Source organism: Artemia sp. Qi Xiang Cuo, chromosome 2 (assembly GCF_049724085.1).
Source record: "Artemia sp. Qi Xiang Cuo chromosome 2, ASM4972408v1, whole genome shotgun sequence".
Taxonomy (NCBI): domain Eukaryota; kingdom Metazoa; phylum Arthropoda; class Branchiopoda; order Anostraca; family Artemiidae; genus Artemia; species Artemia sp. Qi Xiang Cuo.
In genome coordinates this window covers 363,009-435,097 of record NC_142795.1, presented here as the reverse complement: position 1 = coordinate 435,097, position 72,089 = coordinate 363,009, and the positions used below count along the sequence as shown (strand labels likewise).

General features: G+C 36.7%; 2 protein-coding genes across 7 annotated transcripts in view; one reads left to right on the top strand and one right to left on the bottom strand.

Annotated features, from left to right (window-relative positions):
* Positions 1 to 11,806, top strand: part of LOC148954786 (soma ferritin-like) — a 21,771-nt gene extending 9,965 nt beyond the window's left edge. Inside the window, exons 2-3 of the mRNA XM_089098601.1 lie at positions 8,801 to 9,025; positions 11,495 to 11,806. Of these exons, the coding sequence (XP_088954727.1) occupies positions 8,801 to 9,025; positions 11,495 to 11,680 (411 nt within the window). The 3' untranslated portion in view covers positions 11,681 to 11,806. The remainder of the gene's footprint in view (positions 1 to 8,800; positions 9,026 to 11,494) is intronic.
* Positions 11,807 to 28,694: 16,888 nt separating this feature from the next.
* Positions 28,695 to 70,465, bottom strand: Sgt1 (suppressor of G2 allele of skp1). 6 transcript variants are annotated; one of them, XM_089107927.1, is made up of 7 exons: positions 70,445 to 70,463; positions 61,950 to 62,078; positions 53,438 to 53,504; positions 43,844 to 44,000; positions 35,421 to 35,628; positions 33,751 to 33,932; positions 28,695 to 28,886 (listed from the first exon to the last, which is right to left on the bottom strand). In XM_089107927.1, the coding sequence occupies exons 4-7, from the start codon at positions 43,961 to 43,963 to the stop codon at positions 28,779 to 28,781; spliced, it is 618 nt and encodes a 205-aa protein (XP_088964053.1). In that variant the 5' UTR covers positions 43,964 to 44,000; positions 53,438 to 53,504; positions 61,950 to 62,078; positions 70,445 to 70,463; the 3' UTR covers positions 28,695 to 28,778. The 6 variants fall into 6 exon arrangements, with proteins under 6 accessions (XP_088964053.1, XP_088964054.1, XP_088964055.1 ...); XM_089107928.1 differs by having other exon boundaries at positions 61,946 to 62,078; positions 70,445 to 70,461; XM_089107929.1 differs by lacking the exon at positions 61,950 to 62,078 and having other exon boundaries at positions 70,445 to 70,465.
* Between the last annotated feature and the right edge of the window lie 1,624 nt (positions 70,466 to 72,089).

Sequence of the window (72,089 nt, the reverse complement as noted above, 5' to 3'; positions counted from 1 at the left end):
CCACAAGGTTAAATCTTTTGTCACATTTCATCTTCTCAAGGGTTCTAAGAGTGATGTCATCAGCAAAAGCAGCAAGAAAATTTTCGTTAGAAGTAGTATTAGAGCACCAGCAAACATCAGGATGACACAGCTTGCAGTATGCCAGAGGCCTGGTATTTTTAACTTCCGAAATCAGATCATTAACATAAATCAGAAATAAAACTGGGTCAAGAACAAATCCCTGAGGGAGACCATAATCTACTTGAGAAGGGCTCCGGAAATTGACCTGTTTGGAATTGACCTTAATAGGATTTTGTGTGCCAAAGCAATTTTGCATCTATCACAGAGTATGTATTTTAACCTTATAGTTGGATAATTATAATAGATTTCCTATGTGTTCTTCCAATACAAAACCCCTGCCAATAATTTATAAACCCCCCTTAATAAGTTATGCCCCAGGGCATAACTTAAAACACATACTCCCGGGCCCTGGTGGGCTGTGTCGACACGGTGGTTTTTTGTGATCAGAACTTTGAACTATTTTAACAAAATGTCTATCTCACAATTTTTATCTGGTGAATTTATGGCTTGGAGGAGGGGGGGGCTAGTTACCCTCCAATCTCTTTTGACTCTTAAAAATTGAACAAAAACTTTCAATTTTCAGTCAAATGAGCCCTCTCTAAAGTTTATACGAGCATCCCTTCCATAAGAAATAATGGGAAGGATTCGGAGAATCCTTAAATTACAACCCTTGCCCTGAGGGCAAAACACATTTTCTATGTGAAAATCAACTACGCTTAACAAAATGGCTGTCTCAAAATTTTGATTGGATGTGTTTGGGGAAATGATAGGCGACGGGGGGGGGGCTAGTTGCCTTCCAATCACTTTCGACTATTAAAAAGGACAATATCCCTTTGAATTTCCAATCGAATGAGCCTTTTTTGAAGTTTTTACGACAACGCCTTCTATAAAAACCTTATATACCCCCAGGGCATAACTTAAAACCCTTGTCCAAAGGGTTGTGGGGGATTGTCCTCCTCAAAAATATATTTTCTATCTGGAAATCAACTACGCTGAACAAAATGGCTATCTCAATATTTTGATTTGATGTGTTTGGGGGAATGATGGGCGTGGGGGGGGCTAGTTGCCCTCCAATCACTTTCGACTATTAAAAAGGACACTCCCCTTGAATTCCCAATCGAATGAGCCTTTTTTGAAGTTTCTATGACAACGCCTTCTATAAAAACCTTATATGCCCCCAGGGCATAACTTAAAACCCTTGCCCTGAGGGTTGGGGGGGATCGTCCTCCTCAAAAACATATTTTCTATGTGAAAATCAACTACGCTGAACAAAATGGCTTTGTAAAAATTTTGATTGGATGTGTTTGGGGGAATTATGGGCGTGGGGGGGGGCTAGTTCCCCTCCAATCACTTTCAACTATTAAAAAGGGCACTATCCCTTTAAACTTCCAATCGAATGAGCCTGTTTTGAAGTTTCTACGACAACGCCTTCTATAAAAACCTTATATGCCCCCAGGGCATAACTTAAAACCCTTGCCCTGAGGGTTGTGGGGGAGTATCCTCCTCAAAATATATTTTCTATCTGGAAATCAACTACGCTGAACAAAATGGCTATCTCAAAATTTTGATTGGATGTGTTTGGGGGAATGATGGGAGGGGGGGGGGGAGTTGCCCTCCAATCACTTTCGACTTTTAAAAAGGGCACGAGCCCTTTGAATTTCTAATCGAATGAGCCTTTTTTGAAGTTTCTATGACACCACTTTCTATAAAAAACCTTATCTGCCCCCAGGGCATAATTAAAACCCTTGGTCTGCGGGTTGGGGGGGGGGATTGTCCTCCTCAAAAACATGTTTTCTATGTGAAAATCAACTAAGCGTAATAAAATGGCTATCCCAAAATTTTGAGGGGATGGGTTTGAGGGAGTGATGGGCATAGGGGCGGGCTAGTTGCACTCCAATCACTTTTGACTATTAAAAATGGCCCTATCCCTTTGAATTTCCAATCGAATGAGCCTGTTTTGAAGTTTCTACGACAACGCCTTCTATAAAAACCTTATATGCCCCCAGGGCATAACTAAAACCCTTGCCCTGAGGGTTTTGGGGGAGTGTCCTCCTCAAAATATATTTTCGATCTGGGAATCAACTACTCTGAACAAAATGGTTATCTGAAAATTTTGATTGGATGTGTTTGGGGGAATGATGGGAGTGGGGGGGGAGAGTTGCCCGCCGATCACTTTCGACTATTAAAAAGGGCACCAGCCCTTTAGTTTACAAAAGATTGAACCTGTTTTGAAGTTTCTACGAGAAGGCCTTGTATAAAAACCTAATGTGCGCCCATGGCACAGCTTGATACCCTTGCCCTGAGGGTTGTGGGGGAGTTTCCTCCTCAAAAATATATTTTCTATCTGGAAATCAACTACGCTGAACAAAATGGCTATCTCAAAATTTTGATTGGATGTGTTTGGGGGAATAATGGGCGTGGGGAGCTAGTTACACTCCAATCACTTTCGACTATTAAAAAGGGCACTAGCTTTTTGAATTCCTAATCGAATGAACCTGTTTTGAAGTTTCTACGACAACGCCATCTATAAAAAGCTTATATGCCCCTAAGGCATAACTTAAAACCCTTGCCCTGAGGGTTGTGGGGGAGTCTCCTCCTCAAAAATAATTTTCTATCTTAAAATCAACTACGCTGAACAAAATGGCTATCTCAAAATTTTGATTGGATGTGGTTGGGGGAATGATGGGCGTGGGGGGGGGGCTATTTGTCCTCCAATCATTTTCGACTATTAAAAAGGGCGCTAGAACTCTCGATTTCCAATCGAATGAGCCTGTTTTGAAGTTTCTACGACAAAGCCTTCTATAGAAACCGTATATGCCCCCAGGGCATAACTTAAAACCCTTGCCCTGAGGGTTGTGGGGGAGTGTCCTCCTCAAAAACATATTTTCTATCTGGAAATCAACTACGCTGAACATTTTGATTGGATGTGTTTGGGGGAATAATGGGCGTGGGGGGTTTAGTTGCCCTCCAATCACTTTCGACTATTAAAAAGGGCACTAGCTTGTTGAATTTCCAATCGAATGAGCCTTTTTTGAAGTTTTTATGACAATGCCTTCTATTAAAGCCTAATACTCTCCCAGGAAATAACTTAAAACCCTTGCTCTGAGGGTTTTGGTGGAGTGTCCTCCTCAAAAACATATTTTCTAGCCGGAAATCAACTACGATGAACAAAATGGCTATCTCAAAATTTTGATTGGATGTGTTGGGGGGAATGGTGGGTGTGGGGGGGCTATTTGCCCTCCAATCATTTTCGACTATTAAAAAGGAAACTAGAGCTCTCGATTTCCAATTTAATGAGCCCATTTTGAAGTTTCCACGACAACCCCTTCCGTATGACGTGCCTCTGGGAAAAAAAAATAATAAATAATAATAATAAAACATTGGAGCCGTATGGCCTTTACTATAGGCAACGCTACAGCGTTGCCTCTGATGATCTTTGTGTTCCCAAAAGTGGACGCAATGCTACCGACAACCATTTTCCTAATCTTAGAACAGGTAACGGACAAGTTCGCACAATAGGGTGGAGGGGGGATCCAGGCTTATGAACATTAGGTAGACAATAGGCCAAGCAACCCCTAAGATAACACTTGTTAGAAAACTGTGGGGTAATGTGAAAATTATTTTTCTTTGACTCCAATTCCTTTCTTGTTGATTTTAAATATTTATCTGTAGGAACAAAGTCAAGTTTTTTGTATGTAATAGTGTCAGAAATAATGAATTTCATTTCATTATTATAGTTTTCAATGTTCATAATTACGATCGTGTTTCCCTTATCGGCTCTGGTGATAGTAAGGAATTTATCCTTTCTCAAATCTGAAAGTACTTTAATGTCATTTTTTTGTGAAATGTCTTTATCAATTAAGCTCATATTAAAGGTGATTAGTTTTCTTGCGGTCTCGGCTCTAAGTTCTTGAGGAGTATCAACTTTATCTATAGAAGCCGTAATTCCTGACTCCACCTTTGAAATTATTTTTGAATAGGGGGTTGGTGTTGGAAAACAGAACTTAGAACCCTTCGACAAAACTGCTTTCTGTTGAATATTAAGAGGTTTAGAAGACAAATTCTTAATTGCTGGACCCAGACAAAGACGAGGATAACAAACATCTGAATCTTGGAACTTCTGACACAATCGTGTGTTAAACCTATCATCCAGACAGATCCTAAATATATTAAAATCACGGCGAGAAGATCTAATGGGCATTTCCTTAATTTGCATAAAAATGTCAAATAATAATTTATTCCTGGCGAGGTTTCAACAGAATTTAAGTCCCTAGACAGTTGAACACGTCTTTTTTTTTATTCGTAAACTACGTGATTTAAAGCCATTAGGCTTTAAATTCATTTTCAATTTTATTTCAATTTCAATTCCAAAATGGGTACATATTTTAAAAGATTTCGGAATCACCGATTCCTTCTTGCAATTTTTTAAGAAAATTTGTTGATTTAACAAATTTGCATGTTTTTTAGCCAAAGACAAATAATAATTAACAGAAGCGGCTAATTGTTGCCCGTATAATTGACGAATGAAAGATCTTAAGCCGAACTGGCCAGCCATGACAAAAACCAACAAAGAGAAAAATCTCAATAAAAAAAAAAACAACAACAAACGAGACTGCGGCCAGAAGAGAGAAAAAAAAGACAAATGCAAAAAAACGCGGATATTTCGCCTGTATCAAAAACAAGGCGTCTTCAGCACGAAAGACTGAAGAAAAAGATAAAAAAAAAAAAAAAAAAGTTAAAACTAAAAAACCAATAAAACCACCACCAAAACCAAAACAACAAAAATGAGTGGCATCTCTGCACTGAAGAAGGTAGGGAATTCCAGACATGTTGACAAGCAATGAGAGGGTTGAAATCTGATCGCATAGTAGGGGTAGGAGGAATGCAGATATTAAATAAAGAACGAAGGCTATATGGAGCTGAATCAGAAATAAACACAGGAGTTTTTTTTGAAGAGATTTTGGAAGATTGCCATGAAGCTGATGAAAGACAAAAGAAGCACAAGAAAGAATGTAAATAGACTGTAGATTCAAATACGATGCTGGTAAGGAATGGTTTGGGTCCATAACCAGACTCTGTGATTTATTACGCATTATAGAAAGTGACCGCAGTGCAGAAGGAAAAGTAGACATCCATACAATGGGACAATAGGAAACATATGAATGGATAAGGCAGAAAAAAAAGAAGCTTCAGAATAGATTCAGGAAATGTGTGTCCAAGTTTTCGAAGGATACCCAAACTCCGTGAGACCTTGACCCTACTCATGGCTATATGGTTTTTAAATGAAAGGTTCTCATCAAGCAGGATACCAAGAAACCGGACCATCCTGTTCTCTGGTCTACACATGAAGCCTTGTGACACCTGAAGTTGTGTGAGCTGAGGAAAAGCTATACCAATTCGAGAAAAAATGTGACTTACCAACATTCAAGGCCAAATAATTAGCATCAAACTATGAAATAACTCCCTCGAATATTGCCACAAGGTTAGATTTGATGTCACATTCCATCTTCTAAAGGGTCCCAAGAGTGGTGTCATCAGCAAAAGCAGCGAGAAAATCTTCGTTAGAAGTAGTATTAGAACACCAGCGAACATCAGGATGACACAGCTTGCAGCATGCCAGAGGCCTGGTGTTTTTAACTGCCGAAATCAGATCATTAACATAAACCAGAAATAAAAATGGGCCAAGAACAAATCCCTGAGGGAGACCATAATCTACTTAAGAAGGGCTCCGGAAAAGCGGATCAATTGAAATAGGCCTACCAGAAAGATATGATCCAAACCAAGAGAAAATATTTGATCATATACCAATATGCGATAGTTTCCAAAGAAGAATCCTATGAGTCAAGGAATCAAAAGTTTTACGAACATCCAAAATCAAAGCTGCCGGTATATGACCAGAATCTATTGCCGAATGAATGAAATTCAAGAGAACTGTGCAAGCATGCTGTGTAGAGTGATTTGCTCGGAATCCAAACTGGAAATCATGCAAAAATTCTTTTGCATCCAGAAAACCAAGAAGCCTGGATAGCATAGCCTTCTAAAAATTTTGCTGAAAACAGATAGGAGAGAAATTGGCCTATAAATAGCAGGATCACTCCGAGAACCACCTTTATGCAGCACTATAACCTTAGCTAGTTTGAGAGATTCAAGGAAAATTTCTATCGCGAAAGAGAGATTGACACGCTTAGCCAATGGTGACAGAATAGTTGGCAGAAAGGCACGGATAACCCTTGTAGGAATTCTGTCTGGCCCTGAAGACGATGATCCTTTTAAGGATATTCACGATACGAGCTACCTCAAACTCAGAAACCGAGTTCAAGATCATTGACTTTAAACACGAGGGTCCAGGATAGGCTCTGAAATTGCAAGATGGCGCAGAAAGCGGCAAACACGCAATAAGTGAAGTTTCGTTAATGCTAATGATATTAAACAAAACATGATAAAAATATAATAGTTTAGAACAAAATTTCGGCTATATGTTTGCACATTAGGGGGGGGGGTACAGCTTAGCATATATTAAATACATTTCCTAACCTAGGTACCTTTTTTCCCCTAACCCCCCCCCCCCCAAAAAAAAAAAGTTTAAATATTGTAAACGCAGTGACAAACCACGTTTGTAATCTATTGAAAAAAAAAATCCGCTCGAATAGTTTATTAAGCATCTTCCCTATATAATATATGGCGTGTTTAGCGCTTTCTTAACCAGTACCCAAACTGTTTTCCAATAATACTTCGTCTTCTTGACTTCTGTCGGATTTCTGTTACAGATAGGAATATTGCTTCCATTTTTTACAGTTTGAAAAAATGATCTCAACTGATTGATCTATCAAGAATTTTTGCTTGACAGTTGAAAAACGTTCTAATCGAGAAATCACGAATGGCTTACCTAATTGACGCTGTAGTTGCGTCTAATTTCGACGTTATACACAAGTGTGATTATAATGTCGCCTGGGCATTGGGATATGTAGAAAATTAAGAAAGATTTACGAGTTTTTTTTATGACCGTCTGTGAACTCCGCCTTCCTCTCTTTTGTGCCAATGTTCTTTCCTTCAGGTGTTTTACACCAGCTGCGTAATATTTAGCAAGGCATGGTATATGAAGAAATTGCTCAATCTTTGCCAAAAACTTCTTCTTGTGTTCATTTCAGATAAATGGTATTTAGCATAAAATTAAATTAATAAAAAACTAAAGTTTTTTGTTCCGTTTGTAATTGTTCCGTATGTGAGGGGTGGGTACTCCTGTATTAAGCGTACTCTTTTATATACTGCTAGTTCGGTTAATGCTAATGAAATAAAATAGGATGAAAATATAATAGTTTAGAAACAAATTTGGGCTATATATTTGCACATTAGGGGGGGGGGGGGAGGGGTAAAGCATAGCATATATTATTACGTAACCTAACCTAGGTACCTTCCCCCCCCTAAAACCCAAAAAACAACAGTTTAAATATAATATACGCCATGACAATCACGCTATGCATTGCATTACTCTATAGCGTTGTCTTGAATTAACCCGTCAAAAACGGGTTTTTCGTGACTGTTTTACATTGCAGTACATAAGAGAGTACGTTTAATACAGGAGTATCGAGAGGTGCTGCCCCCTCCTGAACATGCCTCCCTTCATGATAAAATTTTTTAGAACTTTAAGAGCGCTTCTGATTCTAATTAAACGGCCTTTGTTTCAGGAGTGGTTCTTAATGATTGAGACCAAAGGTTGAACTTCAGCGTAAAGACCAGGGCATTGAGGAGGGGGCAGACCCCCTGATCTGCAGATTAATTTCTGTTTGTTTGAAGTTTTATGCTGCTCCTTATTTTCCGTAGATACAACTTGATTTTTTATTTAATTTCTGATCGTTTTCTTTAAATAATTCCAGGAAATCCACCTAGCACCCCCGCAAAAAATTTCTCCATGGAAAGTTCCTCCCGTGTAAAATCCTTCTTCACTGGGAAGTCAATCCCGGACAATATTACCCTTGTTGCAAATCCCCCCCCCCCGGATATGTCTTGCAGGCGATCCGGCCTGAAAATTATCCTTAGCCTATTGTTATTTGAATATTTTTAAATTTAATTTCTCATTGTTTTTCAGGTCATGGCGAAAACCTTCCCTATGCAAAATCCCCCCCCCCCCTCTCAATTGCACTTCAACACAACCCCTTGATGCAGCACGAGAGTTCTAGCCTATATATATATTTCATTCCAAAATGGATGCAGTTTGCAAAGACTTTATTATGAACAATTTCTTAGCGTAAACCCTAGAAGTATAAATTTCTAGAAAATTACATTAAATTTGTACAATTAGTACAATTGTACTATTGTCGCGTTGTTACGACTGAATCTGAAAAAAAAGTATGAACATCTTTTATGTGCGGATATCAGATGTTTACATGCTATTATTTATTGATTGATACAGCAGTGAAATAGGTCAAGGTTAACTCTCTGATCTTCCAAAAGTGCCGAATTTAAAATGAACTAACCTGTTTTACTATTGCTAGAATTATTTGAATTCGTATGACAGTTTTGGGGTGTAACGTGTAATCCTTATAATAAGGTATATTACAATAGAAATTCCGAATAAATTAGTGGAGCATATGATCCACTTCCTGTAGTTGAATCGCCGTTTTTACATTTGAGACCCGTCTAAAAATTTGCTTCTATCGTTGTTTTTCTAATATTCTGATGTATAGTATAGTATTTTAACTATTTTTAAAACATATTACAGATTTAAATATTTCTTTTTCAGTTTACTTACTTCGACCGTGATGACGTTGCTTCACCGGGATTTGCTAAGTTCTTCGAAGAAGCATCTAAGGAGGAGAGAGAACACGCGGAAAAATTGATTAAATATCTAAACAAACGAGGAGGAAGAGTAATCTACCATCCAATTGAAAAGCCAATGAAGCAAGAGTGGGGGAGCTGTCTTGAAGCTATGGAAGATGCTCTGTCTATGGAAAAAGACGTCAATGAGGTAGAACAATAAGATATTATTTTTATCTGTATGACCATTTTACTTTTGTTACATAGCACGTAGTCTTTATTCTTTACCCTGCATGCAGTAATACATGAACCCCTTCGAAAGCCCTTGTACGTCATAAGCGAATTGTGCAAGAGGGCCGGCGTCCTCCTACAGACCAGTGCGCGGGGAGAACTGGCCTTCTTGCCCCTCCTCTGTCCTCCTTAGATCCGTCCTGAACATACCCCATGGGTTGATATGTGGTCAGATAAAAGCATTAAAATTACCGCTTTTTAGACTGAAAATAGGTATGGGCGATAATATGTAATATTAAGACCATACCAGTTTCTGAATACAGTTTCACTCCCTAGTATTTCGAGTGTGCGTAGACCTATCATGCAATATTATGTTACGCTAGTTTTTTCAAACCAGGGGCGGATCCAGGATTTTTTTTTAGGGGGACGCAAAATAGGTTGATCCGATAAACTTGCGTTTGGTGCAAGTTTAATTAACGCAATCTTGCGTTAATTAAGTAAATTACACTACTTTAGACTACATTAGGGGGGCGCGCGCCCCCTCTCCCCTGGATCTGCCAGTGATTCAAACTAAATGTTCTAATGGTAATTTCTAAGAGATGAATGATCAAAGACTTCAGCTAATCAATCGAAAAACTGATAGAGTATCAACTTTCAGAAATCACGTACACCGTTCTATATAACTTACTGATTAATCCACTTTGGGAAGTCTAATAACCTTGGGTAAAAGCTAAGAGCAATGGTGAAAAACGAACCGCTAATGAAGTTTCTGAAATACCCTTATACATGCGGTCACCTTATTCTTTTACCGTAACCTTAAATGATGATAATGGTGTAAAATAAGGGAAAAATCCTCCGTTTAGATTTTTGGTCTCTGATCTTTTACGCTATTCTATGTACTCACGACACATTGCTCAGCTGTAACTTAATACGTAAGAAACTCAGCGTTCTTGTGCGTAATTTATCAAACTACAAGAGCTTCAGGATTCTGAAGATAATTTTTATTTCCAAATAAAGCTATTAAGTCGATTAAATAAAGCTATTCAATGGATTAGCAAGACTTGCAAGTTTTGGACTGCATGTTCAGGATTTCAGTGTGTAATAGAACGTATTTCAAATGATCATGGTAATTATTTCAAGGTGGAGCTTAAATCACTTTTTAGGTTGATGAGGTTCAATATTCTGTTTAGCTAAAGATAGTAAAGCCCGTCATGTAGAATTTGTTCGTATATAATTTTGCTCTTTCAGCCTAAACTTCTTTTTGATTCTTTTGATATTTTGATGAACGAAATAATATTATAAGAAACAACCTAACAATCAGTGAAATATATCTTTGATATTAGCTTCTAAAGTCACTGCGCTATTTAGAGTAAGTGGGATATGAGCACAGAATAAATTCAGAAACCTCAGCTTCTGTTACGCTATTTTGTATAACGTTTTACATTATTAGCGTTCTGCAAATTTGGTTTCAGAAACCTCCTCAATGATTCAGGTCGCTGTTTACTATGAAAAGAAATAAAATATTTTCAGATGTCACCAGCTGTTGATATTCTTCGGCCGTTGAATAAATTAAAGCGTAGTCCACGATTGCACTGACTATATTATCCAAAATCAGCTGTATATTATCCCAGGTAATAATAATTCATCAGTAGATGTAAAATTGTTAATTTAGTTGAATGTTTGGGTAGTGAGACGACGTTATTAAAGCTTATACATGGTATATATTAGAGATGTGGCCATGGGCGCCCATAAGCTGAATTCCAGGGGGGGGGGCAAACTTGGTCTAATTGCTACTTTTAATGATATATAATATAAATCTCAGAACAAAAATATAAAAATAAGGCAGCATCATTCAGCCAGGGGGGGGCAAGAGCCCCCCTGCCCCCCCATATGGGCGCCCATGGATGTGGCTTTGATAGACAATAGATTTAGTATGCCATCTTTTCAGATAAATTAGAAAAAAAAGAAATTGTATAGAAGCAGTTTTTCAAAGAAAAGTAAATAATCATATTAAACCGAAGACATGCAGAATTAAAGTTAAATAGTAATTCAAGCTTTAAACGAACAGATATTATCAAGTCAAATTTAAATACGGACAAAATTACCATAACAGGAAAAGGGGTAGCGCTCCTTAAGCCCTCAAAAGATAAGATAACCTTTTAAATTATTTAAAACTATTTCAGACAGCGTAGTTTTAATCGTAAACATTAAAAACAATAAATAGGAAGGAAATACCCATAATATCCGGGACTACTGAAAGGATTAATGAAATTTTTCTCTAATTGAGCCACAAACAAACTTCTTGATTCGATTAAAAATTTACCTCTATAAATTTATGCCAGATCTATACCAATTTCTATTCGATTTGCATTAACCATTTTCTGATCAGAAATCCCTCAATGAATGCTTTTGGAAACTTGATTATTGTAAGTGATCTCTTCTTTTTCAGTCGTTGTTAAAACTCCATAGAGTGGCATCAACTCGTGAGGATCCGCATTTGACAAAATACTTGGAAGATGAGTTCCTTGATGAGCAAGTGGAGTCTATTTACAAAATAGCGCACCATGTGACCAGGCTCCGACGCGTCGGGGATGGCCTTGGAGTCTACATCTTCGATAAGGACTTGAAGAATTAGCCAACTAGTTGTCTGCTGGTTAATAGCTGCACGCTTTTTTCGGGGTTTTCTGGTGGCACCTATCAATTTACCTTTCCATGTTTATTTTGTTCTTCAATATGCCAATATAACATTATTTATCCTTAATTAATCGTTTTATAACTTATTGCTATTGATAGGGCTGAGTATGTACAAAAAACAATTTGAGTGATTCACATTACTCTTTCTCTACTAGAGATAATTAACAGTGTCGGTGAGATGCTGTCAGCCAATAGCTACTCTTGAGAACTGTGATCTGACACCACAGATACCACAAAACAGTCAATAGAACAGTTTCTGTGAAGAGAAAACTGTTCTTTCCAGAAAGAACTCGCTCCTTACTGTAAGTAAGGAGTAATGCGGCTCAATAGTAACCGAAACTCAAGAAACAGAGTCTTGATAACAATTAATGCATCAGAAGAATTGAATTTTGATGCTTATTCAAAATGTATAAAATTCAAAGTTTAACGTTATCCATCAAAAGTTGCGAGCCTGAGAAAAATTGCCGAATTTTGAACAGGGGGGGGGAGGGGCAAGCATCCCCAAGAAATCAAGTGATCCCAATGAAAATCACACCGTCAGATTCAGCATATCAGACAACCCTGTTGTAAAGGTTACAAGCTTCCAGATACAAAAATATGATATTTTGCATTTTTTGCCAGAAGCAAGATAACGGATGCGTTTTTTTTTTTTTTTTTTTTTTTTTTTTTTTTGTACCAGGGGTGATCGTATCGAACCAGGGGTTCTAGAAGATCAGGAGAGGCTCATTTTGTTGGAAATCCAAATTTCTAGTGCCTTTTTTGAGTGACCAAAAATATTGGAGGGCAGTTAGCCCCCCTCCCAGGCCCTTTTTTTCTCAAAGTCGTCTGATAAAATTTTTAGATAGCCATTTTGTTCAGCATAGTCTAGAGATCTAATAACTACGTCATTGAGGATGACTTGACCCCCCAAAGCCGCCGAGAGAATACTTGCAAATTATGAACTTTGTCCGTTTGCTTAAATATCATAGGCAGCGCTGCCTAAGTAAAGAACGATGTTGGCGGCACAAAGTATTATTTTTTTTCTCCATACCTGGGCACTTTGTATCAAAGGAGTTGTCGTAGAAGCTTCGAAAAGGACTCATTCGATTTGAAATTGGAGTGGCTAGTGCCCTTTTTAATAGTCGAAAGTGATTGGAGTACCCCTAGCCCCCCCCCCCCCCCACGCCCATCATTCCACCAAAACATCCAATCAAAATTTTGAGATAGCCATTTGGTTCAGCGTAGTTGATTTCCAGATAGAAAATATGTTTTTGGGGAGGACCCTCCCCCACACGCCTCGGGGCAAGGGTTTTAAGTTATGCCCTGAGGGCATATAAGAACGATGTTGGCACAATGTATTATTTATTATTTTTTTCCTTTGGAGCAGGGCACTTCGTATCGAAAAATTTGTCATAGAAACTTCGAAAAGTGCTCATTTAATTGGAAATTGCAATGGCTTGTGCCCTTTTAAATAATCGAAAGGGATTGGAAGACAACTAACACTCCATCTACACTCATCATTTCCCGAAACACATCCAATCAAAATTTTGAGATAGCCATTTTGTTCAGCGTAGTTGATTTCCATATAGAAATTATGTTTTGGAGCAGGACAGTCCCCTACAGCCTTCAGGGCAAGGGTTGTAGGTTATGCCCTGGGGGCATATAAGGTTTTTATAGAAGGTGTTGTCGTAGGAACTTCGAAAAGGGCTCATTCGATTGGAAATTGGAGTGACTAGTGTCCTTTTTAATAGTCGAAAGTGATAGGAGGGCAACTAGCTCCCCCCACGCTCATCATTCCCCCAAACACATCCAATCAAAATTTTGAGATAGCCATTTTGTTCAGCGTAGTTGATTTCCAGATAGAAAACATGCTTTTGAGGAGGACACTCCCCCACAACCCTCGGGGCAAGGGTTTTAAGTTATGCCCTGAGGGTATGTAAGAACGATGTTGGCACAATGTATTATTTATTATTTTTTGTTTCTTTAGAGCAGGGCACTTTTGTATGGAAGGAGTGATCGTAGAAACTTCGGAAAGCGCTCATTCAATTGGAAACTAGAGTGGTTTGTGCCCTTTATAATAGTCAAAAGTGATTGGAAGGCGACTAACACCCCTTCCACACCCACCATTTCCCGAAGCACATCCAATCAAAATTTGAGATAGCCATTTTGTTCAGCGTAGTTGATTTCCAGATACAAATTATTATTTTGAGGAGGACAGTCCCCCAGAGCCTTCAGGGCAAGGGTTGCAAGTTGTGCCCTGGGGGCATTTAAAGTTTTTATAGAAGGCGTTGTCGTAGAAACTTCGAAAAGGGCCCATTCGATTGGAAATTGGAGTGACTAGTGCCCTTTTTAATAGGGGCGTAGCTCCAGCATTTTTATTGAGGGGACAAAAAAGTTCCACATCCAGAGAGTCAAGGGGCATGGGCTATACATATACATATATAATAGCTTTTTCCAATTAATTGGGGAGGGGGGACAACTGCCACCCCCAAACGACGCCACTGCTTTTTAATAGTCGAAAGTGATTGGAGGGCAACTAGACCCGCCCCCCCCCCCACGCCCATCATTCCCCCAAACACATCCAATTCCAAATTTGGAGATTTTGTTCAGCGTAGCAGATTTCCAGATAGAAATTATGTTTTTTGAGGAGGAAAGTCCCCCACAGCCTTTAGGGCACAAGGGTTGTAAGTTATACCCTGGGAGCATATAAGGTTTTTATGAAGGCGTTGTCGTAGAAACTTCAAAAAAGGTTCATTCGATTTGAAATTCAAAGGGCTAGTGCCCTTTTCAATAGTCGAAAATTATCTGAGGGCAACTACCCCCCCCCCCCACCCACGCCCATCATTCCCCTAAACATATCAAATCAAAATTTTGAGATAGCCATTTTGTTTAGCGTAATTGATTTCAAGATAGAGAATATGTTTTTGAGGAGGACACTCCCCACAACCCTCGGGGCAAGGGTTGTAAATTATGCCCTGGGGGCATATAAGGTTTTTATAGAAGGTGTTGTTGTGGATACTTCAAAAAGAGCTCATTCGATTGGAAATTGAAATGGCTAGTGCCCTTTTTAATAGTCGAAAGTGACTTGGAAGGTAACGATTGGAAGGTAACTAACACCACTTCAACGCCCACCTTTTCCCCAAACATCCAATAAAAATTTTGAGATAGCCAATTTGTCCCACGACGTTCCAAGTTCAGGAAATTATACCTTTGAGCAGGACACTCCCCCCACATTCCTCAGGGCAAGGGTTGTAAGTTATGCCCTGGGGGCATATAAGGTTTTTATTGAAATCTTTGTCGTAGAAACTTGAAAAAGGGCTCAGTCGATTTGAAATTCAAAGGGCTAGTACCCTTTTTAATAGTCGAAAGTGATTTGAGGGCAAATAATCCCTCTCTCACACCCACCTTTTCCCCAAGCACATCCAATCAAAATTTTTAGATAGCCTTTTGATTCAACGTAGTTGAGTGTTTTGTAAATTAGGTCTTTAAGGATGACAACCCCTCTCCCCACAGCCCTCAGGGCAAGGGTTGTAAGTTATGCCCTGGGGGCATATGAAGTTTTTATTGAAAGCGTTGTCGTAGAAACTTCAAATGCGCTCATGGAATTGGAAATTGAAAGGGTTAGTGCCTTTTTTAATTTTTGAAAGTGATTGGATAGCGACTAACGCCCCTCTGACGCCCACCATTTTCCCAAACACATCCAATCAAAATTTTTTGATATCCATTTTGTTCAACTTAGTTGAAAGTTCTGGAAATTAGGTCTTTTAGGATGATAACCCCCCTCAGAGCCCTCAGTGCAAGGGTTGTAATTTATGCCCTGGGGGCATATAAGGTTTATATAGAAAGTTGTTCTATAAATCATAGGCAGCGCGAGTAAAGAACGATGTTGGCACAATGTATTTTTTATTTATTTTTTTTTCATACCAGGGCATCATATCGAAGGAGTTGTCGTAGAAACATCGAAAAGGGCTCATTCGATTGGAAATTGAAGTGGCTAGTGCCCTTTTTAAATGTCGAAAGTGGTTAGAGGGCAAGTAGCCCCCCCCATGCCCATCATTCCCCCAAACACATCCAATCAAAATTTTGAGATGGCCATTTTGTTCAGCGTAGTTGATTTCCAGATAGAAAATATGTTTTTGAGGAGGATATTCCCCCACAACCATCAGGGCAAGAGTTTTAAGTTATGTCCTAGGGGCATATAAGAACGATGTTTGCACAGTTTAATATTTATTAATTTTTTCCCTTAGAGCAGGGCACTTCGTATCGAAGAAGTTGTCGTAGAAACTTCGAAAAGGGCTCATTCAATAGGAAATTGGAGTGGCTTGTGCCCTTTTTAATAGTCGAAAATGATTGGAAGGCGACTAAAACCCCTTCCACGCACACCGTTTTCTGAAACAAATCCAATCAAACTTTTGGGAAAACCATTTTGTTTAGCGTCGTTGAATTCCAGATAGAAATTATGTTTTTGTGAAGGACACTTCGCTACAGCCCTCACGGCAAGGGCTTCAAATTATGCCGTGAGGGCATATAAGGTTTTTTTATAGAAGGCGTTGTCATAGAAACTTCAAAAAAGGCTCATTCGATTGGAAGTTCAATGGGCTAGTGACCTTTTTAATAGTCGAAAGTGATTAGAGGGCAACTAACCCGCCTCTCACGCTCACCTTTTCCCCAAACACATCTAATCAAATTTTTTAGATAGCCATTTTATTCAGCGTAGTTGATTTCCAGATAGAAAATATATGTTGAGGAGGACCCTCCCCCACAACCCTCGGGGCAAGGGTTTTAAGTTATGCCCTGAGGGCATATAAGAACAATGTTGGCACAATGTATTATTTATTATTTTTTCCTTTAGAGCAGGGCACTTCGTATCAAAGAATTTGTCATAGAAACTTTGAAAAGGGCTCATTCAATTGGAAATTGGAGTGGCTTGTGCCCTTTTTAATAGTCGAAAGTGATTGGAAGGCAACTAACACCCCTTCCACGCTCACCATTTCCCGAAACACATCCAATCAATATTTTGAGATAGCCATTTTGTTCAGCGTAGTTGATTTCCATATAGAAAGTATGTTTTTGAGGATGACACTCCCCCAAAACCCTCGGGAAAAGGGTTGTAAGTTATGCCCTGAGGGCATATAAGAACGATGTTGGTACAATGTTTTATTTATTATTTATTCCTTTAGAGCAGGGCACTTCGTATCGAAGAAGTTGTCATAGAAACTTCAAAAAGGGCTCATTCAATTGGAAATGGGAGTGGCTTGTGCCTTTTTCAATAGTCGAAAGTGATTGGAAGGCAACCAACACCCCTTCCACGCCCACCATTTCCCGAAACACATCTAATCAAAATTTTGAGATAGCCATTTTGTTCAGCGGAGTTGATTTACAGATAGAAATTATATTTTTGAGGAGGACACTCCCTCGCAGCCTTCAGGGCAAGGGTTGTAAGTTATGCCCTGGGGGGCATAAAAGGTTTTTATAGAAGGCGTTGTCGTATAAACTTCAAAAAAGGCTCATTCCGTTGGAAATTCAAAGGGCTAGTGCCCTTTTTAATAGTCGAAAGTGGTTGGAGGGCAACTACCCCCCCCCCCACGCCCATCATTCCTCTAAAAACATCCAATCAAAATTTTGAGATAGCCATTTTGTTCAGCGTAGTTGATTTCCAATAAGAAAATATGTTTTTGAGGAGGACACCCCCCACAACCCTCGAGGCAAAGGTTTTAAGTATTGCCCTGAGGGCATATAAGAACGATGTTGGCACAATGTATTATTTATTATTTTATCCTTTAGAGCAGGGCACTTCGTATCGACGAAGTTGTCGTAAAAACTTCGAAAAGGGCTCATTCAATTGGAAATTGAAGTGGCTTATGCCTTTTCTAATAGTCGAAAGTGATTGGAAGGCCACTAACACCCCTTCCACGCCCACCATTTCCTGAAACATATCTAATCAAAATTTTGAGAAAGCCATTTTTTTCAGCGGAGTTGATTTCCAGATAGAAAATATGTTTTTGAGGAGGATACTCTCCCAAAACCCTCGAGGCAAGGGTTTGAAGTTTTGCCCTGAGGGTATATAAGAACGATGTTGGCACAATGTACTATTTAGTATTTTTTCCTTTAGAGCAGGGTACTTCGTATCGAAGAAGTTGTCGTGAAAACTTCAAAAAGGGCTCTTTCAATTGGAAATTGAATTGGCTAGTGCCTTTTTTAATAGTCGAAAGTGATTGGAAAGCAACTAACACCCCTTCCATGCCCACCATTTCCCGAAACACATCCAATAAAACTTTTGAGATAGCCATTTTGTTCAGCGTAGATGATTTCCAAATAGAAATTATGTTTTTGAGGAAGACACTCCCCTTCAGCCTTCAAGGCAAGGGTTGTAAGTTCTGCCTGGGGGGGGGCATAAAAGGTTTTTATAGAAGGCGTTTGTCGTATTAACTTCAAAAAAGGCTCATTCGATTGGAAATTCAAAGGGCTAGTGCCCTTTTTAATAGTCGAAAGTTATTGGAGGGCAACTAACCCCCTTCTCACGCCCACCTTTTCCCCAAACACATCCAACCAAAGTTTTGAGATAGCCATTTTTTTCAACGTAGTTTTAAGTTCTGTAAATTAGGTTTTTCAGGATGACAACCCCCTCAAAGCCCTCAGGGCAAGGGTTATAAGTTATGCCCTGGGGCATATAACGTTTTTATAGAACGCGTTGTCGTAGAAACTTCAAAAAAGGCTTATTCTATTGGAAATTCAGAGGGCTAGTGACTTTTTTAATAGTCGAAAGTGATTGGAGGGCAACTAGTCCCCCCACGCCCATCATTCTCTTATGAAAATGACCAGGCGATATGCTCCACAATTTCCTCTGTAGCAAGTGAGTAAGATCTGAGCCTTGTAATTGTCGGTGACTTCAGCTTACCTAAGGTTGACTGGCAACAACGCTACACTGGCACTTAGACGCATGAACCAACATGGCTCTACATAGAAACGCTTAACGATAACTATCTCGAACAGCTGATAGATGAGCCCAGATAAAACCATGCAAGTGCTGTATCAAGTATAACTCACGAAATCTTGTTAATTTTTTGTCAACTTTTTGGCATTCCTGCTTTAAATAAAAAAAAAAATCAAGGTACTATCACTTAAATATAATAACTCCCAATGCCCCCCTCTGGATACCATCTTGATAGGATAACGTATCTGCTTTAAATAAAAAAAATAATTAACTTATTGGCACTCCTGCTTTCAAAAAGAAAAAATCGAAGTATTGTCATTTAAATATGATAGCTCACTACCCCCCCCCCCCCCATCTTGATACCACCTTGATAGGATGCCGTCCCTGCTTTAAATTAAAAAAAAAATAACTTTTTGGGATCCCTGCTTTCAAAAAAAAAAGTCAGAGATATTATCATTTAAATGTAATGCCTCCCTACACCCCCCTCTGGATACCACCTTGATAGGATACCGTCTCAGCTTTCATTAGAAAAATAATTTACTTAATAATTAACTATGTCACTATATGGTTCAAACCAACACGTAAAATAACTTTAAACAGATTAGTGTTGCTTGAAAAAACATTGAGGGTATGAGTAAAGGGGTACAAAGACAACAACAAAAATGTCAAAATTAGTGAGATATACTTCAAACTACCGGAAAACTGAGTCATAGATGCGCCATGGCATTCAATAAGATCCACAGAATCTAATTAAAAGGGAGCACACAAAAAAGCCAAATTAGGCTAGTAGCCTATCAGAAATCGCAAAATACCCAAGACAATGAACAAGTCCTAATGGGGGACCCTGGGTCTATCAGAATATTTCAATGGTTTACCAGGGAATTTGATATCATGTTCCTGTCTCCACTTTAAAGGGAAAAAAAACAATTATCTTTTTGGCATCCCTGCTTTCAATAAAAAAAGAGGTATTATCATTTAAAAATGATAGCCCCCTGCCGCCCCCCCTGATAGGCAATAATTTACGATTTATTTATGAATCATATTTTTGGGGTAACTTCTGGTTCAATCTTTAATTCCCCAACCTTGCACATAGCTTAGTCTATAGCTAAATCTTGTCTCAATAGAAGGTTTTTTTGGGGGGGGGAATGTTTCAGAAAGAAGACTGTATTTTCTATCAGGCGTTCAACAATTGAGTATTAAACGTTAAGAAAATCTTATCTAAAAACAGCAAACAAAAAAAAACTGCAAACTTACAATTCAGCTGTAGAAACAATATTTCAGCTATCAACTTCAAAATCCAACTGAAGGCTGAAGCTGTATAGTAGTGAATGCGTTCTATAATTCTATTCAACTTGAAAATAAAATTCTTGACAACGAATGATATAAGAAATAGCGATTGGGAAACTGCATTCGAAATTAGTTAAACTCATTTCATAAAGATGATACTTTTTGTGTCAATATATGAAGAACTGTGTATATTGCAATATTTGCAATTGCAAGTTGCTGGTGATAAATCGCTAGGGTTGGCACCGTGATTGCGTGATTTTCGGGGATTCGGGGAACCAAATTTCTTTTCGGGGTGACGCATACATTTTCGGGGAAATACCCAAAAACTCGGGGAGAGCGCAAGACCTTCTTGATTTCTAATCGGGAAAATCGAAATACTAAACCACACGAGAAGGAAAAGCTCCGATTTTGCGGTTGACGCAATAAAGAATTGGCGCAAAATCAATTTGAAGTGGACCGAACGCCACCGCCTCTGCCGGTGGCGGCGCGCCTGCGGCGCTCCGCTGGCGCTACGACACTTCGGCGGCATTCGACCGGGCCTCGCGTCGGCAGCGTTCGGTCGATCCGCCGGCACGGCACCGGGGTCTAAACTCAACACCCCCAGTGGTCGTAAGTCCTTTGTCGATTCAGTGTGTTCAAATGCTTCTCAAATCAGTGAACTACGTAAGAGTAAAGACGACTGGAAACTTATAGTCAAGTCTAAAGATACTGCTGAAGCTATCGTTGACCACATAAAAGGCGCGCAGCCCACGATAAGTGCGTCACTAAGGGGTCCCAACTTCATTGGGGTATTGAAGAGAATTCCCGTCGAAATGGAGGATCAAGATGTGTTGCACCTTGCCCCTAGAGCTTGCAAAGCAGTTAGGATCGGAAGATCACGCTCTTACAAAGTTTACTTCGATACCCGCGCTGACTTGGACTCTTTCCTCAAACACGGAGCCAAAATTGATTACGAAGTACTTTCTGTTGACGAATACAAGTTTTTGCCAAGAAGATGCTTCTCTTGTCACGCCGAAGGCCATCGTGCGGCCAATTGTAATAATATCGCCATTTGCGGTCGCTTTGGAGCAGCTGATCACGCGTCCAGCAAATCCAATCCATGCACTAGCGCTAGTTTTGTGTATTATGTAAGAACAAAAGTCACACATACTACAGCGCAAACTGCCCCGTTGCTAAACAGAAGCCTCCATTTATTTTTCCCGATTTATAGAAAACCTACGCACAATGATAGGTATTTGAATTTTTATTCTTGCCATCCTATGTCGGTGAAACGAGGGGTTGTAATTTCACTAGTGGATAGAGCCTTCAGAATTTATTCCCAGGAATTTCTGGATTCAGAATTGTTATATTTGAGGGATATTTTGTTCTGTAATAATTACTCAATTAAGTTCATTGACAAAATAATATAAAACAGACGTGTTAAACATGATAGTAGGGTTATTGGGGTTTCTCAGTCTTTAGATTTAAATGTATCAAAAAGTTTCATTTCATTGCTATATGTACCTGGTTTGGGTGAGAAGCTTTCTCAGATTTTGCGTAAATTTAGTATTGATACATGTTTCCAATCGTTGAGGCCAATGGCTAGTTTCTTTAGTTCTGGTAAGGATTTAACCCGGGGAAATTTAATAAGTGGGGTGTATTCCGTGTTCTTGTGGGAAGTTCTATATTGGTAGGACTCACCAACAATTTGTTGAAAGGTTTATTGAACACCGAAATTCAATAGAAAGAACCCTACAATTAAGCAAGCCTCCAGAAACTTTTGTTTCAGCTTTAGCTGAACATATTTGGTTTCAACGACATCACTTTGTAAATTTTGATGAGAGCTTAGCTATTTCAATTAGCTAAAGTGTACAGACAATGGGCGACAGTAGTCATTGAATTTAAAAAGCTTTTTTTTGCTAACCTTTCGATAAATAGGGATATAGGTAGTTTAAATATTGACCCGATTTATGATAATCTTCTAAAGAGTGAATCAACAGTCAATAAGGGAGTTAAGATTATAAATAATCACCAGGGGACTGTTTTACCTGCTAGACCAAAACGATTTGCTTCAATAATAGCCAATAAAAGGATTTTTTCGTAACAGAATAGTTAAAGTAATTTCCACTTTTTTATTTTTCTTCAGTTGCTCTGGTGTTCTCACTAAAGTAACTCCATAATAGCATCTTTTCCCTACGTCGATCAGTTTGCGCCAATTGTATAATTTTTTTTTTAGGTGGTGGTATTATTGGTTTTTTAGTTTTAACTTGTTTTTTTTTATCTTGTTCTTCTTCTGTCTTTCGTGCTGAAGACGCCTTGTTTGTGATGCAGGCGAAATATCCGCGTTGTTTTGCATTTGTCTTTTCTTTTCTCTCCACTGGCCGCAGTCTCGTTTGTTGTTTTTTTTTTTTTTCGTTGAGATTTTTCTCTTTGTTGGTTTTTTGTCATGGCTGGCCAGTTCAGCTTAAGATCTTTAATTGATCAAACCTAAGCCCTGACCTTTTGGATTCGGAGGATAACTACCTTGCTGTTAGAGTAAACAATGTGGCTATAATTAATGTCATCTTCCCACTGACTACCGGGGCGACAAGTCGGAACACCACTTCGCAATTAGTATGTCTAAACTTTCTAAATGCCTGGAAAAAGCTCGTCAAGGAAAGCTTCATTGTATTATAGTAGGTGACTTCAACTGCAACCTGGAGTTCGACGACCACGCGGTGTCAAGTCGCAGAAGTGTTTTACTCGGCATTATGAGTGATGATCTCTGCGTCAGAGCCAAAAGTGAAAAATACATATACATTCATATCTCTGGAAGTACGTCCAACATGGACCATGTTGCAGCAAGCCAATCTGTTAATATTCCTTCTGTGCTTGTTATGGAAAATAGCTTTACGTCTGACCATCTCCCACGCAAGTTTAGAGCATATTTCTCGCAGGCTCAGTTACCATAAGATACGGACAGCGCGATGTCGTGTAAAAGGTGGATTAATTTACCGAATTGGTCTAGGGTTAATATTCAGAAATTTAATGAGTCGTGTGATGTAATCTTGGACAAAATCGGCATGCCCCATGATCTACTTTGTAACTCTGCTCGTGCAGACTCAGTTGATACGCAAGTGAAGCTAAATGTATATTCTGTCGAATTGATCCATTCTTTGCGTATTGCCGAACTTGTGGCTGTTCCTATTAAGCGCATTAAAAGTGGGACGGAAAATATCGGGTGGTCAAAGAACCCAGAACTTTGTGAAGCATGTGATAAGGCACAATTTTGGTTGAAAATTTGGAGAGACTGTGGCTCCCTTAGGTCTGATATTGTAAATCAGATAAGATTGCAGACTAAACAACGGTTCGCGAATGAGCGTGCCAAGTATAGGAGCTCAATTCAGTCACTTTATTCCGAAAACGCTCTTAGTAATCCAAATGAGCTTTGGAAAATGGTGCTAAAACCACAAAATAATTGCCTTAATAATATACCGGATTATGACATCCCTGAATGAACTTGAGTCGAATATTATGAGAACATGTTCTCAGCCCCTGAAAATTGCCTTGCGGATTATTTTAAGTGAGAGTTAGATTCTTTCTTAGCTAGTTCATCTGATTCTGATGTTGTGGTTTCTCTAGAGTGTGTAATGAAGGCTATTAATCGCCTTAAGAAAAAGAAATCTAGGGGTTCAGATAAAATTTACGCGTTCCATGTCAAAATATGTAGTCAATTATTCCTCATTCATATTACACTGTTATTTCAAATGATTTTCGTCACTGGAATAGTTCCGTCGTCTTTTTGCATTAGGGCTTTAACTCCGATCCCTAGGAAAGGTAAACCTCATCGGGAGTGTTCGTCTTTTCGGCCAATTACGGGTTCGACAACTTTTTGTAAAATATTTGAGCTTTTGATAATTAATGAGGTCCGAAATAAGTGTTATAGCCCGGACTCACAGTTTGGATTCCAGCCACGTCTGGGTTGTTGCCATGCGTTGTCTGCCGTAGCACCTATTCTCGTTGATGCCGAGAAAACTGGAGAGTTTGGCTCTCGCAACGTACGATGTTCAACGTGCCTTCGACTCTTTGATTCATGATGAGTTGATATTGGACATGGGAAAGCGCAGGGTAAAAAAAAGAAACCCTTCTTCCTTTAAAAGATATGTATGTAAATATGAAAGCCGAACTTAAGCTCTCGCATCAGCATCCGGATCTTAAAATAAAAAATAATCCTGTTGTCCCGGCTAAAAAAGGGGCAATAATTTCACCTACTGCTTTTAATAATACGATAATCCGAGGCCAATAGAGTTGTAACACAACTTGTGTCCTGCGATGCATCGATGTTTCGTTAATATCAGACGCAGATGATATATCTAATTCGAGTCGCACTGTCTCGGGTATAGAGGAAAACTTTAACATTCTCCAACATGACTATAAGCAGCTCGGATTAGAGTTTAACGCAGAAAAGTCGGAAATCCTGCTTTTTAATTGAAATCAGTCCCCGATGGTTTTACGATTGCTCTTGGAAATGCTAAGGTTAAGCCAGTCCACTTCATTACTTACCTAGGTCTTCCTATCAGTTCAACTCCAAGAACAACCGCCGACTGCTTATCGCTCATCTGCAGAAGCGAATTGGTTTTCTATATAGTAAAATTGTTTCAAATAAGTTAAGGTTCAATAGACAAGTTTTATCTTGCCTTTATAATGCAATTGCACTCCCCCATTTTTTGTATTTGAGTCCTTTTTGGAGAATTTTTCCCGAGTGCAATAAATGTAAACTTCGATCTGTTTTCTTTAAGTATGCTAAGTTTCTACTTTGGTCCTGAAATTCTTTTCTTATTAGGAATTATAATATAGCAGACCCAAATTCAGCCAACCTTAATCAGATTTCAAAGTTCAATAATAATGTTAAAAGCCATCCATGGTTTGAAATCCTCCGGCGGTAGAACTCAGTGTTTTGTTTGCTCTATGGTTTAACCAGTCTTTTCTTGCTAGTGAGTATTACATTGTGTCTAAAAGTTGTATTTTTATGTATTTTGTATTTGCCTTGTTTATCTTTTTCTTGTGTTTTTATGTACTCCGTCTCTTTTGTTTGATTTTGACGGGTAATAAAATATTATTATTATAATTAATACATATTTATGATCACCATAAAAAGCTGATTCTTTGACTGAATGTTATCAATAGTTAGGCTCTTATACTTTCGTTATTGACAAGGATTGTTATTTACTTACCATTCATTACTATGAAGATTTTGTTTTTTTGCTCCAACCAAATCATATAGAAACAATATTTGTGGAAAACTGGTTAGGGGTTACTCAGTTACAAATTAGAACGTATATTTTCCTTATTATGGGTCAAAATCTATTGGCAGGTAGCCAACAATGGAGCAACAAACATTTTTTCCATGGTTTTTTCCTATTCTGCTCTCTTTCCTTTAGTTTCCTTATAATTACTTTATAGTCCCAAATTTCCAGGGGGAGGGGCATGACCCCCTTGCCGGCACCCATGCCCTCCCTCCATCATATGTACGTGCCTGCACCAAATTTAGATTCACCCAACTGTGTCTCTTTCCACCCCCAGCCTTTTATAATGAGTTTTTAAAGTTGCACCCAGATTGCGGCATGTTTACGGGAGGCAAAAACTTACGACTGAAATACACGGACAGCAAGGGATACTGGTTTCTGGAGCTCAAAACTTGTACAGTAGGCTATATACATAATCAGGGCTATATCTTATGAAAGTAGGCCAACAAAGGATTTGTATGCAGCCTACTGCCGAAAAAACATGCTTGTTTGGTCCCCTCTACCTCCTAAGAAAGCCTTTGCTATAACCAAGCACTTTTGAGCCCAATCAACAACAATGTTTTCGCTCCAGGATTAGAAACTCCTTGAACTCATATTTCGCATCTTCCCCAAATTGCAACAAAACAAAATTTTTACTGACCGAGAGGAAAGGCGGCGATACATATGCGTTAGTAGAAAACAGATAACATAAATCCAATTTCATGATGAGTCGAGATATTTTTTCACCTTTTTTAGATGTTTATGATAGGATATACTTAACTATTCATTTTCAAACAGTTCGTGGTAACGAACTGTAAGTAAGGAGCAACCCGACTCAATAGTAACCGAGGGGAGGTAGTAGTTACAGGGGATGATCTTTCCATGGAGGATGTTTCCTTGGGAGAAGGGACATTTGTCTGAGGGGAACGCCAGATTTCACAGTATTGGTTAAAAAATGTTTCGAAAGTGAATAAAAAAAACAAGTTTTTGTCAATTTAAAGCAAGGACCGCCATCAATACTTGAGACGAACAAAAAGGAGTGTGTATATGAGGGGGTTCGCCCCCTGGTCAACACCACGCCCTTTACGATAAAGTTTGTTTTAGTACTTTCAAAAGAGCTATCTATTCTGATTACCCGGCTTTTGTGATTCAGGGTTTTGTGATTCAAACAAAATTCGAACTTTAGCGTAAAGAGCAAGGTATTGACTAGGGGTAAACTCCCTAATATACGTCATAAAACATACGAATAAAGGAGTTCGTTACGTAAGTTACGTCATAACAAAATTTCGAGAAAGCCATTTAGCCAAAACAAGTAAAATTAATATGCAAATTTTTCAACTGAAAATAAGGAGCGACATTAAAACCTTGAACGAACAGATATTATTCCGTATATGAAAGGGGCTGTCCCCTCCTCAACGCCTCGCTCTTTACGCTAAAGTTTGACTCTTTCACACAACTTTATTTTTTAAAGCAATAAAAAATTTAGCGTAAAGAGCGAGGTGTTGAGGAGGGGACAGCCCCTTTCATATACGGAATAATTCCTTTTCGTTTTAAGTTTGTATGTCGCTCCTTACTTCCAGTTTAAAAAAACTTGTTTTTTTTTTAATTAAATAAAGGAGACAATTGAAAAATTTCGTACAAAACTTTCTCAATCGACAGAAGATCTCTGTGTCAGTAACTTTTTTTAAAATATACCATCTGTAGCACCAATCTCTCCTAAAAAGTTCTTCAAACTTCCTGAAGTATATATTTCAAATCTTATAGAACAAGAAACTTTTGTATTAAATTAAAAAGGGACTGATATAATTTTCAAGAATGAAGCAGATTTTTAGAATATCACAAATAAAATCACAGAAACGCAGTGAAGAGCGGAACAAGGAATTTAACCAAAGTTACTTTTGAAATAACAGAAAAGATCTGTGTCACCAATTGATATTATGCTGTCATGTCATCTAAAATTTTCGTATGGTCATTTAGTTAAGTAAATAAATAATTTTTTTATGTTTTGAACTCCCTGAGTCCCGAAATTACCAAGCTACATCTCCAGTTTCAAAAACCCAAAGAGTCGATTACATGCGACTTAAGTTGAGCGATGATCAGAATATTAATCCGATATTAGAATATTGCAAGAAATTTTAGAATCGTCCATTTGTTCTTTCATTAAAGCATTAGAAAATAAGATCAAACCAAATTTTTTGTAAAGCTTATTGTTTTATTTACAGTCCTCCACACTACCTTCAGATAATTTCCCTAGAAAACATTTAATATATCTTCCTCATCTTTTGAAGTGCTCCCTTTTTAAAGCCGTGCTTGACCACAACCATTACTGTGGCTTCCAATATTTCAGTCTTAGTTTGAAGACTAATCTTCCTATTCTCCAAAACTCTCAAAGTCATTCTCCTACCCAGGTAAGTAAATCTATCCGCTTGATTGATTTCCTTCTTACCTAATATTATCTCATCACTCTCATTCATTCCTAGTCTAAACGACCTAGTCTTCTTAACATTAATGTTCAAACCTATTCCTGCACCCTAAACTCTACCAAAATTACTTCATACCACTAGCATGTTTATCTAGAATACTCAAATCATATGCACAATATAATTGTTAGAGCTTTGATGGACAAGGTCCATCAAAACAATATATATAAAAGGGGATAGGAAACAACTCTACTGAGCTCCTGACTTCACACCGAACTTACTTGTAACTTTACTTCCTAAGTTAACCGCAGCAATATTATTCCGGTACATAGCAGTATTTACTGTAACATCGTATCTGTTCTCATCTGACCAGAAATTTGCGGATTTAAGTTCAAAGCTACCCAAAAAAAGGGCTATAGTTCCCATCGAAATAGAAATTTTAGCCTTTGATCACCATTTTCATTAACTGATGAATATTTCTTATATCCGATTTTAGCATTTTCAAATGATTCCTTTTCAAAGTTTTAAGCGTCTAGTATTTTTTTTCTTTTTCCTCTTCTTCATATTTTCTAAATATAAATTGCATTTGAAACACCACAAAAGCGTGCAATAATGGATTCCAGTCTGATGAAACTCTTATTTCACTCTGAAGTGTTTTTCTTTTAATTTAACTCTGTTCATTCTAGTCTTTCTTTTTCAACTAAACATAGTAGGGTGTTCAGATACTGCAATGAGGTATCGTGGAGAAATTTCTTCCATCGTCCCATGAAAAGAACACATTAGAGGGGAGTTCCCTACCACTATGGGTTTTTCGAGGATGCCTATTAGGAATCTCTTGAAGAAAAACAAATAAAATTCAGGAAAACGTCCAAAGAACACCACAAGTTTACACCTTCTTTGGCAATTGATATAACTTGCCTCTAAAAATAACACAGAACCAGTTTTTGTTTGCAGAAGCATAAACATTAACACATCAACAGAGACGCTTTGTTTTCCACAATAAATTTTATATCTGAGCCTAAAATCCCTTTCTTCGTTAGAATGCTCTTATCACATTCATGCTAAATAAAAAAATAAAAAATAAAACTTCGATTATACATAATTTTTATTGAAAGAATCAGGATTGTATATTTCTATTGTTAACACTTCGTCAAATTAGAGCAGATAGAAGAGAAATTACTGTTCCCACTTACGAAATTCCATACCATCAGGGGGCTTCACTTCAACTTTGCCCTTTTGGACGTCAGCCCAATTTGTGCTTAAAACCGTACCTCCTGACTCCGCCTGCAAACCATAAGGAATTAATTATTTTTAATTAAAATGGGTTTTATGAGTCTCAATCAATCGATAATTAAAATAAAAGGAGGACTTTCAACCATTATCAACCTCCTGACTACGGCTCTTTTTAGAAAAAGTCGATTGAACATATAAAAACTTAAAATCCCTTCTTTTGGGTTTAAATAAAACAATTAAATCACAGAAAGCAAACAGTTATTTGTTATAATAATACAATTAAACTAATATTCATTAAAAAAGAGCATCAACTTTCATCAAGGACCTTTACCTGACACTATATGGTCTTGTTAAGAAAGACCTCATACACCTTTTCACACCTGACTCCATAACTGTCATAATATATATTTCATTTTAACGAATCAATAAATTCCTGCCAAGAATAGCACAGAATATCTTCAAAAATATAATTTCACTATGGATCACAAATAACAAAGTAATGCTAATTTTTTCTCGGCCTCATACCTCATTACATGAACAGATTGTCACAGAAAACTAAGAACAGATTCACAGGATCATTAATTTAAAGCTCTTATATCTTTTAGATATAGGTACTAGATAAAATTACCCCCCCCCCCCACCCACATAGATGTCTTCAAGAAAAGAACACAAAAATAAAAATTTGCTTAACTTTTGGCAAGATATCATGGTTGGAGAGTCAAACGTAGCCTCTCAACCTAGTAAAGAACGAAAATTTATAAAAAATACTATCAAGTGAGAAAAAACGTAATTTGAAGCTGATTCAGGAAGGGTAACTGAAATTTCTTTAATCTTAATGGTAAAAGTTTGTGTCGAAACCAAACACATAGTACGAAACCAAACATAGCCGTGAAATGAAACCAAACATAGCCGCGTCTTTCAATAAAAAAAAGTTTCATGATTGGCATACGGTGTTCTTGATTTTAACGTTACACTTGTATTTCAGAAGCGGATAATATAAATGACCAAAAGCTTGTGGCATTAACAATTCGTTCCAAACCATTTTCTATTAATATATCTTCTTATCTATTGCCAGATTCTTCAAATAGATAGAAAAACTACTGCTTTGAGCTTCCATCTTTTTTGGTTTCAGAAAATTATACCCCAACTGCCGACTTTGATTGGTCAATCAAAAATTGTATCCTCAAACGCTGAACATTAGTCAACTTTAGAAATTGTGAATGGCGTGCACAATTTGCACTGCAGTCGTGCGTGAATTTGATCTTATCGACAAGTGTGACTATAATGTTGCACGGGCATTACAGTTTACAGTCCCCAGACTTGAGCAACAAGGAAAATCTTTTTCCCGCGTTGGAAGCTGCGATGTGTCTCCTTTTTTCAAGGTTATTTCAAAATTGCATCTAGCCTCCAGCTGCAGTTGACTTCGAACAGATACAAAGGAGACAAGGACTCTTACCTGTAGACCTGCCAGAGGTAAATGCCACAATTTAGGGTTATCACTACCTTTGCTAAGGAAAAGTCAAACTTAATGATCTCTATGATGTAAAATTATCTCACTAAAAGCAAACTCCCCAAAATTTAAAGTAATGACGCTTTCAAACCTTTTGGCCTAAAGATAAATGCAAAAAAAAAGTATAGTGAACGCTGGATCTCCTCTTGAATTACGATGGGAAAACCAGGCGATAAAGCCAGTCATGGAAATCAAATACTTAGGGAGTACAATCCACAATACTGGACCTTACCAACGAGAAGCGTAACCCAGAATAAGCCAGGCAAATCTATCCTTCAAGAAACTGTCTGCAAATCAAACACTGCCGGTAGAACTCTCTTTGACTCAAGCTACGGCTGTTCAACAGCAACGTTCCCTTGATACTTTGCAATTGTTCCGAAATCTGGCAGTTAGACCAAAAATTTGAATAAAGACTGCTCATATTTGAAACCATGTGCTTGAGACGCATTCGTAATATCCACTAAACCCATTAACAACGACCCCTACTGTACGAGAGAAGCCGTCTCAACCACTGAAAACTGGAGTGACCAAATACAGGAAGTGGATGTACCTCGGGCACGTGATTCGCACGTGATGTCCAAAACTCGGCAACCAAAAGTTGTTCTCCAGTGGATGCCATGCAATAACAGAAGAGGAGGACGCTCCAAAACACCCACGTCGTAGCTACCGAGCTGACCTCACGAATCTCAATGCTATGTTACAACCCAAGTAAGACGATATTTGGCTGCCACAGCAGAGATGACTGGTGACTGTTCTTGAATGCTTTGAACACCTCTGGAGGCACGGGAGGATCTAAGGTTAGGCTTAAGGTAATCCAAAGCTAATAAAGAAGATTCACTAGCGTCAACATAGCAGAGACTGCTAAACGTAGCAGACTCTTTACTTGTTTGTAGATTCCCTCAATTATTTTACCCCTTCTGCACATGACTTTCTAACATACATGAAAATTCCACTTTTATGGTGTGCACGTTTTTTTCCCGCATTTCCAAAAAATCATAATGACAATAAAAAATTCGAAAGTCCCTTACAGCATGACAACCATGCATAAAAATTGAAACAAAAGCTAAATAATTAAAAAGAAAGAAAAAAAAATGATTAAATGTGGACGGCATTATGTCATCGATTTCAACTTACTGAAGAAGATGGTGCGGGTCTAGCCTCCGTGATTCTTACAAAAAGTATCTACACCTGGCTGGATTAATTGCTATAACTTCTCATTTTGGAAAGGTATACGTAATTCTTGCGTGGAGCGAAAAAACATGGCTTTCACGTGTTTTTGAGGCAAAGGCTACTAAGATCTGAAGTGGGTTTTTCTAGTCATATCAGAGAGGACTAAATGAAGTTGTCCACCTAATCTTCCGTTTCTTCAAGGAATGTTTCTGTTTTCCAGTCGAAAGCTCCATTTAAGCAGGAAAGCTAGCAGGCAGCATTTTCAAACTCAAGTTAGACTAAATCTGAAAGCACTTACCGTGTGTGACGATTCCCAGGCCCTATCGCCAAAATGTTTTCTTAAAATTTTAAATAGAAATTTCACGCTTCAAGAAAGAAGTAGAGTCTTATATGTCTGAAAATGCTGCCATTTACTTTTAGAAGCCATTTGTGTTTGTGATTTCGCTGAAGTTCGCTACTTTAATCTCCATGTTTGGGACTGAGGCAGAGAAGAATGTTCCCAACTGTGCAAAAAACAAGCTTTAATAATTCTCTCATTGCTACAGAAATTGGAGGTTTCCCTGAGCTCCCTTCATCAAAGCAAAGCAAGCTAAGCCCTGAATCGTTACAAAAACAACCGGAAGATAGGAAGTAGGCCATGGTGTATCACCCCGCCCCACCCTTTCCATCTCAACTTTTATCAAAAAGGTAAATATGTTGGTTCTTTGTGAACCAGAAGCACACAAAGATTTTCTCCTTGTATAACTGAAGAGCAAAAGTGTGCCCGTAGCCACTTGGGTACTCCTTTTGCAGGAGGACTGGTCTATAATATCTTGTTAGGATGTAGAAGAATGAAAGGACTTTCAATCTTTTCAAGGCAAAAAGTGGGCCCGTGGCCACTCCGAAATCGTCTTGTCACTGCCAAGCCCTCAGCAGAAAAGTGAGCGTAGTCCCCCTTATTTGAGCAAAACCCTGCAAAATTTTTAATATGTCTTAAAAGAGTACTAAAGTGGGCCGTGGCCAATCCAACACTACTGCCCTTCCCATATCCTGGTTTTAAGCAGAAACTTAGACGTATTAAACCTTGTCGAAATAAAAACGTCTGTAGTCTGTTTAGTCTGTATGATTTAAGGAACAAAGTGGGTCCATGGCCTCTCTTACCCCCCCCCCCTCCTTTCCGACACATACTTTCTTGCAGACAGGGAGACAGGTTGTACCTTGTTATAACGGAAATCACACGAGAGTCTTCAATCTGTATTATTAGACAACTAAAGTGGGAAAACTCCCCTTTTAAAACTCCCACCCATCCCACTTCCAGCGGAAAAAAGGCGTGTTGCAATTTGTTTAAATCAATTACCTACAATGGCGGTCAGGTTGTATGATTTTAGGCGCAAAGATGGCCAGTAGCCCCTCGAAAACGTCACCTCCTCTCACCATCACGTGTTTAGCAGCAAACCTGACCAATGCAACCCTTTTTGAAGCGGAATCATGGACGAATTAGACAATTTGGCGCAGCTTTGAAATTATTAGAAGATTTATTAGAAAAACGAATTATTAGAAAAACAATTAATATTGACTACTACTACTACTACTACTAACAACTCACCGCAGCACCAAGCCGCCTGAGGCCAACACAGCTACGCACGCTCCTCCTCCATCCCAATCTATTCAAAGCCTCCCTTTTTACACCCGCCCACGAAGTTTCCATTTCCTGTAAATCTTTCTTTATGACGTCCTCCTACCCCAGACGAGGACGACCTGCTTTCCGTTTAGCCCCACACGGTTGGCCGAAAAGAACAACCTTCGGCAATCTGTCATCCTTCATCCGCACAACATGCCCCATCCACCTCAACCTTTCTTTTATTATAGCCCTAGAGAGCAGTATTGAACCATATAGTCAATATAGCTTCTAATATTGACTAGACGTCAAGAAATACAGAATTAAGCTGGCTTTAAAGAACGTGTCATAATTTTTTTTTTATTAAAAACAAATCCCTATGAGACAACTATGTTTAAGTTCTGAGGGGTTGACAACTGCGGCATTTTATCGATGGTGAAGATACGAAATGAAAATGTTGCTCCCACACCATTCATCGGTGAAGCCGGCCAAAGACTGTAACACTTAAATTTGCCTTTGTAGCGTAACTCTAGTTTTGGTTATCTATGGTAAGAGTACAATCAGATATCTTTGGCTAGTCAGTTAAGTAGTGTCCAAGTTGACTGTTAAATTTTAAAGGTATATAAAGAAAAACTTACAAAAGATTTCATCATGGCACGCTTTACATCATCAGGATTATCCTTATAGATCTTTTGAAATAGCTTCTCTAACGCTGCTTCCCCTTCTTCCTCCTCTTTATCGGCTTCTGCCTCCACTCTTGACCAATCTACTTTTTTCTTGGAAGATGTAGGATATGCTGGTTGCTCCTCTACTGAGGTATCTAAAATCAATATTCGAATTTGATCGATTTTATTAAATATTTTTCAGATATCAAATTATTCTGAGGTAACGTAAAATGGATATGACCTTTCGGGAGTTTTCTACTTGGATTCCCTTTTGTGCGAATGGAATTTTGTTAAAATCTATGATTTCGGCTTTCATAAAGAGTATGACTTTCAAAGCTGACTTGTAATTGTGCTTATAGATATAGTTTGTTTGCAGCTTTTCATCTGTTTCTATTGCTTCATACCTACAAAATGAATAGAAGCAGAGAAACTCATCTCGCCAATGCATCAAGACCATTCGACGGAATCTATACAAGCAGCAGCCTGAATTATGAGCCTCAAATTTCTTTTTTTTTATCACTTGTCCTCATCAAAGACTGAATCCTCTGACCATCCCTAACAGTATTATGAGCAAATGTTTCAGTCCACTATGTATTTTAGTATGTAACTATGTTAATACTTAGAACTATTGTGTTGACGAGCTAGATTTACTAAGGACAGGTAATAAAAGAAGAAAGCCAATAAAAAAAGCCATTAGTAAGAAAAAATTTATTTGGTAATAGGAATAAAGTGCCCAGAAATTAAAGTAAAATAGGATTTCGGGCAGGGACCGGGCCCAGAGAGCACCTACCCCCTACTTCTGTGTGCATTCCTTCTGGAAAATACAATAAAAATCACGATTCTTTCAAAGAACACTTGCTAAATCCAGCTGAATGTGATCCAAATTGAACTATGAGAATTCAAAATTAAAACTCGACACCTTTACTCTTGTTTTTTTTTTCATTATTATTTTTATTGGTTGAATAGCTTGTCGTAAGCAATGCGGTCTAGCAAAGTCCTGTTTGCTAGACCGCAGTATTACTGAACACCACAAATAAATTTAAAGTCCCTACTCAGCGTTATTTTAACAAAAAAAAAATAAAAAAATAAAAACTACACAAAAATTACCGTTTTGTCCATTTATTGATTGACAAGACTTCAGGGGATTTAGGGATTCCTTGAAATTAAAAATTCATGCTGAAATTCAATTAATGAAAATTTAGACATGGGGGGGGGGGAGGTAAAATTTTGGATTTTTTTTCCCTTTATTTCAATGAATCTACCAAAAAAGGGTAATCGTGTGTGAATTGTATGTGAGTGCATATGTCTTAATGTCACACATACTATACAACAAATATGCGTTCATCTCCCTTGAGGATATTTTTTTCCTTTTTAATGAGGCTTATCGAAATTCTTGTTTACCCCCAATCGCGACAATGCATATCTTCATTTTTTTTCACGCCCAATAGTTTCTTTTATGATAAAAATTAAATTACTATGTTAATATACATTAATATTTTGCACCAACAATGGTAGCAGATATATTTTTTTCTCAATTGGTAATTTTTTGTTGTTGTTAAAAATGCTAGTTGATGATGCCCATTGATTCATTTAACAATAACACGGATTTAAAATTGGAAATGCACTCAAGAGATCAACATTACCTGAGGACTTCATAATATTGGCAGGTTTTACAGCACTTTCTTCCTTTCGTTCAAGCGTGTTCCAATGAATACCCTCTGCTTTTTTCAACTTCACTTCGATTTTAGTTTTAGTTACTTTGAAAGAGCATTGCTCAGGCATAATTGGATGACAAGGCACTACAGAAAACTCAATTTGACTTCCATCCTCATTTTTTATTGTTGTTCGAACCTAGAAAGTCAAGCTTTCAGTAGAAGTCGCAAAAATTAGATAAAGGGAAGCAACAGAATAATAGCAAGATCACATTTTCAGGAAGTCATTGAAATAGCCACCGCCAAATTCAACAATATCGTTGACTTTGTTACAAAATGCTTTAGAAATGCTTTTCTATTTAAAAATGACGTTGAAGTCAACTGGGTGTCTTTATCGTCATACACACAACTGACGTCATCTTTAGCACCATTGTAATCTTCAAAATAGTCAAATTCTCATAAAATTGACTACGTTGCTTTACCCACAAGTGAATTTGGTGTAGTTTTCACTTGCATTTATGCAATTCTAAAAAAAATACATTAATATCCCCCAGTCAATATTACAAATATATCAAGCCAAAAAATAAAATACATTATGAAGTCCTATCATAAAAAATCTGTCAAGCAAAAAAAAAAAAAAAAAAAAAAAAAAGTGATTTTTGCTGGACTATATGGAGTGAATTTTATGTGAATTTTACGGAATGATTTGTTGTCTTGTATGGGTTGAGTTTATATGACAGATAAAGGTACCTCCATTTCAAAGTTTTTTTTATAGGCAGCGCAACAGCGCTGTGTAAGCAAAGAGCGATACCGATTAGAATGAATTATTTAATTATTTTTTAACTCTTTTTTCTTTCCGATGCCAAGTACAAGCTTCAGAGGGAACTCATTCGATTGGAAATTGAAAGTTCAAGTGCTCTTTTAAAGAGTCAAGAGTGACTGAAGGACAACTAGCCTCGAACCAATGCCCTTCATAGCTGTCTCTTTAAGACGTCCCGTTAAAATTGTAAATAACTTCTTTTTTTCTTGAGCGTCCAAAAGGCAAAAAGTATTAAAATGAAACGTTCACGGGTATATGTCTATGAAGGTTGTCAAAAGCGCGTATCTGCAATATCTCAGGAAAGGCTAAGGGTATTAAGTTGGAACCTTCAGTGCATATACATGTACAAGAGGATGTACAACTTAACCAAATAGCACTAATTGCGTCCAGCTTGTCAAAAGTGCGTATGTGCAAAATCTACGGAACGGCTGAGGTATTAAGTTGAAACTTTCTGGGCATGCTAAGGGGGATTTTGAATGAAATCAAAAGATGCTATGTGCAGCCAGGCTGTCAAAAGAATACATCTGCAATATCTCAAGAACATCTGAGGGGATTAAATTTTAACTTTTAGGGAATGTTGAGGGTGATCCTGAACTAAACCCAAAGACAATATGTGCATGAAAGTTGTCAAAAGGCCGGATCTGTAATATCTTAGGAGCGGCTAAGCGTATAAGGCCTAATTCGAAACTGTCGAGACATGCCGATGGGGGTGTAAATATTAATCAAAAGACATAATGAACATGCAGGCTATCAAAAAGACATATCGGTAAAATCTCCCGAACTGCTGAAAGTTGAAACTTTCTGGGCATGTTGAACTAAATCCAGACACACTATGTGTAGCTAGGTTGTCAAAAGCGTGTATCTGAAATATCTCAGCGATGGATTTTAAATCGGAATTTTCAAGGAATGTGGAGGAAGATATTGAGATAAATCAAAAGAACTACGAGCATCAATATTGTCGAAAGGGCGCATTTGCAATATCTCAGAAACGACAAGAGGTGCAAAGCTGAAAGTTTCGGGGCATATTGAACTAAATCCAAAGACACTACGCATATGGACTGTCAACAGGGGGTATCTGTAATATCTCAGGAACGGCAAAAAGCTTTAAGTTATAGCTTCCAGGTAGCCAGGTTTTCAAAAGCGTGTATCTGCAATTATTATTACGATTTATTGAAAACCCGTCTTTGTACAAAAAGAAAATGAAGGAGCACTACAAAGAGAAAAAAAAGAAGCAAAATATCACTATACAGCTATGAGAAGCTAACTATAGTTGAAGAAGTTGGCTCCAAGCATATCTTGAAATCTTGTGGTTGAGTTTCTCCATAAGCTTAGCAACAGCTATAGTAGGATCTAATATATCCTATATATAATATGAAGACTGTTGATGAGTTTTGAATTGCGTGTCCAAGTTGGATATCTCAGTAGGTATTTTGCGAAACGGGAAAAAGTGGAGCGGATTTTTAATTTATCAAAATTTGTAAGAATGTTCCAGAAGGGTGCAATGTAGAGGATGTGGGGGAGAGCAACATTTTTGTACAGCGTTGTAAGATAACAGCGATTCAAACGAAACTTAGCAGAGACTATGGAAGCATAGGAAGCTGATATGCAGCATTTGATGACTTCTGTTAGGAGATGCAAGTATGAGAAATGGTATTTCCGATGGGAATACCAAGATAAGCGATTTGGTCAGACGGGCAGATCTTTGAATTCCCAAGTACAATTTCATGAGGAAGTGGGCATTTCCAGCTAAAAAGCATGACGTCAGACTTTACAGCAATAAATTCAATACCAGATTTTAAATAATCTGCTTGCAGTTTTTGGAAAGTTTCAGAAATTTGGTCCGAAGTTCGGCTAATGTTAAAAATGTCATCAGCATAAGTGACTAAGGAGATTTTGAGTCCAGAGAGAAAGCAAGACATCTCACACTGGTCCTGAGCTTCGAGGACATGATTATTGAAATAACAAGGTGAGGCAATTGCACCTTGCCTGGCTCCTCTCTTAACTAGTATATTTCTATCCAGTGGCCTTGCCATTTCATCTTGCTTAAGAGGGATTTTAAGACGGACTCGTAGCTTAGCATACATATCCCTTTGAGATCTAATGATAGCCGGATTTAATCCTCTTCTAACAACCCTTAAAAGTCTAAGGGGGCGGATCAGTGAGTCAAAGGCATGGCGAACATCATGACTCACTAAGGCGAGTGAAGTACCTGTACACGAAGCATCAAGCAGAACATTAGCAACAACTGCAAGGACATCTACACACTCCATGCCATGTTGACAGCCAAATAAATGCGGATGCATGTAACATTTTTTTCCAAGCTCTTTTATAAACAGTAGTTCATAAAGCTCGCATAAACTTGTGGAAAGAGTTATGGGCAATATCTCAGCGATGGATATCAAGTCAGAAATTTCAAAGAATGTCGAAAGAAATATTGAGATAAATCAAAAGATCTACATGCATCAATATTGTCGAAAGGGCGTATTTGCAATATCTCAGAAACAAATAGAAGTACAAAGCTGAAACTTTCGGGGCATATTGAACTAAATCCAAAGACACTACGCATTCCGACTGTCAATAGGGTGTATCTGAAATATTTCAAGAACAGCTAAAGGCATTAAGTTGTAGCTTTTAGGGAATGTTGAACTTAATCATGCTCAAAATATTGAACTCAATCAAAAGACTTTAACCCTGTCTTTTTCTGGGCTCTGCCCGGTTTTTGTGATGGGTTATAAATAAAATGATGAATGATAATATATATATATATATATATATATATATATATATATATATATATATATATATATATATATATATATATATATATATATATATATATATATATATATATATATATATAAGATTAAGCGACGTTAATCCGTGCCGCTCGTCACTCACAATTTGAAAAATTCCAAATTTTTGGCCAAAAAGCTGACGAATGGAGCCATAACTCCAGAATGATAAATAGTAAAAAAAACGCTTAATATCTCAAAAGAAAGCCAACATTGTTCTTGAAACTTTATATTCTATACATAATTGTTGTAATTTTAAGGAAAACAGAGTAGCAACAGTCTTTAGTCTGAATAACGTGAGTTGGTTTGGGGTATTCTAAGAATTTTACGGGTTTTTGCATAATCTGTCTTGGAATTAACATTTTTTACTTAAAAAGTATTTTGAAACTCAATTTTCAAACATAATGAGCCTTGTGTTCAAATTTAATCTTTTATTCTATGGGGATTACCTGACAAGTTTACCAAAGAAAGTTCCGTTTGGCAGGCATAAATATTAAACAGCAGCGAAAATTTTGTTCGGAAATGGGTCACATCACAGCGGGTGCTTTGGTAAGTTACTAACACATCAAGGAAATAGCTTCAGTTGTTAAATGGCATTCAATCAGATCATATTGAAGGTAGAATAATGAAGGAAAGTGTGCAACTGATATGTCCCAAAAATTTTTAATGAAGAGTATAGGATTTTTTGCTACAGTTTAAAGTTTATGCTGTGAACTGATCTTAATCTCTTCTATTCTGAAATGGCATCCACAACAGGTGTACAAAGCTGGACCAAGGATAAAATATTTCTTGTGGGCTATCCCATTCACCAGATCACTGGTTGTAAACTACCCTCAAATTGTCAAGTTTTGTGTATTTTATTTTATAATTTACTTGCTGTGAAATTACCTTTAAGAGAATCAGTAAAACTTGTCATACGAGAACTATTAATTTTTTGGGAGAAAGCTCAAATGCAGACTAAACAAGAGCAAATTCAATTCATAAGCTTGAAAAACTTCATGCGGAGTGGAGAACACTTCAAAAAGACCATAAGAAAACATCGGTAACGATAAAGAACAAATTTAAACGGTTCGTTGAAAAGTTGGATGATCTCTTTGATATTGCTCAACAAGATGCCTTGACTCTGATGAAATCGGAAGAAGGTAAGGTGTTACTCGTGAAACAGATGCAGAGGGGCCACCCAGGTTCCATGACAGGAGTGAATCTCAAGTTGTTTCGAGCTAAAGAAATCAAGGCACAAAAGGAACTTGCACAAGTGAACCGACAAATCCCAGAAGAAACTTTTAATATTGGTAAGTTTGTTTTGTTATTCTTAGTCTAAAAACTAGATACCAGATATTTTTAAATAGTACCTCTTCCACGCCCTTTTTCCCTAAAATCGTCCGATAAAAATTTTGGGACATCCATTTTGTTCAACATAGTTGAAAAGTCCCCAAAATTCCCAAAGTCCTAAAAAGTGCTAAGAACTATACCGTGAATAACAAGTTACTGAGAGGGGGGGACCACTTGATTTGCGGAATAATTTCTGTTCGTTTTTGAGTTTTAATATTGATCCCTACTTTCAGTTGAAAACGTGCTTTCTTAATTTAATTGATAATTATAAGTTGGTAATTTAGTACCTATGAATTGTTACTATTATGCAAAAACAACAAATTTTTATAGTATTTTTTTCTCTTTCTTAGATACGGATGATGAGGACGAGTTCAAAGAAGGAGAACAAGACACTGAAGAGGACAGCATCTACCAGGAATTTGGGATCTTGGAGGAAATGAACGTCATTGAAGACGCTATAGAAGATCCAGGACCATCTAAAAGCAAGAGGATGAAAGTCTCGTTTGCAAGGGTCTTAAAGATATTTTAAAAAAGAAATTGTCCTTTTTGTTAGGTCGATGTTAGTGCAAGATAATAACATAAAAATTACTAATAAAAATATGAAGATACTATAAAAAAATTTCAAACCTTAAAACAAAGCACAACTAAAATTTGAAGATACTTTCCATGTAACGGTGAAAGGGTAACTGAATACAGTGCTGAATGGGAAATCAATTTTTTAATTTATACAGAGCATTTTTAAAAGCTAAACGCTTCCCAGGTAAAATATCATCACAGATTAGATAAGGTTGCAAAATGTGATTATTTTTATTTAAGTAAAAACGATCAGAATTAATTACTTTATTATAAATGGGGCTTAAATAGGTTTCTCCGGTGTCTCTATTGAGAGCAACTTTTCTGTGAATTAGTTGAGATAAAAAAAAGTACATTCACAGAAACGCTGCTCTCAATAGAGAAACGGTACCTTTCGAGTCCTAGCGAGGACAAAGAACTAAATGAAAAAAAAGCACTTTGAACGTTTCGGCTAAAAATAAAAAAGTGAAAAAAATGTTATGTGACAGTGATGCACAATCATTACGTAAGGTGTGTGCTAACGGGAAGTTACAAGCAGCGATTCCCCATGGGATCCTGACGCAAGGTTACATAAAATTGGGTCAAGCATATTAAACATGGTCAAGTATATACCGTTTAAGACGGGGTAACTCGTGTGACGTCATTGGAGTGCAGGGGGTTTGTCGTGGGGATTTCGTTAGCTGTGTTCCCTATATTAGAACACATGGGGTAGTAACCCTTTTTATCACTACTTGTGCATTACAGCGACCACACTATAATTATTCATATAAAAAAAATACTGGAATTCTGGGAACCTTGCGTAGAAACAAGGCTGTCAATCACCTAGTAAAAAAAAAATATTTCTACCAAGGCTCTTGTCTATTTGTTCCTGTAACTGTAAGCAAAATTCTTCTGAGTAACTACCACCTCCATCGGTCGGTTCTAGAGGGACATTAACTACTATAGCCGATATCTTTGCATTTTTTTTTTAGGTCAAATGGGCAACTAGAAATCTGTTATTAATACCTTTCCAGCCCAAGCAAGACTCAGAAGCTTCCTTATTGTTCCTGATCCTTACTCCCTGCCTATGCATCTTCCTGTATGAGCAAACAAATTCTATATCACCTAATTTCGTGTTTCATACCCCTGATATATGAGTTTTTGAAACTCGAATACGTTTAGTTCAAAAATCTTTAATTCGTCAGTCAAAATGTCAATACGGTAGTTGTTTTATAACGCTGTAATGTTCCAAGCTAAAATTGTCATATTACTTAAATCATTGAAATTGTTATGGTCTCACAAAAATAATGGGTCCCACCAGGGTATGTCAGGGACTAATACATCTTTTTAAGTCTACGCGAAGCACTTAAGCCACCTTAGAACCGGACAGCAGGTGATTCTTTGGGATATGCAGTAGAATAGAGGCTGTGTGCAATCCTTGGCCAATCTTGGTTACTAAATGTTTTCCTAACTTGGCGATGCTCTTCTATCACCATGAGTCGACGGCCTGTGCAAACAATCTGAAGCTATTACCTCCGCTTCATTATATATTCATTCCTATAAATATTATGCAACAATGAAAAGGTAACCCGTAATAGGTAACTTAGCTAGGAAGAGGTTTTTTGGCCAAAAAAGTCCACAAAAAATAAGCAAAAACGCAGAAGAACTATACATCAATCACAATAGCAAAGGCTGAGTACAAATTATACACAGAAAAAAATACAACCCGAAACTGCATGGAAAGGGCTGTGAATGTTCAGGTACATGATGAACGACAAGGAAACGGTCTGACGGGTAAGCGTAACGTAATAATGCCATCTTTTAAAATCTGATTGGTTCCCCTGTATGAAATTTTAAGCCCGTTAAAATAAACGAAATTTTTAAAGCCAAAAGATATCTTACAAGTAGTCCATCTGTTAATCTGTGCTGTAACATTTTTTTCTTCAGTTTTAGGGTTTATCTTGAATAATTTTCAAAAAAGGACAAGGTTAAGGGCTCACTTTGAATGCCAACTATTCAAGATATACCAAAATAAAATATAAGAGGAATCCAGAGGAAAGGGCGTCAATCCATTTTACAGTTTTCTGTCTGGAAATTGTTATTACCACCAACAAATTATCAACGTCTAGTAGCAACTCTGTCGGTTGTTCTTGTTTCAAAAGCTAGTGAAAAGTGACGTTACAGAAAAATGACTTAGAACGTAAAAAATGAAAAAAAGTAAAAACGTAACTCCTTGCAACCACTAAAGTCTTGCTTGTGGTGCTTCATAAGAGTACCTCATGAGTCATAGCAGCTGCAACAGTTAATGGGGCTTTGCCACCGGAGGTCTATTATGCAGCTTCACATGATTTATCACAGGTTTCCGACCTACATCATTGTAGTGATATCAGAAGATATTTTTTAGGAGGAGATGGTGGAATTCCGCCTTGTGTTTAGATATGGGTTAAAATATATTCGGCTACTCAAAAATTCACAATGTTCAAAATTATATTTTTTAAGATAAACTATGAAAGGAATGAATACATATCAAGACCAAATTATAAGATTTTGGGAGGTCTACGCTAATAGATAGTCCTGTTGATAGATTGACAAATATACATAAATAAGTGTCAGTCAAACTGATTCCCAGGAGCAATTAAGTACCCTACACTAACAAGCTTTTTTAGGCCTTAGACTGTAGGTACAGCATGCAGCTTTGGACAGATTTTTTCCTGGCGGGGAAGGAAAGAGCGTCTTTTCTTTTCATCTAAGTGCATTTCCAAGGATAGATAAAACTTCCTTACAGATTTCCTATTAAATTTTGCAGTGACAGCATGGTGAAAGGGGGCGCTCATATCATGGGTCTTTAAAAATGATATTCAACAATGCTAGACTAATAAGAGCTATTATGGTTTTGCCAACACAACGAACATACTTACGAAGTCTGTCTGAAATTCTGCTTCAAAATCAGCATCTGACTTGTTTTTCACCATCAATGTGATAACAACATATGCATCTGTTTGATAGAAATCATGGCGAACAACACAGGAAGAAGCCATTCCTTGTAAGTTATCGCATAAAAGCCTTCCACATCAACTGAAAAATTGTTTTGTATTAACCGATTAACCGACAGATTAGGGATCATATCTCTATTAATACAGATGGAACTGTAGTTCCAGAAGAAAAGTTATTGGTATATCTTGGTCTTCCTTATGGCAAAACTCTTTGTGATACAAAAAACCACATAATCCATAGTCTCAAAGAAAAAATTAGAAAGCCATATGGAGGACTTGCCCAAGTCAGAGGTCAGTTCGACCGATGTACAGTAGGCCACCTTTATGACGCACTTTTAGTCCCATATATTTTCTTTTTGGCTCCTGTGTGGTCTTTTTTCTCCAGGTGAGAAAAAAGATCCATTAATTTAGTGTATTCTAACTTTGCATATTTTTTTTTACGATTACATCCGTGGTATAGGAACAGCAAAATGTCATTAGTTTTTAGAATATTTAATATACTTTATAAAATGGAAGGTGTTCATAACCGTTTCCTTCGTAGGATTAGAGATTCCTAACTTTCCAATAGTATCATTAATTAGCTAGGTCCATCACTCGTCATGTCCTTTTAAATAAGATATTTTGTAGTGTGTTGAATTGCTCGTATTTCTTATTCTTTTTGTGATCATGTTTGTTGTAATTTTTCTTTGTTCATTTTTCGTATTTTTCTAGTTTTGCATTTTCCAGTCTGTGTGTTTTGTGTGTCTTTTTTTCCTTTTTCTCTCCCCTTACTCCTCTTTTCAGAATTTTTATAATTTTTTTTATACTGGGTTTAAACAAATTATTATTATTATTATTAACTACTAACCTGAGGGTTGGTAACAGCAAATATTAGAAGTTTATAGTTTCAAGCTGACCAATAACTGGCCTTAGAACAAGCTTATAACAGTTAATTTATGTGCATATAGGCCCTTAGAAGAGAGATTAGAGGATTCCTCTCAGGGGGAGAGTGAGCACACTAAAAAGTGCAGAGAGAAAGAGACAGACAGATATAGAAAGGAACAAGGGGAAAAAACTGGAGTCTTTAGGTACAGCACTATCACTTTAACATACTTAATAACATATACAAATAAAGAGAATAAGAGATTCTTCGGCATAAAAAAAAGCTAAGATAGGATCACTTAAACCAGTCTTAGAATACACAATCACTGTTTTAAGAAAATTTCTTCACTTGTTATAAATGATCTACTTTAATACAGAATGTAATAAGCATAGGCCAAAAAAACATAATATTCAATCCTTGAAAAACACAACTCCGTAGCATTATCTGTTGTAGCACAACAACACTATTATTATACAAGGGAGGTGAACTTACAACTGACTACACAAAACTTTTTCATAAAGAAACAAAAAAAATCATACCTATATTATTAACAAATGGGTCACAAAAAACAACAACATACAAATCTCCATATAATGCTAGCAAAACTGCATATAATACCAACAATATCAAAATAGGTTCCGGCGCATATTAGCGTGTTTGGGATGACCCAAAAAAAGGAACACTTCAACTACTTATACACTAATACACTTCCTCCGGGAAATAAAACTCTCTGACTCTCAATAAAAATGGATTTGAAGACACACAATTTTCAATTTGGAATCTCAACTAATGGTAAAGGTTTCTCAGTGTTTGGACAATGGAACTGGAGATGTCGCAATCCCAAACCCTCAGAAACAGCTGTGTTTGTTTTCTGGAATCAAAGACTCTGAGGACATCATGCACAGTCAATCTTATTTTTTCACATTTGTCATGATAAACAAGTAATAATCATACTAGAAGATGATGTACATGTCCTCTATTCCAACCAACTTTAACATCAAACTGGTTGTATGGGATCAAACTCATTCTACTTGTTACGTTAATTACAAAGAATCCTATCTGTCTTCATACCAGAGCGAGGGGAGTAACTTTAATAGAGCTGCAAGAAGTGAATTGTAGCTCATTGCTATTTTTCTAATGACCAGGGTAATGATGCCTATTGAAAACAAATCAGGTATCATGTGTGTATTGAAATCTGTCTAATAAATAATAGCTAGATGTTGACAAAGTCTGGCACTAAAAACAAAGATACATGTAAATCCCATATATTATTCAAACCATTGGAAGATTTTTCTTTTGCTTTATAATAGCTTTACGCACTATAGACACTGAAAATAGAAACCAATGCCATTTGTCAAGCACGAGTGTAGCATTGAGCTCTGCTTTGTATTGCTGCTGAAGTGTTGGATCAGTGGGAATGAGGATTGAGATACAATCCCGCTGGGCATATGTAAAAATTCGGGAACATGTTCAACGGCTACTGATTTACTGTTCTGAGACTAGCCTTGCATTTAAGAACTAACACATATATTTCGAGTGAGAAATGCACTTTTTATTGCATAGTACATTACAATGATCAATTTACATTCATAGAAGTTGAGAAGAAGTTCAGCGGCGTCAATTCACGAAAATGGGGGAGGGCAAAATGGTTTTTTAATGATGGTGGGGGGGGGCAATTATGTTTTTTTCAATATTTTCAATGGAGATATCAAAAAAGGCATTTTCAATGAAAATACTCCAAAAAAGGGAAAATTTTCAAAATCTAGGGTGTATATTCCCCCCGCAGCTGATGCCACTGAAAATTTACTTTTCAGAAGCTGAAAATGTCTAGGCTTTCTGCAACAAATAATAGGCAACATGATTTTGTCAATTCCTTTTATCCACAAAAATAATGATAAAGACTTGTGTTTACTTAAGGGCTAAGATTGAAAGCACTGGTTGTCTACACATACAATTTTTGGCTTAGGGACAATTTGTAGAAAAATGAAGAAAAATTCAAGATGAGATTAAAGCTGAACTGTTAATCTTTGCAAAATCAAGCCCATTTGTAATGAACCATGAGATAATTGCATGAGCATAGGAGTATAAGAACCACAGAGCAAGACTTGTTAAGATTACAGTTAAGGTCACAGTGAAGCTCAAATTGGCAATGCTTGAAACAGACTGAGTAACCCTCCTGTAACCAATGTTTAATTTCCTATTAGAAGCTCTGCCTTTATAATGAGTTTGTACACAAAACGAAAAAAACACCCGCGGAATTAATCTTTATTATGACAAAATTATTGGTGAAGGAGTACAGTGTTGGACCAGGTTCCAATTTTACTGGGACTGCAATGTCATTGAATGTCAAACTTCTTCTACTCCTAACTGCTTACGCTGCATAGAGTTTAGTCCATCCATTCAGGCTGAGCAAACCAAGACCCTCCATTCACAAAAGACGTTTTCAGAGGCAAGCAAAATCACAACATTGAAGAATTCGTTCTATGGAAAGTTGCTTTGCAAGAACGCTGCTGTTAATGTTCCATCCAAGAGCCCTAATTGTTATGACAGTTATTTGTTAAATAAAGCCTGCAGAACTGGAAATTTAAATGCTAATCAGAGGTGATCAGTAGAGCTTCAGTGAGTTTTAGAAAGAGCGTATTTAACTTTATTATGATTTCTAACATATCTTGTTTATTTTGAAGTATTGTTATGTATTTTACCAGCATGACTGTATTGCTGGCAGGTTTAACATTAAAATAACAAAAAATTCAACTTGTCAACTCATTAGTGCTCAAAACCTACCACTGGAGGGTTATTACCTTAAACCCACCTAAAGCCCAAAATAACTTTTTTGCCTCAAACATTGTCATGGTAGTAAAAAATCAAAAGTTATCTTTGCAATTAACATGTAGGCATTTCCTGATGGCTCAAGAATGGTAATACAATGTTGCTTTCTATTTCAGACTATTGTTTGCATCACAAGATGATATGCTACATATTCACAGAGCCAAAGAGAAGCATGTGGGTGGTGCCTAGTTGAAGTCAGTAATAACTTGAGAGATGGAGCAGCCAAAACCAGGAGAACAATGTTCACAGCGCAAGAGCTAAACAAACAAGTATCTTGCTCCAAATTGCTCTAAAATATTTGCATAATTTTAAATTTTTTCACTGGCTGTTTATTGTCCTCGTATTATCCTTTCTTCGCAATTTTATGTTTTGCTCCAAATTAGCAAGGGAATCACTGATTCCAGCTTACCTGACCCCTGTAGTTTAAGGGAGCTTACTCCTTGTGACTAACCAGTGTTTGCATTAGGTAGCTGCCTCTCTTACACTTGGTTAATCAGAAGAAACTAACCCCATGTCCAACAGAGTATATTACCATTAATTGTGACAGCTTATTGTATAAGCATAATAACTTTGCTTCATTGACTGTAGTTTGAACATCAAAAGGAACTTCTAGCAAAAAATTAAATAACAAAAATCAATTGTTCAAACCCGTGAAACCTTTGGAATTGACCAATATTTTTATTAATTTACACTGATTCTATTAGTAGTAGAAAGGATTACAGATTATTGAGATCTGAAGCATAATAAGCAAATATTTAAATGCACCGGGTTTTAATAAGTACATTTCAATACACTTCAAAAATTGCAATTGCCTAATAAAAGCCAGAAATTACAGAAGTCAATTACAATTAGCTTATTGAATGCAGGGTTAGCCTGGTTAGGTTAAAGTGCCATTGGGCTAATAAGGAGAGACACTATGAATCATTAATATCTTTTCTGGCAACAACTTACTTTCCTTATATTGCTTAACCTAAACCTGTTTTAATTACTAAATAATAATAATAGTAATAATTTATTTATAACCCACTTTTATACAAAACAAGCGGAGTAAAGTACACAAAAAAGGGAAAAAAAATCAAATACACAGAAATAAAGATAACTTAAACATTAATCACTGACAAAAACACACGGATAATATTATGGTTTGGGCGTAGGGGCACAAAGGCATGTCTTGTTAAATTATTACTAAGTAATTGAAACGATTGGATAATGTCGGTAGCACCATACTTCTCAATAATACGCGTATTACGATATGAAGTTGGAAGGTACAGTAAAAATTTGCAATATCTAAAATAAGTGATACGGATCTGGCGCAAATCATTCTCATTCAATAACGAATACATTCCACTTAAAAACAAGACAGAATGGTCACAATATGCGGAATGCATTTTAGCTAAAGCTCGGCGTGAATATTTTCCACGGTTAGGTACAATTTTCGTATATCCGATGTTCAACTTTTCTTTAACATCTCTCAGAACTTGAAGTCACAAAAGAGAGAGTGTAGAACAAATACTAATTCCTAACCACCGTAAACTCGTAACATTGCGAATTACTGACGATCCACAGGACCAATTATGAGCTGATTATTTGGGATTGAAAACTAAATATTCGCATTTATCAACATTCATAAACAGACCAACATCCCGAAACATAGAAATACGTTGCACCGATAATACCAAAATAGACTTGGTTCGGCTTAAAACTAGCAGGTTGTCCGCATACGCAATATAAGATACATCAGATAAATTATAAAAATACGAAGGCTTGATTCCTAATAACACATTTTGAATGCAAGCATTAAATAGATAAGGTGATAGCACCCCACACTGTCGTACTCCAGATTGAACTGGTATATAACCGCAGTACCCTGACCAGATTTTAAACGAAGAAACGAATTACTATACCAAAATTTAAGTACATGTATGACAGAACGGTTCACTCCAAACTCAGACTTAAGTGCCACATTTGTGCATGGCAAATACTATCGAAGGCTTTAGACAAATCCAAAGCGCAAATATGTAATTCATAACCTTTAGACTGGGCATCATAAAGAGTTGACGCTAAGACCTTATGCGCATGTTGACACCCAATACGCGGTTGAAATCCAAATTGGTTTGAGTCTTTCGCAGTTCGTTCAATAATATATGGGAGCAGAACATATTCAAAAACCTTACTAATATTGCAAGCAACAGTGATGGGCTTATATGAAGTACAATCAAAAGGGTCTCTTTCGCGTTTACGAATAGAAGTTGCCGTTCCGCAAAGGAAGGAATCACGCACCATTGACAAACATAAACAGAACTGAAAAAGTAACTGGAGCTGAGCGACTAGTGCCGGACAATCACAACGTAAATAGTGAGCGCTAATCCCATCAAGATCACTCGATTTAGACTTAAGTTTAAGCATACAGTAACAGTAGCAATCGGTTTATTTAAAAAAAATATATACATCATCGATTCCCTGAAGCAATGCTTGTGCGGGAGAAAACCCTCCTAACAAATAAAAAAAAACAAGAAACAAAAAAAAGAGAGAAAAAAAAAAAAAAAAGAAATACAAAAAAAACAACATAATTAGAGCTCAACTTACCGGACCCGAAAACCAACGAACCTCCAAACAACACCCAACAAAATTATAATAATTATAATCATATTCAGCTGCAACTAAACCCTCCTCAAAAACAGAACTTAAGTGGCGTGGAATAATCCATTCAAAATATACACATCAAAACAATGGTTCTTTAGCGACTTACGAAAATCCTGCAAACCCCCAACATTCCTCAAATCCTCTGGCAAACTCTCCCAAACTAACGGAACAACATGGCGAATTGAAAACTTAGACCTAGACGTGACCATAGCTGGTCTTCGCGCCAAGTGATAAGATCGTGTTAAATGATTGTGAATAGTAGAAGCAAGACTAAACATTCCTGAAAAACATGATGGTAACTCCGAATCTAAATGTTTAAACATAAACATATCATTATAGAATACGCATATTCCTGACAACGGTAGAATTTTATACTCGCGGTAAAGATGCCTCACCGATACAGATAGGTCAATTTGATTACCATACAAAACTCTAATTGCCATATTCTGTGTTACACAGAGCGGATGGAGGTGAGTTACAAATGTTTTCGACCAAACCATACAACAGTAAATGAGATATGGGTGAACCATAGAAAAATACAACATTCTCAGAATTTCACACGGAAAAAGATACCTAAGTTTACGCATAATACCAGTATTACGAGACAATTTGCTGTTAACAGATGCAATATTGTCTTTAAAACTTAGGCTTTCATCAATTATAACACCAAGGTATCTAGTACTAGTAGATCTTACAATAGTATGGTGCCCTACTTCTATACTATTAATCCATGGATAATGTCCATTAATTCTACCATAAATCAAAAAATTCGACTTATTGTGATTCAGTTTCAATTTATTTACTCGCATCCACTTTTCAATCAAAGAAATACCTTGTTTCAATATAGTCATCAACTTATTTTCAGTTCTAGCAGCTGCAGTGAAACGGGCATCATCAGCAAAATATGGTAGAATTCCTTTAGTACCGTAAGTATCAAGGTCTAAAGAACAAGACACATTACTTGAAGCTCTACAAAGGTCATTAATATAAACCAAAAACAACAAAGGGCCCAAAACGGAACCCTGGGGTACTCCAATCGAAATATTTTCAATTTTAGATGTAACTCCATCCATCACGACACACTGAGTCCTTCCACTAAGAAAACTAACTATGACATTTAAAAAATCACCCCGTATACCACTACTATATAGCTTTTGAACTAGTATATCATGATCAACAGAGTCAAATGCTTTAGTAATATCCAAAAATATCGAAGCTATCTTTAGACCCTTGTCTAAAGCATCATTAATAAAAGTTGTTAAAAACAAAACTCCATGCTCTGTAGAATGATGACTCCTAAACCCAAACTGACTAGAACTAAAAAACTGTCTTTTCTCGAAAAAACTTACCATTCTACTATAAATCAACTTTTCAAACACTCTAGAAATAAATAGCAGTAAAGAAATCGGTCTATAATCACTAAAACAATTCTTATCCCCTCCTTTAAATATCGGGATAACATTCGCGCCCTTTAGACAGTCGGTAAATATTCCAGGTTTTAAACAATTATTTGTCAGTCCTAAAAATTGACTAGATATAACAGGTAATATCGACTTCAAAACCTTCAACGAAATAAAATCACCTCCTGATGCACCATTTTTCATATTTTTTATAACATCAAATAATTCATCAATAGTTACAGATTTCAGGTACACAGACACATCACAATCTTCAGGTAGGAACTGACGAAAATCTCCATCTTGATCAATTACTGGCACCGATGATGACACACGCTGCCCAATAGTAGCGAAGTGATTACACATCTCATCTGCAACATTATTATTTATTCCCATATTATCTGGACGGATCAAGACGCTACCAGGGCAAGTCACCGACTTAATCAATGTCCAAGTCTTACTCGGGTTACCCTCAACTTTTTTAAATTTAACCTTATAATATTCTACCTTAGCCAGTTTGAGTGCAGCATTTAACCTGCTATTATAAACTTTATATATTACTTTGTTATGAATACCATTGCTCCTCGCTGACAACATATATAAAGAATGTCTTCTACTAATTGGCTGTAAGAGACTCTTTGTATTCAAAGCGTTATGCAGAGACACCCTTCTTTTCTGTATTCCTGACACTTCACAACATTCCAAAAACGTATCCTTAATCTTACCATACCAAAGCTCAAACTTCAAATTTAAATCTAATTCTTGTAAAAATTTAAAGTCTAACTGTTCTATCCTAAGCTTAAATCTTGAAATAGTATTTGAATCAACTAATAATTTCTTAGGCTTAGGGCGAGCATCACAATTAATATTAATATCCTTAAATATACCCCGAACTAATATAGCCAAACCAAAGTGATCCGAAACATCATTTAACACAACACTTAACGAATCATGGGGAATATTCAAAAATACATTATCAATTAGAGATGAAGATGACTTCGTCACTCTGGTACAAATATTTACAGCAGGATGCATCCCATAACCTAACATTAATTTCAAAAAATTCCGGGCTTTTAAGTTAGATGTTAACAATTTCAAATCAATGTTAAAATCTCCACACACAAAACACGGCATGTTCTTACGAGTTAGAAGGTCCATTTGTTGCTCTAATAATTCTAAAAAACAATCTACACTAGCTGAAGGGGGGCGGTAACAAACAACAATAAAAAATGGGCCACCATTCTTATCAACCTCCGTAACAAAACACTCAAAAATCATCTCTTTATTAACACACAAATCATCCCTAACCTTCACATTCAAATCAGTTCTAATATACAGGGCAAGTCCTCCATGCTGATGGTGAGTACGGTTCTTAACATACATATTATAATTTAAAATATCCGATAGTCCAGAATTATTATTCATTAACCATGTTTCAGTAAGTGCAAGAATATGAAAATCAGATAGCATACACAGCTCCGACAAATAATCCAATGTACTATTTAACCCCTGACAATTCAAATGAAAAATGCCAAGTTTATCCGGAGCCAGTCTAGTATGTAAATCAACTGGGCACTTATAATTAACCTTCGGAAAAACATCATCTACCCCCATATCAAAATCCCTGTGAAGTACCCCTAATCCTAAATCCGAAACACTCAATGGATTATTCTCAAGCCAATCCAAACGATCATTACCAACAATTATCATTTTTCTTAAATATATATATATATATATATAAAAAAGAAAAGGAGGGTAGTTGCAACCAAACCTAACCAACTGAATAACTATAACTCGGAGGGTCGGTGATCCCGTTTCCAACGTAATTGAAGCTCCAGAAAAAACACAAAATAACCTAAAAATAAAAAGAAACATATTAACAAAATAATATAAATAAACAAACGAATACAAAAAAAGTGAAAAAATTGTCACTAACACTAGCCTGTCACAATACAGGCTTACTGTTTCCATTACTGAATTCCAGAAAATTATAATTGAAGAAAACACAATGCTCTACCTTTGTCTACCACTTACCCATTCTAACAAAAACTAAATAAATGAGAAAAAAGAACAACTTTTCTTTTTTTTTCCATAAACACAAATACAAAAAAAAAAAAAAAAAAAAAAAAATATCTTAACAAAATCTTAATTAACCATTCATGATATAACCATCTATTGGTCACATAACTCAGGGATAGGCTCATCGTAACCAAATTTTGCCGCCACACCACCACGGTCGATCTGTATATATGGTGGAACTGTATTGGAAACAATATTGGAACCATGATGAAACTCCTATATCATTTAATCTAGATTTCTTTATATACAATTTCCTTCGAGCTTCACGAACTGATATTGGTACATCATCGCTAACAGATATATTTCTATGATTACCAACAACCTTACCTTTTAATTTCTTTCCGTTCTTAATCACACTGACCTTTGCATCTCGAGAACCACCATCAACTTTAAAATACGGTTACTCCTTACGGACCTTACCAACAACTCGAAACCTCGGGACCATGGACAGACCTAGACCCTCCAAACACAACTGGTCAAAAAACGTTTCGGCTTGGGTGGTATTTTCGCAGGGAGCATTCCAAACGATAATATTCGTCTCTGTATGTCGATACTCAGATGCCCTAAGCCGACGAGACAGATCTGCACTCCCAGTTTCATACTTTTTCGTTGCACTAGCGATAATTGTCATTGGATTTCTTAAGCTTAGAACATCAGATTCAAGCTGTGTAACACGCGAACTCGTAGTATTAACTTCTGATTTTAGCTCAGACTGTGTATTTTCCACTGATACCATACGATTTTCTAACATTTTTATGCTATCGTTTATAGAGTCTAGTTTTTACCATTTTCAGTAAGTATTGTTAGCATCTTAGCAAAATCATCCACCAGGGTCTTCAGTGAAGCGACATCGTTATTCCCTTCAGATGAAACGGTCAAATTCAACAAACTGTCTTCAACAGACTGGGATCCTACTTGGACAGTTTTAGCAATCTTCCTTTTTCGCCCCATGGCAAGTGCAAATAAAATAAAATATGTAATCTCTCTTACCTATTTTGGCGCCTATAATTTATCCACGTCGATGCGGACGTGCAGTTCGCTAAGCCACCGTTAATTTGGGCACGGCTAACACCCCTATCTCCTGCACCGACGACTTCCAATAGCGCTTAAATACCGACTCCACTTCAGGAATCAAAACCAACTTTCAGGAATACTCTGTAGCGTTTGTAAAATTCAACTAATCATATATTTTCATTTCATTCCACTCCTCAGGGCAAGCGGTAAAGACACCTGAACTACTACTCAATCAGAGCTTGATTCATTGTCTTTGGCCTATTTTCTTTTTTTGTCATAATTAAATGACGTAATCCAAGGTGTATAATCCCAAGCCAATTCAATGTTTCTCAATATCTTCACTGTCTAACAAATACACTTTTTACAAACCAATTAAATTCAAAGTTAAATACAATTTGCGTCCTCACAGTTCAAAGGCTCATTCAGTACTGAATACAATTTACAATACTTTTAGTTGAGACGGGAATAACATGACGTTGCAAAACTTTAGGTAGCAAAAATTTAGAAACTAAGCACTGAAAATGATAATGAACAATATACTCAATCTTACAAAAACTATTTTTATAATGTCCAAGCCAAGACGAATCTGGGATAACATCACTAGTCCCTAATGAATCAAATTTAGACGCATTAATGACTTCTTTCCATTGTATTGCAATTTTAGGAAACTCAGCACCATTATATCGAACCAAACGAAGATACCGTTTAAACTCCGCTTTTGTCTTACTTTTTATATCAAACACTTGGCCTCGCAAGGGCCGCCCACAGACAATCCAGATGCGAAGCCAGAGCTTAGCACGATTTTCGACGGCTTTAAGACCCGGGTCTTCTTTCCAAATTGGACTTCGAATTTTGAGTTTAACCCGGACAAGGGGGACAGCCGCATTCTCAGCTTGTTTCATGCACTCAGCTAAGTGAAGGTAATAAACATTCAGTTGCCCTCTGGCTTGTGGCGAAAAAACACTCGTGCACAGTAGATTAAAAGGGATCTTGACGCAGGACAACAGAGCTGTTAGGGTAGAAAAATATAAAGGCCAATTGGCTTTGCTCCACTCTCGTTTCATACACCATTTTTTATTAGCAGCACAAGAATGATTAGATGGATCAGCCGTTAATGTTACAGTAAGGGAAAGGGGAAGGTAATCAAAATCACGTTCGCCTTCGTCAACATTAACGACAGAACAGGGAACATCGGCAGAGCAGATACAATGATCAATACTGGTTATAGTACCACTATTATGAATATAACTGTAATTTAGAGCTTTGGGTACTATGCGATACCCATGCTTTTCAATATTGCATAACGGAGTTTTAAGGGACGAGTAGGCATTAGAAAACTTAGTAAGTGAAGCTAGACGTTTCTGATCGCAGGGAAGATATACATTTATAAATACAAGGTGACCAAGTCGTATTGCCATAATATTATCAGAGGATTGAAATAAGATAGACGACAAAGGAGTAGCTAATAACCTTATAAAACGTGCAAGGTCCCCGGAAGGTCGGCCTTTTGTTTTTTGGGCATAGGTGATGAAGAAAATATGGTGGCTACTTCTTCGTAGAGAGTTAACGGAGATGGCAGGAAGTAAATGTTCTTGCAAGAACAAAACGTCAAAATCATTAATTTTTTGATTTAATGAGCCATCTTTATCTTTCGTGTCATTGATATTAAAAGAGCAGATTGAGACGGACAATTCACAATCACACGTTTGCTCAGGACATCACGCAGAATACGACATTTTAGGCTATATGATGCTATAATCACGGGATGAGACATGAGAGCCAGCACAGCGGCTGCATCTTGTTGGCTCATCGCATTTGGTTTTCATGTGGTTAGGAGATGACAATTATGAGAGCAATGGGGCGGCCACAGGAATTCAGAGACCCAGAATGATTCATAACCCACCTTGAGCCCGAGTCGTAGGCTATTACTCTGGGCTACAGCATCAGCAAAGGTAATTTTCACAGCCAGGGATTTTCCCAGACGTTCAGCATCGATGACACCTTCACATTCCTTAAAAATTATCGCCTCATAATTAGCGGGCACCCCCTTAACAATGCCATGAAATTTCTTTTCTTGCATCATGACGTCACAGCTATTCAATACGGTTGGAACCGCATATACTTACTTACTGGCAGTAAGCATGCTATTATTTTGAGCCTTGTGTTTGAAAACAAAGGTGAAATAAGACCATACCACTTATGAATATTATGTAATAACTATGTGTTGAATGTAAGGTAAATTTTGATTTTTTCCATTACTTAGCTATGTAGAAGGCGAATACATCACTGGGTGCATCTTTGTATGGTCTTATCTTTACTAATCACTTGCTTCACAAATTTTATTTTGAGCTTTTAAAGTGACATCTTCTTAATTATTAGAAAATAGTTACCAAAACATTTAAAAACTATCTTAAAATAATCATAAATACTTACCTATCTCATTTTTCAAAATGTATGCTTTACTATTACCCAGCCCTCCCCGCTCCAATTGGATAAATATGTAGTACATTCTATATGGTTAAGCTCAATTTTTTCTATAGCTCAAACCTTTTCTATTGTATAATTTTACAGCAAATTCCTAATCAATCAGCAGGAAGAAAAGAGTCATGCTAATATAGCAAATGGTGTTAACATTTGTAGTGAGCTTTGCATTTATCCCTAAGGAGGAGGGAGGTAAAGTAAAGCAATGCACTATTGTTGATATAGGCAACTATTTATGATTGATTAAAAGTAGTATTCACGATTTTCAGTTTGTTAACATAATAACAAACATTGTTCTTTTTCATTATTTACCACAAGCAGAAATCTTTCCTTCCTTAAAGTCGACAACAACACTTTCTATACTACCAACAACTCATCACAGCACCAGACCCCCTGAGGCTAAGATGGCTAGGTACGCTTCTCTATCCTAATCTATTCAAAGCCTTCCACTTTACAAACTCCCAGGAACTTCCCATTTCCCTTAAATCTTTCTTTACAACATCCTCCCTCCCCAACTGCGGACGACCTGCTTTCAGTTTAGTCCTAGACGGTTGGCAAAATAAGGACAATCTTTGGCAATCTGTCATTCTTCATCCACAGAACATGCCCTAGTCTTTTCAAACTTTTTCTCTTTAGAGCCCTAGAAAGCGGGATTGAACCACACTTTCGTACAGCCTACTGTTTGAAATACAGTCAATCAGCAGAGTACCCAAAACAATCCGTAGGCAATTTTTCTGGAAAAAATCTAGCAAATTTTCTTCCGTGTTTTTGAACTACCCATGGTTCAGAACCATATCTGACCACTGTCATCACTGTACCTTCCAATATTTTAATCCTAATTTGCAGACTTCTCTTCATATTCATCCAAACTTTTTTCAACCGTGAAAAAACTACCTGAGTCGTGGCTATCCTACTTTTAACATCTTCACTGCTCCCATCACCTTTACTAATAATACTAGCAAGGTAAGTGAAGCTGTGCATTTGATCGATCTTATTGTTACCCAACGTCACTATTTGATCCTATTCATAGCCTTAGCAACTTTGTCTTATTAACATTAGTTTCAAACCTATTCTAGCACCTTGAACTCACAAAACATCTAAAAGTTGATTAATTTTGCTCATATTTTCATCTAGGATGCTCAAATCATCAGCATAATCTAAGTCCAGGAAGTTTTCTTTCCCATTTGATTCCAAGTTCTCTCATTGTCTATCCTGTGCTCCTTAAGACAAAGTCAACCAAAATGATCCAGTGCCTCTATAATTACCAAACTCACTCTTATCACCTTTCTTATAGAGGGGTTTAATTAGTTTTTCTAAAATCGCTAGATACTTCCCCCTTTTCAAAAATCATACTTACAATCTTCAGTAACTTATCTTCTACCTCATACCCAACATATTTAAGAAACTCATATACCCCACTATGAGCTCCTGGGGCCTTATTATTTTCTAATCCTTTTAGTACTGTCACTAGTTCTTCCTCACAAAATAAATCTTCCTTCACATCCAAGTACTCTCTCATACTTTTACTTAGTTCTTGTGCATGCAAATAAACAAAAATGCATAACTTTGATTTTTTGGATAACTTAGACCTTTTGCAGCACAATATTAATTTGTTAAAATTTTCAGGGTGTTTGTTTCTCTAAAATGGGTTTTAAAAGGCAAATATAAGGAATAATACACTTTTTAGTCATAGATTTCTAAAATTTTCGGGGCTTCGCGACTAGAAGTACTATGTCTGCTGAATGATCGATACTCAACGAGAAAGGTGGGTGCGTCATTACGGAGCAACAGCACATTTTCTCGACACATTATAGAGCTTTGCCCCCCCCCTTGAAAATCGGCTAGTTATGCCACTGGTAATAGACAACACTCCTGTAATAAACTGTGTTTCCAAGTAGCCTCAGTTTAAGGTTTGTTGCAGGTAAAAAAAAAAAAAAAAAAAAATTCAATTCAATTTATATATAGCCTGTCAAAACAAAAAAGGGCGCAGATCCCCTAAATGACAGAGTAAAATATACGGGGAAAAAAGAGAAAAGAGAAGAAAATTTATACACTGAACAAAAATAAGTAGAAAATGAAATATATATATATTTAATATATATATGTGTATTTTAAAGAAATATTATAAATATATATATAATATATATAAGTAAATATATAAATAAATATATATATATAATATAATATATATATATATATATATATATATATATATATATATATATATATATATATATATATATATATATATATATATATATATATATATATATACCAATTAATTGTGCACCAATGTTCAAATAATTCCTTAGCAAGAGCTGTGGAATGCAGTTGCATAGATATTTTTGAATGAGATAAAATGCTTAAAAGCCCCTCAAGTTTTGCCATGCAACTGTTTAACCAAATAAATAGATTGAAGTTAGTAGTAATCAAAATATAGGAGAGTCAAAAATGGCATAGTACATGGCAAATTGTGCTTGTACTCAGCATATTCAGTAAAAGTTGAAAATTTGATTGATTTGATAGTTGTTTTGTTCCTGAAGGATGTCTGAAAATTATATCATGTAAAAAGGTGCTTGGTTGAGGGAGTTTTTTAGCTTACTTAGCTTGCTGGTAAGTGCAAGCTTAAAAATGAGTGGTTGACGGAGAAGGACAATATGGGTCATTTATATGGTAATTGGTGCACATCTGATCCACAGAAAAAAGAAGGCTATTTCTTCTGTAGAGTTTGTCAGAAATCCCTCTCTTGTGCTAAAGGCTTTATTACTCTCAAACAGCATGTTTGAGAGTAAAAGTGTGCCAAAATTGATATAGCTAATTGGAGTGAGAGCTGGTGTTGTCCGGACTGCTTCTCTAACACCTTCACTTCAAAAGCCCGTTCTCCAAATTCAAGAGTTGTGACACTTAATATCCTAAAGGAAATTAAATCACCGTTGCCCCCCCTCTCGCCGGAGTTGATTCCAGCTTCTCTCTACCTCCAGCATGAAGTGACGTCCCCTTCTCTTAAAGTTGCTTGTCAGACTGAGGGCACTACCATTTTTACCATCGACCCATCCTCTACTCTTGACACCACACATGGAAAACCAAAAACATGTTTATATGAGGTATTCTGTTCAGATCAAACGCTCTTCACGTTCTACTAGTGATAATACAACGTATCCAAAATCCTGTGTTAAAAATTTTGCTTGCCAGACAGAAATCTGCTCTACTAATCTTGGAATTCTTAAACCAGAGTCTGTGTTGTGGCTTTTGAAATCAAAAGCCAGACTAGAAGAGACATTAAGGTGCATTTTGTCCATTATTTCTGACCCCCTATTTGCAATACAAAACAATCATATTCCTCCCCAACTGGATATCTTCAATATTTCTGACATTTCCGCTCCCTTTCAACCAAAGCAAGACAAATCGAAAAATGAATTAAGTAAATCAAGCAAATGACAAAAATTAGAAAATGCTAATCTGGCCTTTCCAAATTCATTCAAGAGGTCAAGTACAGTAGAACTAGTGTCAAACCAGGTTATTAGCAATGCCACTGACCAAAACCGTCAAGAAAAAAATATTGAAGCTGAATCCATTATTTATGAAGCAAACAATCCCACAGACATATCTTCTATTACTATGGTAATGGACAAGTTCCCGAATACAGGAGTAGCTTATTGGTTTCTAGTTGTATGCTGAAATTAAAAAGTGATAACAACACTGTTATTTTAAGGACTAACAAAGTTAATGCTATATTCTATGCAGATAATGATATAGTAATTGTTTTTGAGAAACTTGTGAAAAATAACACAAGAATAAGCAGAAAAAAATGTGATATGTAACCATTTTAATCATGGTCTCTGTAAGTTTCGTAAGCAGTGCAAGTTTTTACCTATTTGTCGTAATTTTATTTTAAGTATTTGTATGTCTGATAAGTGCAGTTTTGATCATGTTGACCTCTGTCCTGATTTAGCTTGTATTTACAAATCGTGTCGTTTTGCTCATGTATCACCAGTAGCAGAGGGTAAGTTTAAAATCCAACCTTTTCTAGGGCAATGCCAAAAACATTCGCAACCCCCTCCTCAATTGGGTCATGTTCCAGTCGACTTCCAGTCTTATCCTCCCGCACACCCGATACAGAGCAGCATACCCCAGGAATCCATCCCTTGAAAGTCTCCTCTGTCCCAGGTATGCATGGGTGCCAGGTCTGCCCAACCCCTCAGATCACATCACCCAATTTGGACTATCCCCAACCCTCCCCTTACTCACATCCCTCCCTAAAATACATATCCCATACAAATAAATCCTCTCTGTGCGACCAAGAATTTGATAACTGGTTCTGGCCTCCATCCATCTTTTGCCAAAATGAACCCGACTCCTCCCCTCTCACACATCCTCCACCCTACTTCCCTTTCACAAAACATCTTACCTTACCATCCCCCCCTATAAAAAACACTCCCAATTTGATTTCTTCTTGTATCACCAGGGAACCTTTCCCCCATCCCATGCACTTTATTCCCCATGGGTACCCTACCAATGTGACTCTGGTTGAGTTCCAACATGCGAAAATTATCCTGTAATAAATAGTCCACCCCAAAAATTATCCACACCATCCCAGAGCCCAAATTAAGAACCCACCCCATGAATTACTGAAACTCAATGACAGTCATGTTTCCCCAGTTGCTTTAAATTTCCAAAAATTTCAATCACTAATGCCAAAAGCCCTAATTTTGACAAACTTACTTACTCAAGGTGCTATCAGAATTAAATCAAATTGACGTTATAGCTGTTACAGAAGTACAGTCTCATGGCCAAAGGTATCTTCGTTTGTCAAATTATTTAGAGTTTATTAAGCTCTGTCCTTTGAATCACCCACCTGGAAAAAAAGGAGGTGGCGTCATATTTTTTACTAAATGCAACCTCTTCCCTAAAATTATTCCTGTTCCTAATTTATCTGAGAACAATGAAATCCTTTGGCTAAGTATTAGACCTAAGGTACCCCCCCCCCGTCCCTGTAATATCTTTGCAATAGCTGTCTTCTGTTACTCGCCAAACCAAAATATTGATGCAAAAAGCAAATCTCTCCAGCCTGCAGACCAGCACTGATTTTGTTATCTCTAAGTACCCAAATGCCGGACCAACAACTAGGGGAAATACCTATCTAGATGTCATTCTAACTAATCTGAATAATTTTTACAGTCCCTCTTCAGCTTTGCCTCCATTGAGTGGGAGTTATCATTTTTCCCTCCTCCTGTCCCCCTCTTTTAATTTTAAGCATTCATTCTCGGTAACTTATGGCTATGACCACCCCCTTCAAAATGCTGGCCTTCTTTCTTTGAAACGTGGCTGAGTACTGAGGATTGATCTGATAGTATGTATAATTTGCATGGTCTTGATGAAAAAATCACTACCTTTCACAAAAAAACTAAACAATAAATATCTAATTTCTTTCCCAAAAAAAAAAAGATTTAAAAAGTGCTCCAGTGACAAATCATTCATTAATCAACCCATAAAAGCGCTAATTAGAAAAAAAAATGATTTTTTTCAGAAATGGTAAACTGGATGAAGCTAACAAAACTAAGAAAAGCAATTAAAAAAGAAATATCAGACCAATTGTACTACAAAAACAAGGTCAAAGAATTGTTTACCAATAAACCAAAAAATTGGTATTCTGAGGTAAAAAAGTTGTGTGGTAGGAGACTAGACAAGCTTGATTTTAACCTACCTGAATCCCCAGAAGTTACTGCTAATAATCTTAACAATTTCGTTGATTCCATCATCCAGAGCCTTCTGGCATTGTCTTATCAATTACCTACTGATGACCTCCCACCTGCTTTCCCCTCCATATCTCCATCTGAGATTGAAAGAAGAATTGGGAAACTACAAAAACAAGTGTCTGCCCTTTAGATATCCCGTGTCCTCTTATTAGTGCTTTCAGTGACTTTCTCTCAAAGCCCTTGTCTGTTATTTTCAATGAGATTACTGAGTGGCCAATATCCACAAATTTGAAAACAGGGTTTCATAAACCCCTTGAAAAAGAAAGACAGAAAACCTGGTTTTGAAGATGTTTGTCCTATTTCACTCACTCCTTTATTCTCTAAACTATATGAAGGATTCCTTGCAGATTGGCAAAAAAAAAAAAAATCCTACCTCTTACTATCCTGAGACAATTTGGGAACATCAAGTCCACTTCTACTTCCCATTACCTTGTTTTTTTAGTGACTCCCTTGGGAAATTTTTCGAAAACCTAATTGCTGGCTAAATTTTATTTCCATTGACCTTCAAAAGACATTTGACCTTGTTAACCACAATATTTTAGTTGAGAAACTTGTAACTGATTTCAATATTGATTCTTTCCTGGTTAAATTGGTTGCCTCCTTTTTATTAAATAGATCACAGGTAGTCAAATATCAGAATCATTATTCCAGTCCCTCCCTGTCTACAATGAAGTACCCCAAGGTACTCTCCTAGGTCCCCTCCTTTTTCTGTTATGATAAATAGCCTTGCTAAGGAATTTCCTGACAGATGAAAATTTGTTAATGACCAAGCAGTTGTTGAAACCTGCTACCAAATCTTAGTAAGCAACCCTGTGAGTATCCTCAATGATATTGCAGATGACACTGCAGACTTAGAAATGAGAGTAAACACCTCTAAATCTATGATAATGTCAATATGTTTCCTTAAAACATCACCCCCTTGCCTCACCCCAATCCCCCCAGATATTTCTGTATCTTCCTTTAAATTACTTGGGGTTATAATTTCGTCTAATTTAAGGTGGGATATCCACATTAAAGATATTGTCTATAGAGCTAATGTATCCATGTCTCTCCTTAAGCTCTTGAATAAACTTAATGTCTCCCCATGCCATTCTAAAAGGGTCTATACTTCCTTTGCCTGATCGCATCTTGAATATGCTTGTCCAGTTTGGCATCCTGGCATCTCCCATGATGAATCAGAAAAATTGAATCCATTCAAAAGAGCCCTGAGAATAATTTTTAAAGAAGCTAAGGTACCATACTCACTCCTTCTAAAAAAAGCCCAAGCTGAAAACTCTTGAGCACAGGAGAGGAACATTGTGCCTCCATTTTGCAAAAAATGCAATAATAAACCTTGCACAGGAAACTTTTCCCTAAAAGACACTCCTCATCTAGGCACTGCCTGGTGCATACTGTTTTTGAGCTCATTCCTATCTTGTCCCCCATCTCTTGCTTAACCTCCATGTATAAAAAAAACAACTTTTGACCCCTTCATTACTGATAAAATAAACCACTAGTTTTCCTTTTCTTTGGTACTGGTGATAACCAAGTTTTATGCTTGTTTGATTCTTTTGTTCCCTCCCCCTTTTTATATGTTCTCTTTTAAACCTTTTTAATGATAATTTTATATCATTCTTTTTTAGTTTTGTTTCAGTTTTTACCTTTTTCACTTTCTGACATTTTGCTGCTTAATTTTTTTTTTACTAATGAATTGTTTTGCCTTTCTGATATTATTGTTTTTGGCATTGTTTAGCCAGTTTTTTAGTTGTTGTGCTTTTTTTCGTATGATTTTTTTTTTTGGTTTAGGATTCCGAAATGCGAATTTGGTCCTTTGGGGCTTGTGATAGACATTTTTTTTTTTTAATGATTATCTTATCTTATCTATAGCAAAGAAATTGTCCTTTCAAAGGATTGGTGATCAAATTTGTGTTTATGTGAGCAGAATACTTGTTGCATATGTAAAAATCATGAATAATGTAAAAAAAAACACTTGTATAATATAAAAATAGTGATACCAAATTATGTAGAATAGAGAAGACTGCCACTTGCTGCCAACACGCCCTTTGTGGCTTTCTTAGCAGGTGCCACAAAATGTCTTGTATAGAGGTGTGAAATAAAATTACCCTAGTCTTATGCATGGTTCAAATTTGAGACTTGCAGTCTAGTTTCAGTAACTGGACTGCTATTCTTAGATTTGAATCAAAAGTCTTATGAAGTTTGTTGTTGTTTTTTTTTGGGGGGGGGATACACACAGGCCTAAAGAAATTTTCAATATACAGTTGAATTTGTGATTTGCAGTCCATTTTCTAGTTTCTGAAACTGGACTTCCAGTCTCAAATTTGAAATGCAAGTCACATAAAATCTTGATTCTTTGGAGTGAATAGGCTAAACATAGGCTAAAGAATATAATCCTTTTTTCATTTGGTTTATTTTTTACAGCTAAATTTTGTGTGATTCCTGAGCTCATTTTCTTGCATATATTGAGAAATTTAAATGCATGCAGATTTTTTTTCCAACAAAAAGCTGAGAGAAAAATTGTCAGTACTTCAAAAAACAACCAAAAAGGTCTAAGCATATGTTTATTTACCTCAAGGAATCAACATTTCATGAGAGTCATGGTTCAAATTTGAGACTTGCAATTTAGCTTCACAAACTGGACTGCTAGTGTTGGATTTGAACCAAAAATATCATGAAGTTTAATTTTTTGGAGGGGTAGGGACATAAATAAATATGGGCCTAAAGAGATAGTCAATATGAAGTTTAAACTTGGGACTTGCACTCTGGTTTCTAGTTTCAGAAACTGGGCCACTGGCCTCAATTTGATCTGGAAGTCCAATGACATTTAGATTTTTTGGGGTAAATAAATATAGGCCTGAAGATTTTTTTTTTTTTTTGTCAATGCAGTCAATTTTTAACAGCTAGCTTTTCATATAATTCTTAAACTAATGTTACTTGATAATATGCATAATAATTGTAGTTAATACACTTCAACTGTAGTTCCACTATACTTTACCCCCCCTCTGTATCCTTTTTGCATCCCTCTGTGTCACTATTCTTTTGTCACAGTTGATTCAATTAACCAATGAACTGGTTTAAACAAGATTGTTGTTAACAGCTAAAAGTAAACATAGTATTTTTTTTTCAGATTCATAAATTTTTTATTCAATTTGATTATGATGAATCAATGTTTTTGGATTATATCATTTTAGCAAAATGGAATTATAATCAAGTAGTCCTAGTAAGTTTTTAACCAACATTTTAAACCCTTGTCTATAGCAAAATGAGCATCATCTTTAAGGGTCCATTAAGGGATTAAAACTGCATTTCTAAGTAAACCAACGATTTTATTCAGAAAGAGCATAAAAAAGACATCATGAAGTATATTTATTCATCTTATTTGTAGGCCAGTAATTTAAATGCCTCCAAGTTTACTGTCTCAGCTGTATTATGTGATAAATAAAAAGACAACATTTTTTTTCAACTGAAAGTAAGGAGTAACATTAAAACTTAAAACAAACAGAAATTATTGCACACATAAAGGGAGTTGCCCCCTCATCAACACCTCACTCTTTATGCTAAAGTTTTTTAGTACTTTAAAAAAAAGTGTCTTATTGTTCTAATTGGCCCTTGTGTTTCAGGAGTCAGTATTAAAGAATAGGGACTAAATTCAAACTTTAGCATAAAGGGCAAGGTGTTGGGGAGGGGGCAACCCCTTTATATACATAATAATTTCTGTTGGTTTTAAGTTTTAAAGTTGCTCCAACCTTTCCATTGAAAAAACTTTTTTTTTTAATTTAATTTCTGATAGTTTTTTAAATAATGCCAGGAAATCTGGCCTCACCTCCACGGAGAAACACCTCCCCACGGAAATATCCAAATTCGGGCAAATTCCTCCCCCCCTATGTATAGTTTTCCCTGACAAGTTCACTCCCTGGAAACTTCCCTCCCCATAGAAAATTCCCCCGTGAAAAAAAAACAGCAAAAAATTTGTCACCGGGGGGGGTGACAAATTTTTTGCTGTTGGTTGCATGTTTATTTAATTTTTGGGTGGGGGGACCCAAAAATTTATGCCTACATCCCAATAGCAAATACTAAGTGCACATAATGGCTGTGGGGGGGGGGGGTCATGTTATACCCAAAGGCATAGTTATTGGGCCTTTCAACTATGATGAACAAAATGGCTATCTAAAAATTTAGATTAGACAATTTTGTGAAAAAAGGGGTGGGTGAGGGGGCCTAGTTGCCCTCCAATTTTGGGTCACTTAAAAACAGCACTAGAACTTTTAATTTTCATTCAAATAAGCCCTTTCCTGATATTCTAGGACCACTGGGTTGATACAATCATCCCTGGAAAATAAAACAAAAAATTAAATAAACATGCATCCATGATGTTTCTTCTGGCAAAAAATACAAGATTCCACTTTTGTGCAGATAGGAGCTTGAAACCTGTACAGTAGGGTTCTATGATACGCTGAATCTGATAGTGTGATTTTCATTGAGATCACTTGACTTTTGGGGGCTGTTTCTCCCTTTTTTCGAAAATCAGGAAAAGTTTCTCAGGTTTGTAACTTTTGATGAGTAAGACTAAACTTAATGAAATTTATATATTTGAAGTCAGCATAAAAATATAAATTAGTTGATACAGATGTATATTGGTATCAAAATTCTGTTTTTTAGAGTTTCAGTTACTATTGAGCTGGGTTGCCCCTTAATTACAGTTTGCTACCACAAACTGTTTGATCACTTGCCAGGGCAATTATACTCCCATAGTACAGCCTTAATCTGTAAATGGAGAATACCCTGTAAGGAAAGAATGGAAATTCTCTTTGGTGATGTTAGTTAATTCTAGCAAATAATGGAAATAAAAGCTGGCAATATTTTCAAACTGTGAAAGTCTGATACCTGACATTCTAAGCAATATCAAAAGTTCCACAATCAGGTAAGACAGCACAATGAGGCATGAAAGGTAAAGAACTCTTAGTGTATTGGAAACAGGTGGTTTAATCACACTTGCAAAGAGCATACCCTATAAAAACACATTGAGTGGAGTGTTCACAAGCTACCTAATAAAGATATGGGAAAATTCCAAATTCTCCAAAACTGGTTTGGCATGAGGAGGTAACAAGTTCATTTAAATTGTTTGTCTTAAACATACTCACCTCCTTTTGCTTTTGTAGAGTAAATACAGTTGGCTTTCAACCTCTGCATCCCCAAACAAAGAATTAGGTACTTGTATGACATATGTCCTACCTCATGTCCTTCTAATATGTTTCTCTGATGCTCAATCAAAATAAAATATACCAAAGTAAGATAAAAATATAAAACTTTAGAAACAAATTTGGGCTATATATTTGCACATTAGGTGGAGGGGGTAAAGTATGGTGGGTACAATTATTCTGCATATTATGCAGTGAAAATTGTTTCCTAACTTTACACTGTCCAAGTACTTTAACCCCCCCCCCCTAATGTGCAAACATATAGCCGAAATTATATATTTTCTATTGATTCTGTCACTTCTCTTTGTCTTGTCTCATGCTAAGCTGAAACAGACTAACAAAAAAAAAATTCTATAATGCATCAATGAATGAACAACTTGAGCAGTAGGGCATTTATCATACAAGTACCAAAATTTACACAATTATCAATTACAGGCTAAAATACCTCTTTTTGGGAAAGACCACTTTTCTTTGGTATTCAGGAAAAATAGAGACAGGTTTTTGGACCACCCCTATTTTACTACATCATATTGTAATGTGAGGGTAGTAACAAGAGCCTATCTTTTATCTGCCTTCTTGGTGAAATTTTCACTAATAATTTGTCAGCATAAATTAAAAATGTACTCTCTGTTTTGACAGGCAATTGAAAAAAAAAATTACATTTAATATTTGTGATTTATAGAATAAATGTCAAGCAATAAAAGTTACATTTTTAGAATCAGCAGATAACCAGCTTTCTGTTAACATGTGAATAAAACTGATACACTGAAAGGATATATACATCAAAACAGGACAATTAGCATTTCCAAAAAGAGGTCTTTGTAGGTAAGTCAATAAACTGATAATTTCAAGTGTTTGATCTTCAATAATTTTAATAATAACCATATTGATGAATAGCTTGGGTCTTTAGCTTTTTATTGATATATACAATTCTTCTTGGTGTAAGTTTATGATCACCCCACCACCTAAGGAGACATGTTAAGAAAAACAATTCTCATTCATGGTATAAAAAACAATCCTAGGCTAGTTAACATATTTTGCAGCAGGAGAACCTTTATCTTCACTTCTTTTTCTATTTTTTTTTAAAGAAATTCATAATTTTTCAGAATACCATTTTGCTCAATTTTGAAAAATTGGCTAAATGCACTGAATGCTGTACCATCTTAAAAAATAATTTATATACATTGCTATTGAAAATGCAGTGGTGGATGTATAGAAATACACAAGGTATGGCAGAGCATTACTAAAAAACTTCTATAAGGTTTATGCAGCAAGGATTCTGCCATCTATAAAAAAATGTAGAAGGATAAAAAACATGTAAAATTTTGTAGAATGGTATATCTTTCAGCATAAATTCAAAAACAGACAATATGCTTATCAACAGCATGACTTTTTTTTAATTTTATTGCAAAGTAAGATAAAAAAAGGAAAGAAGTGAAGATAAAGATTCTCCTGCTCTAAAATATGCTAACTAGGACTATTTTGCATATTATGAAGTAAGTATTGTTTTCTGAACACATCTCTTTATGTGGTGGAATGCTTGTACATTTACACCAGAGATTTTGTTTAACAAAATTTTTCTCAATTGGATACTGATGTTTTACCCTATGCTTATTAAATATCAACTAGGGTAAGACACCCAGTAGTCGGCCACCTGCCTATTCTCAGACAGAATGTAACTAACAGGGAACCTACCTCTAGGCTAAAGGGCTTAGAAAGTTTTTATACATAGCTGGTTTCCCTGGTCACTATTAGATATCTGTATGGACTACCTCTAGGCTAATGTGCTTAGGCTCTAAGCACATTAGCCTAGAGGTAGTCCATACAGATATCTAATAGTGACCAGGGAAACCAACTGTATAAAAACTTTTTAAGCACATTAGCCTTGAGGTAGGTTCCCTGTTAGTTACATTCTGTCTGAGAATAGGCAGATGGCCGACTACTGGGTGTCTTACCCTAGGTACATTTTAATTAGAATAAAATAGAATTGTCAAATTAAAAATCAGATCTCTTTCTCTTCTCTCCCTCTTCTTTCAAATGGTAAAAAGCAAACATCCTATTGGTACAAAGAAAACTTCAACCCATTGAAAATATTTGTTGCTTTCAATTGTGAAACAGGGACATTTTGAGAGGACGTGGCCAATTGTTTTGTTGATTCATATACAGCTATAAATACAGCATGAATCGCTATCTTAAATTTTTGTTGTGATCTAGTCATTGCATGCCCAGTTTTCAGACAGAAAATAATGTTTGCGATTTTCCATTTTCACCTCCTTTTTCCAGAATCTTCCTTGAGCACGTGTTGCGAATTTAAATTTAGTGTTGGGCGATATTCGATATCGATATCGATATATCGATATATCGGACGAAATATCGATATCTAATATCGAAACGTAAATATCGATATCGAAACGATATTTCGGAATTTTCCAGTATTTTCAGCTTTTCTCGCCATTTACTCGTGAACGACCAACAGAAAAGGTCCCACAGAGAAAAAAGTTTTCCAAATCTTCCAGAAGAAGAAGAATAACTTATGAAATCCAATGACTCATAAGACGGAGCTAATGAATGCTCCAGAAACGTTGAAATAAACAACAATGACATTGTCATTCCTTATCATTCCACAGTTTGTATGTTTTTTAAAGGAATGATTGTAACTTTTGTTAACAGAGGAATGTGCGATTTTATCTAGTTTTATTTAGAATTTTCCGCAATTTTCAAAAAATCATAACATGTCTGTGTTGGTAAGTAAATTTTTATGCTGGAAGTGCAATATCCTCCAAAAATGTGTAATTAGTCTCAGTTAACAAGTTTTTTTGTCATATTTACAAGTTGAATCAAACAGTTCGTGGTAACGAACTGTAAGTAAGAAGCGACCCGGCTCAATGGTAACCGAAACTCTAGAAAACGGGTTTTTGATACCAATAGATACATCAAAAGAAAAGATTTCAATGCTGATTTCAAATATATAACTTTCATCAAGTTTAGTGCTACCCATCAAAAGTTACGCGGCTGAGAAAATTTGGCTGATTTTAAAAAAAAGGAATAAAGATTCCTTATAAGTCGGAGAGCCTAGATGAAAATCATGCCGCCAGAGTCAATACATTCTAAAGCCCTACTGTGCAGGTTTCAAACACCTATCTGCAACAAAGTGGAATTTTGTATTTTTTACCAAACAACATAGGTAAGTGTTTATTTGTTTTTTGTTTTTTTTTTCCAGGGGTCATCGTATTAACACATTTATCTTAGAATATCGTAGGAGGGCTCATTGGAACGGAAATGAAAAGTTCTAGTGCCCTTTTTAAGTGACCAAAAAAATGGAGGGCAACTAGGCCCCCTGCCACGCTTATTTTTTTCCCAAAGTCACCCGATCAAAATTTTGAGATAGCCATTTTGTTCAGCATGGTCGAAAATATGATGACTATGTCTTTTAGGATGACTTAATCCCCCAAAGTCCCCAGGGGGAGGGCTAAAATTTTTGAACTTTACCCACTTTTACCATGTAGTTTGGGTTATTGGTAAGTATACCGATGTTTTCAGCTGGGTTTTTTTCGGGGAGGGGGGGGGCTAGGTCGGGAGGTATGATGGAGGATCTGTCCATGAAGGAAGTTTTCATGGGGGAAGAAAAATTGCCATGAAGGGGGCGCCGGACTTGCCAGCATTATTTATTGGTTATTGGGAAGTATACAGACATTTTCAGGAAGGATTTTTTTCTGGAGGGGGGGGCTAGAGGAGGGGGTTACTCTAGAGAATCTTTCCGTGGAGGATGTTTCTTTGGGGTAAGGGACATTTCTATGGAGGGGGCGCTGGATTTCCAAGCATTATTTAAAAAACTATCAGAAATTAAATAAAAAAAACACAAGTTTTTTCAACTGAAAGTAAGAAGCAACATTAGAACTTAAAACGAACAGAAAT

Bases quoted from the DNA above. Each gene is read 5' to 3' on its own strand.
- Sgt1 (XM_089107929.1), bottom strand. From the start codon at position 43,963: ATGGCTTCTTCCTGTGTTGTTCGCCATGATTTCTATCAAACAGATGCA. The intron at 35,629-43,843 runs GTAAGTATGTTC...TTGACTTTCTAG, and splicing joins CAGAATTTCAGACAGACTTC to GTTCGAACAACAATAAAAAA. The intron at 33,933-35,420 runs GTAATGTTGATC...TATTGATTTTAG, and splicing joins CAATATTATGAAGTCCTCAG to ATACCTCAGTAGAGGAGCAA.